Source organism: Trichosurus vulpecula, chromosome 2, assembly GCF_011100635.1.
Source record: "Trichosurus vulpecula isolate mTriVul1 chromosome 2, mTriVul1.pri, whole genome shotgun sequence".
NCBI classification, from domain to species: domain Eukaryota; kingdom Metazoa; phylum Chordata; class Mammalia; order Diprotodontia; family Phalangeridae; genus Trichosurus; species Trichosurus vulpecula.
Window position 1 is genome coordinate 242,750,043 of NC_050574.1, and position 72,089 is coordinate 242,822,131.

Genomic DNA, 72,089 nt, shown 5'->3' on the forward strand with positions numbered 1-72,089 from the left:
AATGATAAGATTCCATGCCTAACTGAATGAAGGGAGAGGTAGATTCAGAAGGTAGAGTTCAAGCCAACTTGCGCATTTTCAAATTGATAACTGGGACGATGGTGGAGCCAAATTAAAAAGTCAGTTTGTGGGGAAAGATTTTGAACCTGTTTTTCAACAAGTTGAAATTAAGGTGCCATTGGGATGTCCAATTGTAGAGATGTCCAACAGGCAAAATTGGAAATGCAGGACCGAAGTTTTGAAGGAAACTTAAGACTTGAGACAGAGATTTAGAAGTCAGTATTTGTTGAATTCATAATTGAAATGAATGGTATCTCCAAGATTGAGGCTGTAGATAGAAACCAGTGGATAGAAAAAAAAAATCTTGGGAAACATTCAAATTTACAACTCCTGCTTCACTTACTACAAAATGCTTCACTTTCCTAATCATGAAAACCAAGCTAGCCCCGTGTACATGAAAAATGAATGCATATCAAATAAGTGTGTGTATTTCCCACAGTTCTTGGCAATTGCCCTCAAATCATTTTTATCATTGAATTTAGAATAATATTTAAAATATTTTTCAATGTTCTGTGTAATCTTTCTTCACTGCTGACTTTATTGCATTTCTCTTCTGTCTGGTCTTAGAGCATCCAAATATCTGTAACTGAACCTATGTTTCTATTATTTATTTTGCTTTTTGTTTTCTTTTATTTTGGTCAGGAGAGTCCCATGACCACAAAAGCCATAAACAGCAAAATACTATAGAATAAGGGTTTTCATGATTATCTGATATTTTAATTTTAGTTATATGAAACACTAAGAATGTTCACTTTTTAAAGTATGATATTCTGTAACTTTCATAAAGAGAGAGTGGTATAGTGGAGAAAGCTGGCCTTGAAGCCAAGATCTGAATTCAGAACCTGCCTCTAAAATATACTTGCTATTTGACCCTGGCCAAATCAGTTAAATTCTCAGTGTTCTAGGCAATTTTCTGAAACTAAGTTGTAAGATGTCAACCTGCATTGAAAGGGGAAGTTTTATGTCTTCAGAGTTTCCCTCAGGGATGAAATCATAGGTCCATTCCATAAAAAGAGATAATCCAAGAATCTAGTTTCTTCTTCATGGAATTAGAAAATAAAAATATTGCTGGGATAAAAGTGCATTCTGCTGCAGCTTTCTCTGTAATACTACAACCTATTTGCAGAAAAGATTACCGATTAGAGCTTCCCCCTTTCAAGCCATACCTTTTTTAGTATCTTTATACTTCTTCTGAGTAGAAATTATAGATCATGGTTTTCCCTTGTCCCATCTCATTAACATATCTTCCTAAAGCATAATATATGTTCTGACTTTCTTGGGATTCAAGTTGGCATAAAATGACAAATTGTATATACTTTAAGATTAGCTAAATAAATTATATTTTTGAGGCAGTTTATCTGACTGGAATTCCTTTATAAAATGCTATTACACAGACCTAAAATATCTCTTTACAAGTGTCTGATTCAAATATCTTTGGATTCTATGAAGCATTATATGAATATGAAATAGAAATTATCTTAACCAATAAGATGTTCAATGAATGTTAATTTATAGACTGATTATAAAAAATGCCTGACATATAAAAAGTCTGATTGGTTTTTCTCTGTGATCAGCAAACAAAAGAGTTATTTCTAAACTATGGAAAAATAAAGTCTAGAATAAATAGACGTAAAATTTTTGTCAAAAGAGCAGATACTCATTCTTATCCTTCAAAGTCACTGCTGACCAACACAATGAATATTTTGTCCAAAATACAATGGTACAAACAAGAATGACCCCTATAGAGATAAGTGTCTGATATAGTGTATCATGATTATAGATAATCTGTTCCAAGATACAATTGTAGGTTAAATAGTTCCAGTGAGAAATTAAATTGTAAGTTCTAAAAGCATACAACTCAGTAGTCAAATATATCATCTTAAAAAATATTCAAGGTATCAGTTGGAAGTCAGTAAACCATATTATTTTCTGATTTTTTCCCATTTTAACCATTCTTTGCTGAAGAGTTGAATTCTTCTAGTATTTTTATGTATTTTCAGTGGTTATAGTGCTCATGTTTGGAAATGGAAAAATCTATTTTATGGATCCAAAAAATAATGATTCAGTCTGATCCTCCAAGTTTGCTATTTTGTGTATAATAAAGTGCTCCATTTTCAACAGTTTCTCAATAGTTTGAATTCCCTGTGGCACTTTAATTTTCACAGGAGTTAAATTGTAGATTCACCCTGTGGTCCACCATAAAAATTCTAATGCTTTGTTCCCTCTTTTAATTAATTTATTTCTCTTTCCTCAATTACTTTACATGAAGTTAATTTCTATACTGAGACTGTTTCGCATTTCTTTATATGTCCAGAGTTTAGCACAATGCCTAGCATACCGTAAGTGCTTAATACATGCTTGTTCACTGACTGACACATCCCAGCCAGACAGCTTGGTATAATTACAAGATCAGCAGACTTGGAGTCAGGACTCCTAGGTTCAAATCCTTGCTTCCCCACTTAACATTATTATGAGCTTAGGCAAGTCACTTAGCTTCTCTTGAGTCTTAGTTAATCATCTATAAAATGGGGATAGTGATGATAGAACTTGCCCTATCTTTTGTCTTCATGAAGTCAAACACTCAAATATTTTTAGTGTCTTGTAAGTAGAAGGGCCACATGATGAACCAAATATTACATGGCTATAGTATGATGATAAGTTTAGAGTTAGGAAGTTAGGAAAATCCACTCATGGGGTATGTGTGAAAATGCATATTTTCTAAATCATTTGTCCATCATTGATCTGTCAGATGGTAGGATGCATAATTAATCATCCTTATGGACTAGTATCATTAGAATTTCCATAATTCTTATGGTCCCTGGCCTGATGCTTAGATCTTACAGCCCTTTTTGTCTTCACAGTAGAAACCATTTAATCTCTACATGTAGGATGAAAATCAGTAACCAATTCAGTCCCTAAGTAGGTGAAAAAATAAGATCCCTGGACCAATTGCTTTTTTAGTTCAACAGCTTTGCTACTAGTATCATTCTGAACTTGTAATCTGTAAAGTATGTTCTTTCCCGATGACTTAGCTTCAGCTCTGCACCACTGTACCAATAGCTACTTCCTTTTCTTGTTTTTACATGCTCAAATTCATCTGAAAGACAGCTCCATGGGAAAAGAGTCTTGCATTGTTCCAATTTCTCTAAGATTGGAACCTTTTATTCTCTCTCTCTCTCTCTCTCTCTCTCTCTCTCTCTCTCTCTCTCTCTCCCCCTCTCTCTCTCCCTCCCTTTCTCTCTGTCTCTCTCTCTCACACACACAACACACACACACAAACACACACACACATTCACACACTAGTCCTTCAATGATTAAAATCCTGTTTATGAACCCATATGCCATTCCATGCCTTGGGCTTTACTACTTGCCCGCCTACCATGAAAGGCACCTGCTGCCCACCATTAGATACCCCTGATACTAGTTAATTCTCTATCTCCACTTTCATCATGTTGCCAGACTATCTTGACACTCCACTCACCTGTGCATATTTCTTCCTACCTGCTGATGCAGGATCCTCCCCAAATCAACAGTTCTTACACTGGAAGAGAACAACTCACCCTGGAAACTTTTTAGTTTGTCTTGGGCCCCTGCTGAAATCTTCAAGATTCATTATCCAGGCCCAGCTGGTTCTAAAATCCCTGCAAATTTTCTTTTCTATTTGAAAATGACACTAGTAATGTGATGCTGTATTTGTGTCTTTCGGTATGTCTGACACAGCAGCTGCTCTTTGTAATGCCTGGCACTGTGTGTGACTTGGCCTCTTCACCCTGCACTCTGCCCAACATTTCTCCTTAGAACAACCATTGATTTCCATTTGTCAGCATGGTCTGCCAGGTTGGCACCTCAGGTTGTTCTGCTTGTTTCCCAACAATACACAGCTTTTCTGGACTGCAGAATTCTGTATTGTATCCTTAGTTTCCATTCATGCACTTACTTTAAAACATAATGAACTATAGTGCTAGTGAAATCTTCCTGAAGACTTTTAAGAAGAGAGTAGCCAAAAAGAATCATAGGTTCATGCCTGGAAGGGGTTTTAGAGATTATTTACTTCTTATAGGTGAGTAAACTGAAACCCAGGGAAGTTAATGAACTTGTTCAAAGTCATACCAACGATCAATCGATCCATCAATAGCTGGGTGGCACAGTGGGCAGAGCTTTGGGCTTAGAATCAGGAATTCCTGAGTTAAAATCCAGTCCCCTATGCTCACTATCTATGTGACCCTGGTCAAGTCATCAAACCTCTGTTTGTGTCAGTTTCCTCAACAGTAGAATGGGCACAATAGCAGCACCTAACCCCAGGGTGGTTGTGAACATCAAAGGAGACAATATTTATAAAACTTCTAGCATAGTCCCTGGCACATAGTAAGCACTATGTGAATGTTAGTTGTCATCATCATCATCACCATCAATTGTTATTAATTGAGGGCTGCCCACTCTGTGTAAGGGGTTGGGCATACAACTACAAAGAATGAACAAATCCTTTCTGCACAAATAAGCTTCCTTTCTAATGGAAGAGATAACAAATACATATAAAACATAGATAGCTTAAATAAAAAAGTTGTGCTTCTCATATTCTGGTTTCCTTTTAAGCCCTCAAGTCAGAACTAATATATTCTCTAAAATTATCTTTGTATTACTTCTTTTGTCTCAGTAAAAATCTATTAGTATTTTTTCAAATTGATGGCATGAAATGTGGGCAATTCTATTCTATTCTGCCTTTCACATTTCTGGAATGATCAGTACATCAATAATGTTAATCAATGAATCTCCTTGAGAAGATCCTATGGGGAGGAATAAAAAGGTATATGATTACTGTTGTAGGAGGCAGCTTCCTCTTGGTTTTTAGGCTACCAGATAATACTAAGACCTCCCTGAGAACATAACTCATTTAGATCATTGGCTAATGGCTTGTGGCATTCAACTTACCTTAATAGGATAGCTATCTGGAAAAGGATAAAGAAGAAATGACAGAGTCCACATGTTGTCTGCCATATAAACATTAAGAAGGCTCTTCTGTGGCAACCTAATCTGAGTTCATCACACACACATTCACTTCACATCTGTTTTTATATTGTATTATTATATTTTAACAAGATAGTTGACATGTAATTTTATGGGACATTAATTTAGATTCAGTCATTTTTGATTTATCCATCTTTTACCTGAAGAATATTCCACTTAATTTCAAAAGCTAAGTTTGCAATATCCATTTTCAATATTTGCTTCACCCATTTGCTATTTATATCATTTCTACATAGCATATGTAAAAATCAATCCTTCTCCATTGAGAAAATCAAAAGTATACAGAAAAATAAAACCCTATACACTTGTAGTTATATAACTTTGTATGTTATAATGTATCTATAATATAATGTGTAACATTATCTATGGTGGTAAGAATAAAGATAGATCTTGTATTCATTGTTTAAATACATACTTTAGTCATATGTTGTAAAACTCAGAATTAATCTCAAGTTAGAATTTGACAAGTACCAGTAGGTAATTCATTATTTCCATCTCTTACATGACAGTTAATCTTTATGAGTTTTAGGAATGTTCTAACTTATAGTTGTGTCTTTCCTAGTACCTAGCAATGCTCTGCACATAGTAGACACTTAATAAGTGTTTGTTGAATTTGAATTTAAATACATTTATTATGCACAGAAAAATATTATGCCAGTGAAAACAAATTTAAAAAAAAGACTCCATTTTCCCTCATGCTTAAAGTTTGAAAAGGAGAATATCAAGGGAAAAAGAATTAGGCCTTATTTTAAATGACAAGAAAAATATAGATTTTCTTGTGTGAATAGAGCCATAGAGACACATATACATTCACCTACTGTTTGTTTGAAATATTTTGGCCCCCTTCATAAAATTAAAAAGTATTGCGAGGAGTACATTTGGAGAAGAGACCATAGGGAGTGACTTGTGTAAAAAAGGAAGCCTCAAAATCAATTGCCAATGTTTGTGAATCAACAAAGGGAAAGATAAACATAAACTCCTTGAACTGCTATGCCAATGCACTTTCGAGGCAGTATTTCCCAAATGTATCTTTCCTTCTATTCCCAACTTCAGGCTCTGATTAGTGGTTTTTTTTTTTTTTTTATTTTGTCACCACTTAAAATATATTTGCAATATAAATACTTGATTGTATAAATGATGAAACACCAGTTCTTGCCATAACTAACTAGCTAACTAAATAAAGCTAATAAGAAGGCCCCCACCTAGTATCAGCCTGAAAAATTACTTCATGCTATTTTAGAGAGGAGGTATTTTTCGTAGTTGAAAAAATAGCAACAAATCAACATGAGCATACTAGAGAGCTTTGAAATTCTGCTTATCTCTTTTATAGTCTGAATGCACATGAGGTATAATTTTCTAAATCTCTGATTCTTTAGAAACTCTTGTTGTCTTTCTCTTAGAATTTTTCAACCTTGCCCCATATTATGCATGAATGATTATCATGCGCCTAAAAAAGAATTGTCCGCTCCACCATCTGCAAAATGCAACAAATTATCCATACTGTAAAACCCAAACAGGTGTTTCATCGTTTTACTAAACATTTGAAAGATGTTTGTAATAGGAACTCATCATGTGTATGAAAACACATCAGTATAAATGGATTTACACCACGATCTGATAAAGTGAATCATAGATAACTGCTGAGGAACATGTGTTTTATGAATAATAATTTTTTCTTTTATGTCATTTTTTTGCATCAGAATTTTTTTCTTTCGCTCAAACATTACCAATAAGAAAGAATATGTCTTGTCCATTGCATCATAGCATAAGTAGAAACTAGAATGTGGAAACCTGATAGGAAAAAAAGAAATAAATTAATATTTTCTTCATCAGAGGTGATGTGAAGAGAGGAGAGCATAACATTGTCTAAAGATAACATTGATAGGAAACGTTTAAAAGCATATAGGAAGCATCCTCCTTTGGATTTTCCTAGCAGAAATGATTTTATATTTCCCTGATAAGGTATCTAAATGTATACCTCTATGAAAACATATTTTTAACTATTAGCATTATGTTTGTCTTAGTATTTTCTCTTATTTGGATTGTGACAAAAATACTTTATGCTATTGATACAGATCAGTAGTTCTTAATCTCTATGTGTATATGTGTGTGTGTGTGTATGTATGTATTAAAACTGCCTACTCCCAAAATACAAAGCCAAAATGGTGGTGACCTTACCAAAATATGCATTAGAACTTCATATTTATGATATTTGATATCAGAATTATTCTGGGTAAAAAACAATTTTTCAGATTCCTGAGTTTTCACTTATAGAAATCAAAATGCCCTTGTTTGATCTCCTGTAGTACATAAACCCAATGTGTCTGGTTCTTCATCTAGATTCATTGACTATGTGTTTATACCACTATAACCAGAATAAGAATACTAATCAGATATGCAACAGCCAAGCTTAGGAAAATGTATGAAAAGGTCTAAGGGTCAGGGATTCCTCTGTTAATATACATGGAGGTCTGCCTTAGTAGATAATTAAAATAATACTCATTGCCTGCGGGGAAGTCAAAGGGAAAATATGCCTGCTTTGGAGAAGAGAGAAGATCACTTCATGACATGTCTCCAAGGGGATGCTACATCTTTGGTGTATTCTTTACTTAATTCACGTTGCAGTTTGAAGGAACATAAAAAACTATGTGACACATGTTTTAATTTAAGAAATGAAATAATGTTAAGGACTACTTTAAAATTTGCTGTTGAAGCATCATGTCTTTTTTTTGTTACTATTTTTTTAAATCAAAGTAACATTATCATAAAATGTTTTATGTTATAAATGTATACACCCAAGCCCTCATCTTCTCATGAAAATAATAGCTGGATTAATGACAAGAAATTTTTAATAAAATATATCTGAAGTAAAAATAAAATAGTTCATTCCAGTTGATCAAAGGCCTTCTTTGTATCTACCAAAATACTACAGTTGGATCCACTGTGTCTCTAAACAAATGGATCATATTAAAGTGTAATCTGATGTTATTATAAGTAACCTGAATTTCAATTAGGCCTGTTTGATTTGAATGAAGCAAGACAGGCATAACACAATTGAGTCAATTAGCAAGAATTTTGCAATCAATGTTGATTAAGGAAATGGGATGATGGTATGTGCATAATTTGGAACTTTTACCTCACTTATGAATTAATATAATAGGATAAATCTTGGCATCTAAATGCAACGTAGTGGTTTTAAGCAAAAATTGTACGTTGAATAAATGTAAAAGTGATTTTATACAATTTTACTGCACTTGAATGGGAAACCCATTTAAAGCTATCCTCAGAAGGATCAATAAAATTTCCTGCTTTCATTTTTCAGAAAGCATATCCTATAAACAAGCTGTCAAAATATGCAAGCATATATAGTTTCTTAACCTAAAATATTGTGAAGTTTTTAATTCTATTTTTATCAGAGTACATTGTAATAATTGCCAGATTAAGTTTTGGGTCCAATGAATCATTGATGTTTGATTCGGTTGTTGTGGTTAGATTTTTTTTAATCTCATGTTTTTTGTACTGTTGATATGGGTGCCATTTGGCCACTAATATATTTTATTCCTAAGACATCGTATGATTTTAATCAAATTTTCCCAGCAAAAAACAACCTATATTCTATAGCATTTTGTACAATGAAGATATCTGATTAGTGGTTGCTGAATGAAGACATTAAAGACAAATACTCCTATACAGGATTATAGAATCATATACCTAGAACTAAGAGAGAATGTGGAAAACATGTGGTGAAGTCCCTTCATTTTCTTAAGATGGAAACTTACTAAGGCCTTTCTGAAAGGATTCTAAGATGTGTGTCTATATTATAAACTTTCCTGGATCATCTATAGAACTTAAAAGTTTTTACTTTCGGTTTTCTTCATTGACAATTCAGATTTTAGAAATATCAGCACCAATCTCGAAGGCAGGAATTTGTTTTCGTACATTTGAGATTAGTACATTAGTGAATTAGAGCAGATTATACATTGTTGACACTATTCTACTCAAAAAACTGAGAACTGAAAGCTTCTTTGTCCAGTCTATCCTCCACACACCTGCTGAATGGGTTTCCAAAAGCAGAAGTCTGACCATTCCACACTTCTGCTGAAGGAACTACAATATCTATTATCTTGAGAGCAAAATACAAACTTCTCTGTTATTTAAAGCAAGTCTTTCACAATCTGACTTCTAGCTATCTTTCAAAATCTATTATAGCTTCTTCTCCCTTATACATTCTTATTATCTTATATACATTCTATGACCAAACTGACCAATTTGCTAGTTCCTGCATATGATAGTCCATCTTCATTCTCAATACCTTTGGCATTAGACTGTCCTACTATGTCTGGAATCTTCTTCCTTACTTCCACCTATCAGAAATCCAACTCCTTTCAATGCTCAGCTCAAATGCCAGATATTACCAGAAGCCTTTCCTGATTTGCACTTAGTGCATCCCTCTGAAGTTATTTGAATTTAAAATGTACATACATGGTGTTTCCCTCACCATCCAGTCAAATGTAAGGTCCTTAAGAGCAAGAACTGACTTCTTTTTGTCTCTGTGATCCAAGTGAATATCACAATGCTTGGCACATATTAAACACTTTCTAAATGCTTGTTGAATAGACCTGGGAAAAGCACATAGCAATGGAAGAACCATGTTGATAACTTTGAGAACAGAATAAACATATATTTCAGGTAAATAGGTTTCTACCAGATATCAAACGAGCTTCTATACAATAGTGCTTTATTTGATTCCATTTTAAAAAGTACTTTAAGATTCATTAAGTGAATTTTAGTTATTAAGGTATATATATATATATATATATATATATATATATATATATATATATATATATATATATATATGTATATGTATATGTGTGTGTGTGTGTGTCCATAGTCTTCCTTCCCAATTATTGAGATTGCATTTCTATTTCCAAATATTTTAAAGCATCATGGCAAAAATTTTAGAATTAATTAGAATCATTTCAACAAAGATACCACAATGTCTTTTGTATACAAGTCAATGTGCTAGACACTTAGAACACACATAAGAAAATGAATACACACACACACACACACACACACACACACACACACACACATATATATATATATATATATATATATATATATATATATATATATATATATATATATATAGGCTACAATTTAGGAGAAATATGAGATGTGCCCAATGAACTATAAAACAAATTTCAAATGAAGAATTGTATAGAAGACATCGAATAGTATCATATGGATCATATGGTAAAATTGGAAAGGATGATTTGCTTAGGGCATTAGGGAAGATTTAGTGTGTGAAGTGCTACCATAAATGGACCTTAAAAGAAGGCAAAGATAGCATAGATAGAGTTGGAGGTGCTAGTGGTAATACTGGTAATATAAATACATTCCAGGCATTGAGGAGAGTATATGTAACTACACAAAAGCAGAAGAAGGCTCAGTGAGATCAAGGAAGAGTGAGTTTAATTCAGTTCAATGTAATTCAACCAATATTTAGGCTGGGGACATTGCATAGCCTTCCCTCATTTAAATTCAATTCACTTCCATGTCATGACCTCACCTTCCTGATGTTATGATCTTCTTTAAGATCAAAGGACAAACAACAATCTCTGTGAATAGAAAGAGGAGCTGCCCCACTGGGGACCTAGCTGGAACTGGCCAGTTGGGCAATACAACCCTTTTTTATTTTATTTTTTTCCTCATCTCCCCTCCCCTCCCCTCCCCTTGATGACTGGAGATGGCCCAGGAGGCAATGGGAGACCCTGGCCCTTTTAGGCTAAGGCCTTTTCATGTACTCACTTAGAATGAGGTAACACCCATTCTGTGAATAGGCCTCTTTAAGAAGCGAATCAAGAGATGGCCCCTTTAATCAGAAAAAAATGAAAGATTAAAAAAATCAAGCTGGGAGGGGGACATCTCCAGTCATCCTGATGAATATCTGGTAACTGGATCCACATGGCTCTGGAGGAGAAAGTAAGGCTGGTGACATTGCACAGGCCTCCCTCACTCAAATCCAAGTCAACTGCAAGTCATGTCATCATTTCCCTGATGTCATGGTCCTCTTAGAAACAAACATAACCTGTGAGTAGACCAAGCTGCCTGAAAAGGCACCCAGCTAGTTGGGTAACTCAGCTTGTCTTCTCCCTGTTCTTCTCCTTCACCTCTCCAAAGGAAGGTAAAATTTGATGCTCAGAAGCTGCCCACTTAACTTGGTGTTTACTGGCTAGATTTCTTTCTTTCTTTCTTTCTTTCTTTCTTTCTTTCTTTCTTTCTCTCTCTCTCTCTCTCTCTCTCTCTCTCTCTCTCTCTCTCTCTCTCTCTCTCTCTCTCTCTCTCTTTCTTCACAAAACCTTAAGCCCAGTTTACACTGAAGCTCATAGATTGGATCACAATAGGTCTGTGCCCAAGCTCCCCTTAATGGCTGTATTTTGGGTCCTCCTGCCTTAGAGTGAATGTCAATGATATGCCCACATCTCCTATGATGGAGGTATGCTGAATTCCCTACCACATGAGGGGGCAGGGTAACTTCCATTTATTGGGTGCTCACCTAGAATGTGTCTTTAAAGCTGATGAGACTAATACACTATCTGTCTTTCTGCCTTTCACTCTTTTTTGCAATGTATTTGTTCCTCCATCCAGAGGCTGATCATAGTTCACCACAGTGTAGGTGACATGAACTGAACTGGATGAGAAGGCAAGGATTTCCTTCCCCTGCTCTCCTTCTTACCACTTGGCTCCAAGGTTTCTCTTGGCCTGCAGGTGCTTATTTCTGTTTCGAGTCATTTGTTCTTCCCAGTTTTAGATGCCAACCCTGGACAATGACTCAGAGGCATGGAAACCTTGGAGCCAGGACTGTAGGCCAGATGGTGCAGCCAGAGACTCCAGAGAAGCCAGGGTACCCGGGACATCAGCCTGAGGTAGGTTTTAGACTTGGAACTGGGACTGTGTTCTAAAGGAATAGAGCTAAATTTACAAGTTTAAACCCCTTCTTTTTACCAGTATGGTACATGGTACAAGGGTAGGGGGAGGATTATGGCTTCCATGTGTTGGGGGGAGTAAGCTTGTATATATAATTATATGTTGAGTAAAAGTTTCTTCGTAAAAATGAATCTAGCTGTTATTGACAAAATGAAATGAGAGTGTAGAAGACCACTTCCCGTCCCCCCAAAAAACATTTGGGAACACCATCGGTAGGGGCTGGAATTATTTGTATAGAACCCAGACCCCCCCACATCTTCCTTATGGTTAACCTACCTTACTTTCCAGGCAGTGATGGTCACCATAGTCTATGTTACATAAGAATTCTTCCAACTAAAACATATTACTTTTTGTTACTATGGGTAAAAGAAGCATTCGTAATAAAACAATAGAAACATTAAAGATAAAATGGAAAATTTTGATTATATATAATCTAAAAGGTTTTGTCCGAAAGCAATGCATTTCAAATGAGAAAAAAAATGTAACTGGGAAAACATTTGCAGCAAGTTTTTCTTATGAAGGTCATATCAAAGATATATAGGAACTGAATAAAATTTAAAAGAACAAGGGCCAATCCCCAATTGATAAATGGTCAAAAGATACAAATAGCTTTCAAAGGAAGAAATCAATTTTATGCCCAGACTTTCTTCCTAGAACCATCAGCAAGTAGGTTCTCTACTTCACATTCCAAATTTATCACCTAATCCCAGTCATTGTGGCTATTATCTATAGAATCCCAGGTTGCTCTCCTTCCTTCTTCAATAAATTCAGTACCTGGCTAAAGAACTTTTCCCCTGCCCTAAATCCTACACTTTATCATACAGTTGATGTATCCACAAATACTGTACCTTCTGAGTTCTTCAATCTACTGAATTAACATGATCTGTTCTTCTACCTCATCTCAGCCGCAAGTTCATCTTGGTGTCACTCACAAGTCTAACACTTCCATGTTCACAAACTCCCAAATTCCTTTGATCACATTTTATCCTTCCCTATATCTTATCTGTTCTAATTTGTGAACTCTGTTCTTTCTACCTCTCAGTTATTTACTAATCAATCACTTTTGTACTGTCTACATTCTCTTCAATTCATTGTTTTAACACCTAGAACTACTCAGTTCTATTTTTTCTTCCATTTCATCTGTCTGTACTCACTTCTCTTATCATGCTTTGCCAAACCTCAACCTTGAATTGTTTACATTATCTACCTCCTTCTCTCCTATTCACATGCTGCTGAATGGATCTGGAGGAAATTAAGAAATTATGCCAACTTAGTCCACTACAGATTTATATCACCTAATCTAACCTGGATACTTCATTGCAGTAAAGCAACCATTCTACTTTATCACTTTTCTATCCCACTATCCGCAGTGGTCGTTCTAACTTTTCATCTTTCCCCAAGCCACCCATGGCACCTTGTAATGGCAAGCAAAATGGTACTTTACAGGCCAGGGCAGAGGAATCTGGCCTATCAGTATGTGAAAAAAGGGCTTGAATTTTTGTGGAAGGGAAAATAGGATATGGCGAATACATGGATAAAGACAATATGAGACAACAAGCCACAACAATCATAGCTGAAAATATCATATTTCTGAGTGGCTACGTGAAAGAGGAGTGAAATTAATGACTCATTGAAAGCCAGTGTTGAGATATCCTCATTTTACAATCATGTATAATCTTTGGAAATTATTTTGACAAGAATTAAAACATACTTTTACATATATATAAGTATATATACACATATATATGTGTGTATATATTATATATACACACACGCACACACACACACACACACACATATATATATATATATATATATATACACATATACACACACACACACACACACACACACACACACACACACACACACATATATATATATATATATATATATTACTGCTTGGCTTCTTACCTCAACATTCACCTAAAAATGCCATCCCAGAAGTTGCTAGTTATCTTTTAATTGACAAATCTAATGACCTTTCCTCAATCCTCATCTTTTTTGTCTTTTGATCACTAATACTTCCATCTACCCTGGTTCAAAACCTCAGTGTCATCTTCAACTCCTCACTTTCTTTCAAACCATATATCCAATCTGTTGCCAAATCTTATTATTTCTATACTTACAGTATCTTTTGTATTATTACAGTATTATAGTATCTTATTATTATTACAGATTACAGTATCTTATTATTTCTATACTTATACTATCTTTTGTGTATATCTCTTCTCTTCACTCACAGCCAGCACCCTAGTAATTGGTCTCCTTGTCTCAAGTCCCTCCAAACCCCAATTCTACCTCTACTCAGCTGCCAAAGGGATTATTGGAAAGTGTAGGTCTCAACATGCCCTCTGCCCTGCCCCACCCCCCCTCGATAAATCTAATGGCTCCCTATTAGCTTTTGAATTTTATTTTGAATTTAAAGCTCCTCCTAACATGGCCGCTTCCTGCCTTTAGAGACTTATTGTCTCCATGACCCATATCATAAAACTATACTGGCCTACACTGGCCTGCATACTATTTTTTTGCATAGGGTGCTCCATCTTCCATTGCTGTGCCCCTTTACTGACTCTATTTCAGTGACTTCTACCAAAACTAAGCTCAAATCCTACTTTCTGCATAAAACCTTTCCCATACATCTACCTTCTAGCACCTTCCTCTCTGAGATTATCTTCCACCTAGTACACACACACATACACATTTATATGGATCCAGAGATGAATGCAGATCCAGATCCATCTCTACATTATACATATATATATACACATATATATGTATGTATACATTTATATGTATGTATATATATATGTATGCATATGTGTATACACACACAATATATATATATGTGTGTGTGTGTGTGTGTGTGTGTGTGTGTGTTCCTAATTATTTACGGTGTATCCTCTATTGGAATGTGAGCTTCTCGAGGGCAAGAACTCTTTTTTGCTTTCTTCTTTTTGCATGCCCAGATTTTCACACACTGCCTCCTGGAACATACTAAGCAATTAATGAATGTTTGTGGGCTTACTGGGTTTCTCACTTCTTTTCTGAATAATTTGTAGAGGAGGCATAGGAAATACTTGTGCCCTTTAAGTTCAAATCCTTGGCCCCAGGTAAGAATTTGCCTAAAACATTTTTGACTAAAAATATTTCTATTCTGGTAAAATCCAAATCTAGGATTCCTGGTAAATATAGCTGCCACTTACTTATTTCTATGCTGATTATAAGAGTATGAAACCATTGCAGTGAGTCCTCCCTACACTTTATAACACTATGCTGTACTCTGGTTGAAGTGTGATTTACTTTTGAAAAATTGCTTAGAAGAAGGGATCTAAGAAGCGCATAATTAGTGTTCTCTAATCACTATCACTAAATCACTTTTCATGTTCACTGATTCTCCATGGCCCTAAAAGCAATGGAGGATTGATTACAGCTCCTTCTATATGTCAAATGCTTCCATAGGTTTACCATGATAGGACATGATTTATCTGATAGCACTGATGCCTCATGGCAGCTCACACAAATGGATGGGAGGTTATTATTTTTAAATATTCAGTGCCCATATTGACAATATTTGTCACTGTCTCTACAGCACTCTACAGATGCCTGGATGCCTTTCTCCTTAAGTTTTGTATATCTGAGGGGGAAGGGGACTTATACAGCCTTCCTAAACTGTTTTAATATTTAACATTCACTATGAGGCTTTTTTAAAGTTTAAACTCAATCTTTTGCAACAATTGATTTAAATTCCCTTTTGTTTGTTTTCTTATTAGAGATGGTGAACAACAGGTTAACATCCTCCTTTTACTGGAGAACATTACACTCTGCCGTATTGCTTCACGATGAATAGTATTACTTCTCCGGTAACCTGCATTTACTCTAATTTCACGTAATCTACCTCAGGGAGTTGGGTTACATATGTAGGCAAATTATGCTTGCTATAAATTTAAATTGTATCAATACTTCTTGGAGCTCTTAAATCAATTTCATCTTATTTTGAAAACTTCAATAAATTAACCATAATCTGTTCTTAAATTTTTTTTCTATATAACTGCATGGTATTTACTATTATAGGAAATAAAAGAGTAACAACTTCAGAATCATACGATTCAGTTTGTTAATAGTTTAATTCTTTTAACAAGTTAAAGACAAGTATTCATAAGTAAATGGCAGAATAACAATTTTTTTAAAAAAATTCACATTTTATTTAGACTGTTTATAGGCCAGAAAATATTTCAATTAAGTAAAGCTACTTCTAAATGTCAAATGATATTCTATACCACTTTGTACATAACTTACACACTATGTAGGAAATGAGTCTTTTTATGATAGAAAGATGATACATCCCTTGAAAAATCAATACATAGTATTTTAAGTGTTTTTGCAAATAACATGCTACATGTATAGATTTATCCGGAGTTGTGAAAATAGTATACTTCATTTTTCCACTATAAAGAGTTATGTTTCATTTGACCTGACTACTATATAACATTACATTGTCCTCCTTTAAAATGAAATGCCAATTTGCTATGGGGACCAATGTTGTACTATAGAAACTGGATGGAGGGCCAAGTATGAAATTGAGGGTTAGATAATAACTAAAGTGGAATCTAACTTTAAATTTTATGATTTTATGACATAGAATAGAATGGTAGTATAGGATCTATTGAAACAAACACTCTTTCTAGGGTCAAGAGGACATGGGTTCAAATCCCAGTTTTGCTACTTGTGGGACCATGTACAATCTGCTTCACCTCTGGGAGTTACATCTGTATGATGAGGGGATTGGTCTTGAAATTCTGGGTCCTGTGTTATTTTAGGTTTCTTTTTTATAGAAAACATAGGAAAGACTATTAAATAAAACCAAGCAGTTTTCCCAGAGCACTTGCTTAGAATCACTTGTGATTATTATAGGCATGGAAGAAAAGAAGGCAATTGTAATTCATCATACTTTCTGACAGGGGGATGACCTCAAGTAAAAAAAAAATCTGGTAGTAAAATCTTTGTACTTGCTTGCAAGGTTGAAATGTAATATATCTTTTTATTAAACCTATTGCTTCCATTTATGTAGTATTATAGAGGTATAGTTGGTCTCCCATTGCAAGAATCAGATTTTATTTATTTTATAAGAATATGATTTCACAAATGTCCTTGTAGTAAGCATAGAAATCTGTGATCTTTACTTCAACCTTTTAGTGTAAGTGAACTGGCCTAAGTCAGTCGGTCAGCTAACATTCATTAAGTACCTACTATGTGCTAAGCACCTATTCTGAGCCAAATAAGGGCTGAGGATACAAAAATAGAAAGAAAAGAGGAGAAAAAAATAAAGCCTATTATCTATTCTCTAGTCTAACATGAAAAAAAAACAAAAACATGAGATTTCACAACATGAAAAAATGTACAAACAAATACAGGATAATTGAGAGTTATCTCAGAGGGAATGCACTAAGATTAAGGAGGACTGAAAAAAGTCTCCTTACAGAAGTTGGGACTTTAGATGAAACTTGAAGAGGAGGAGGGAAATTCTTTCCTTGCAACATACATATCACTACCTAGTTTCAGTCCTTAGATGATACATAGATATTCTCTTCCTCCTAACAACCCAGCCATATGGAAACATTGGTGAACGTAATTCTAGGCAGGAGTTTCTGAGGGTCTGGTATTGCATGATAAAGAGAAGTCTTCGAATTGGCTGAGGAGCCAGAACCATTGACTCAGAAAATGAAGCACCGGAACTGGATGTACATATAAAAAAATACAGCCCAACAATCTCTCAGTTCCAGTTCTCTTCCTTCAAGTGAAAAGGCCTTTTTGATTTGGTCGTTAGGGCAGAGGATGCTGGACAAATTATCTCATTCAACCATGATGTGTCTATAAGCACCTAACTGTTCTGTTTCTTTGTTTTTTCTTTCTTGATCTAAAGCAAACACATTTTTAAAGACACCTTTGCTCAGATGACCTGGTAAACTCAGAAAATCCAGAGGTCCCGTCTGAGGTCCCATCAGAAGTTCCACATGTAACTGCAGTCAGAAACAGGGTTTACTGTAGATAATAACAGTGGCCACAAAATCAGACGGTGACTAATCATTAAGCTTGAGGGATATTCCCAGGTAGCCATCATGTGGGTACTACTTGATATAGTGAATTTACATGGCTGCAGATGAGTGGCCTAGGCTAGCACAGCTAGGTGAAGATGGGTATTTTCTCCTTTCTCAGTATTGGAGCAGAAAGGAAAGAGAGAGTATAAGCATTGGCAGGGGAGCCAGGCCCAGTAGAAAATTGGCCTGGCACCATAACAGTTGAATGGCTTATCCCGGAAGTCCATCCGTAAAAGAAATGCATCTAAAGGGAACTCTTTGAGGACACTGAAAAGGGAGAAATGGACTTTGAGTGCAGGGATTATGAATTTATCTGTCCCACATGGGTACCTTACACATGTATCCTCTTGGCATTTCTTACCACTTTCTACATATATCATTACTAAAGTTACCTGACCTGGTTCTAACCAACTTTCACTTGACAGACGGCCAGGTTGTACCGTTTGAATGTGTACTCACTTCCAGCTTAGCACCTGTACATGCTATAATGATTGAAATCAGAAAGCAACTACTAGAAATCCTTAGGGCCTGAAATGAGGCAGGAAATATCTGTGTATGCTTCAAAGGTCTAGGGTTCTGTGAGGTCCAGATTTCCCCTGGCTAGGAAATCCTGTACTTTCCCCAAAACTGTGGGGTATTCTTTTGATACCAAAGGAAGAGGCCAAGGACCTCAGGACTGATTATTGGTAGTAGTTTAATCGATCATTATGAACACTTACTAATAGGGACAATCTTTGCTCTGAGGTGGCAGACAGCTGTGTGGATCCCCACTAAGAACCCCCCAAATCCCTGTGGTTATTATAGAAAATAAAAGCAAGAGGAGAGAGAGAGTACATCTCTACTGGTTGGTGGATATTTTTGATTTTCTGCTTAGTAATGAGCTTGGGAGTTAAGCCAGTGTTATGCTCAAACATAAGTTTGTGTATGGATCATGTTCTGGTCATATATGGGTCATAATATTCTTGTTTTGGCTTTCATAGGTCATAGTATCTTAAGTTTTGACTCAGTTTCTAAAATACAATTCAGTATCTAAGTTATGATTGTGAACAGGTCACCATGTTTGTGTTTCAATCTTTCACAGAGTTTAAGTTTTATTGGCTTTTTATTTATTACTATATTTTATGGCTTTTTCCCAATCAGGACCCCACAGATTTCATAGGCCAGTCTATCTATGGTTTACCTACAATTCTGCTCTAAGCAGGAGGATGCTTCAGTAAGTGTTTGTGTATGGATATGATGATGACAACACTAATATTCATACACAAAAAAGTTTTTGCGTATGTGTGTATGTGTGTGTGTGTGTGTGTGTGTGTTTATAGGAACTGACTTAAAAGAAAACAATATATCTTTATTTCACCCTCACCAGATCCTTCGGTTTACTCAAAACTATAAGTGAAGTTGCTCAGAATCAGACCAAAGTAATGAAATTGGACAAGTCACAATTGTTTAAAGCTTTAGTTTCCTGGAAAGTGAAGGAATTCTATTAGATAACCACTGAGATCCCTTCCATTTCTAAAGTCTGTTAGGGCTCTAAAAATCTATGATTCTAATGCTGTAGGAAATAAGTAGTTTTATTAAGTCATTCTTCCTCCTATTTCACTGTTTTTCCCCTATCTATTTTGTGTCTACCCTCAGGTAACACTTTGGTTTGGAGTTTACTAATACTGATAGTTTACATAAATTTTAAATTAACTGAAAATATTTCCACTGTAAACTTAATAAACCTAAACATTGCACATTGTACACATATGATGATTTATAAGTGGTTTGAAACAAAGATTAATTAAATATTTGTTCATTACCTTCAAAAGGGGCACTAAAAATAAAGACTGTCTTAGTGGGTAACATTTCCACAAGAGTCATTGCAATTTTAGTGTCAGGGAGTTGAAAAACTTGGAAACATTTGTCAAATAATCTGTCCCTTTTGTTGATGTGACATACTTTATATGTATGCATCATTCCTTTATCTTGCAGTTTAAAGGTTTTTCCATAGTCTTCAATTTTGAGCATACTTATTTTCCCTCAAAAATATCAAACTCAAAGTTATTAATATGATGGGAAAGTATCAGAGCTAAGAAGCAGATTGTGGTGGGTCCACTTAGGTTAATGGCTTAGATGAGCAGCACTTTAGAGTGACTATATCAATGCATTTTGTGCAATTCATCATCTTTGTAAACTGCAGGGCAAGGCTTTTTCTCTAACAAATTGCTACTAGGTATTTGCTAACCATTAACTTAAACAGTGGCTGTAATTCCTCAGTTGTAATTAGATATGGTGGCCAAATACTAGGCTGAATCAGATTGGGCAGTGGCCCATCAGCTATCTCAGATTATGAATGCAAGGCATTACTTCCTCTTTCTCAGTCAAGGCAATTCATTAGTTATGCTGTTTGAGAGCAGCTGTACCATTTGAGATGTGATTTATTCAGATTCCCTCAATATTATTACAGAAGCATGGGAAGATAAGTGATTTGATGAGCATATGTATTTACTGTCAGATACCATTATGTTTGGAATTTGTGGTCAACAGTGATAGAACTTCATGTTTTGTCAGAAATATTACCCTTTTAAGGCAAAAGATTAAGTTCGATGAAGTCAAAGGACAAGATATCCTAACATGTCAGAATCATGTCACATGCAGTTAGGCACAAAATTCTCCAAAGAAAACTGTTGAAGTCAATAACATTGCATTTTGCCATTTCAGTTTATTCAGAGATTACGTAAAAGCAGCTATACTAGTTACATTAAAATTTGAAGAAAATAAAGAATACTTGGCTTCGCTAATATGAATTGTCAAAATCTATTCGCTGTAAACAGTGAATTGTAATTGGACTAAGTGCATTTGGGGGAATGTAGAATGGTGTATACTCACATCCTTTCTGTTAGGGAAACAAACAACAAAGAGACAATGGGTTCAGGTTGGAGAACTGAAGTTCTCTCAAATGTACTGCTAAGATTGTAGAGGCAAAAGAATAGCAAATCAGTTATTTTGTTTAGAAATGTTTTATGGACCTATCTATATAGCATCCCAGAAAGTTTTTTTTATTAGATTTTTTATTTTAGTTTATGACACTTAGTTCTACATGTTTTTGAGTTTCAAATTTTCTTCCCTTTCCTCCCCTCCCCAAATGGGATGCAGCCCGATATAGATTCTACATAAACCTTCTCATTATTTACACAATAGTCAGGTTGCAAAGAACAATTATGACCAATGGAATGAATCATGAGAGAGAAGAAACAAAACCAAAAAAGAAGAGAAAAAAGGAGCAAATATTTTGCTTCAGTCTGCACTCAGACTCCCCAGTTCTTTCTCTGGATGTAGCTACCTTTTTCCATCATGAGTCCTTGGAGCTGTCTTTGAGCCCTGTATTGCTGAGGAGAGCCAAGGCTATCAAAGTTAGTCATCACAGAATCAATATGTCTGTGGTTGTGTACAATGTTCTCCTGGTTCTGCTCCTTTCACTGAGCATTATATCATATAGGTCTTTCCAGGTCATTATGAAGTCTGTATCTTCCCCATTTCTTATAGCACAATAGTATTCTCTTACCTTCATATACCACAAGGGTGTTCAGCCATTCCCCAGTAGATGGACATCCCCTTGATTTCCAATCCTTTGCCACCACAAATAGAGCAGCTATAAATATTTTTGTACATACAGGTCCCCTTCCCACTTGCATGATCTTTTTGGGATATAGCTGGGGCAAAGGGTAGGCACATTTTTATAGCCCTTTTGAGCATAGTTCTAAATTACTCTCTAAAATGGCTGGATCTGTTCACAGCTCCACCAACAATGTATTAATGTTCCAATTTTCCCACATCCTCGCCAGCATTTATCATTTTCTTGTTTTGTCATATTAGTCAATCTGACAGGAGAGATGTGATACCTAAGAGTTGTTCTAATTTGCATTTCTCCAATCAATAGTGATTTAGAGCATTTCTTCATATGCCTATAGATATCTTTAATTTCTTCCTCTGAAAACTACCTGTTCATATTCTTTGACAATTTCTCAATTGGAGAATGGCTTTTATTGTTCCAAATTTGCCTCAGTTCCCTGTATATTTTAGATATGAGACCTTTATCAGAGACACTAGTTGTAAAGATTTTCTCCCAATTTTCTGCTTCCCTCCTAATCTTTGTCCCATTGGCTTTGTTTATACACAAACTTTTCAGTTTAACATAATCAAAATTATCCATTTTGTATTTGGCAATGCTCTCTATCTCTTTCCCATAGATCTGATAGGTAAACTATTCCCTGCTCTCCTAAATTGCTTATAGTATCAGCCTTTATTTGTAAATCATGAACCCATTTTGACTTCATTCTGGTATACAGTGTAAGATATTGGTCTATATCCAGTTCATCCCAGAAATGAGCAACAGTGTGAACAGACCCGTCAGTAGGCCTTTCCTCAATTGAAAGCAATTACTTTATTAGACTCATTTCCTTGGCTACAATTAAATCCTGGCTGCTGGAAGACCAGCTACATAACTCTAACATTTGTTAGGAACTGTGATTCTACACAGATATCATTGGATTTACAAATAATATCACTGTGATATTTGTATTATCTTTGGATTTCCACTAGTACATCTATTGCTCCTAGAATTACAGAGATGCATGGGACCTGAGTTATCAATAAGTCCAGATTCTCTTACTTTGCAGAAGAGGGAACTGAAGCCCAGAGAGGCAAAGATTTGTCCAATTAAATGTAGTAGAGCTGGGACTTAAACTTAGACCTTTTCTTTTTCCAAACTCTTTCCTCTACTAGATTATACTTTTTCTGCTACTGGACTATGATTCATTCAGCTGCTTCTAGTAAATCTTAGGACAGATTAGAGAGAATAAAATATATGAACTACATTTTAACATAGTTGAAATTATTTTTGACTGCAAATATGATGGACCTGTTGTGTTTTGACAATATGAAGCTAAATGGGGCATCTTAAAAACTACCAAATAAACAATTTTGACTTCTCTTTACTTTTTAAAATTTTTATTTTATTTTTAATTTATGACAATAAACAAGTATTTCCATAACACAGTAGAACAACAGAAAGATGATTGCACAAGAAATTGTAAAATCTATTATTTACAACTTTGTATTCCTGTTGAACATATGATAAATTTATCATGTAAATTTATTTTGCCCTCCCCCCATCAACTGAGAGATGACTATCAATAGACACAAATTTGTGTCTTTATGCACACACACATGTAAAATAGTTCTATAGATACTTCTGTTTATCAGGTTTTTTTTTTCTGGATACAGTTGGCATCTGCCTGTCCAGGTCCTTTGCAATTAAGTTTGAGAATTTGTAATGGTCAAAATGACTTAGTTGCTCAAAGTTGTTCTTAAAACAATATTGCTGTTACTGTATACAATGGTCTCTTGGTTCTGCTCTTTTTGTTCTTAATTATTTATATGTCTACCCATTTTTTTGTGTGTGTTTTAGAGTGTTTCTGTAATCAGAACCAATATATGTTAAAAGCTAGCTTTGGATTTGATTTAGCTTTTCTTACTGGGTTAGTATAGTTAGCATACATCTCAGATTCAGTTCTACTCATTTCAGTTACTCAGAGATGAATGCTATGTATTGGGGAAGCTGGTAATTGAGTGTCCCAATAAAAATGTAATTTATTTTAAAAACTATATGACTTTTTTAATCAACAAAATAAAGTAAGAATTTGTCTCATCCCACTGGAATATTACTACTAGGAAGCACAACTAAGAGTAAAGAGAAGAGTGGCAATTTTTTTGTGTTTTGTGTTTCTTATTTATTTATTTAATTTTTGCTTAGTGAGTGAAAATATTGATTGTCTTCCTTTTGTGAAAAAAAATTCTTTAAAAACATTTGTTTTAGAACTACAATTGCTTCTTGCCATAGTTTGTGTTGCCATTGATTCAGTGTAACGATTTTATCCTGGCATCTAGTAAGATCGAGATAGAAAACCATTTCCTCTACTTTTGATATCTTCATTTTTATTACTACCATTTAGTAACAACTATTCATTTAGAGTAATGATACTAGGAATGGCAAGAGCTGTCTCACTAAAACTAATTTAGGGAAGGCGAGCATTTATGGCCATATTCATATGTCTAGGTATGAGATTCATATATGTGCAAGAAGCTTAGCATAGTAAATCATAGGGTATAAACTTGCAACACTACAGGTAAGGCTCCTTTCTTAGCTATGGGGAAACTGGCAACCATATTAGGCATCTTCCAGCCTTGTAATACTAACTTACAGGAGGAGCACAGAGTAAAGCAGTAGGCAAGGCCATATCATAATCGAGAAGTCTTCCAGTTACAGTCATAAAAACATCAGGCATAAAATACAGGCAACCAGATCCAATAAACCAACCAAATTAACAAAAACAAAACAAAACCAGAACAACAAAAACCCCAAAACAAACAAATAAAAAACCCAAAGCCAATAACAACAAAACCCTTCCTCAACCCACAATCCTCCCCTATCACTCCAAGAAAGTTGTAGAAAAATGGTGTCCATGGACTACACATACCAATTATATCACAATTGTTTATCACACCTCCCCACCCCATAGCCCTGTTGACTGTTGGTGCTAACAGCAACTTGGATTTCCTCTGGAAGACACTGCATCCCTTCCCACCCTCTCCAGTACTGGATGCTCCTTTTCTCATGTTTTACTATTTCCTCTCCCCACATCCCAAATATATGCTCCTTGAGGGCAGGGGTTATTTGACTAGTATCTGTGTATCCTCATTCCTAACAGTGCCTTCTACAGAGTAGATACATTTTAATATTTGTGAATTAGAATGAAAATTTTGTCAATTTAGCAGATTTTTAACACAAGCACACAATGTAATTTTTTTAATTGGCAGGGACTCTTTGATGTGATTTAGTTGGTTCCAAACATGTTTTAGAGAAAGTTATAGGTGTACTCAGTATAATATATGGCACATTTGTTTAAGAAATAGTTATAAAAAGGTAGATAGGATTTCTCTGCATGTTCTTAGCCTGCACTATTCCCTTGCCTCCCATGAACCAAGCTTTCAATAACAAATGGCAGTCTGACATCTTTTGAGTTTTGCAGGAAAAAAAAATAAATGCTTCTGCATAGGATGAATTAGATTAGGGGAGAGAGTTGTTATAAAAAATCACTGATGAATGAATTCTTTACAAAGATGATAGGTTTCTCTGGCTTTCCTCTCTTAAGATGATTCATTGGTTGACTGCTCACATCAGGTATTTTAGAACACAGCTTTCTCTCACTGGGGAGCATTCTTTTTTGAATGCTGAAAATGATGGACATTTGGCAGACACACGTTAAATTTGCCTCCATTCCTGCCACTGGAATTGTCTTTGGTAACAAAAAAAAAATGAATCCAGGTTTCTTTTCTTCCTTTGGGAGTATTTTTCATTTCCCTGGACTACATGTTTAATGTATTTGGAGGAACTCTGAGTAAAGCGACTTACTGGCATTCAGGTCGTATGCTAGCAGGGATCTCATATCTAATTTGTAATGCTTGTCATCCAGAAGTAAAAAAAAATCAAATGGCTGAAATCAGATGTTTTTATTTGTTTTCTTTAATGCAAAATGGAAAAAAAATTAAATAAAATTTCAGAATATGAAAAAATAAGTAAATGATAGTACTTAAAGTTCATGAATATTAATAATGGAAGGGAACATGCGTTGATTAAGCACCTACTATATGCCAGCAATTCTGCTACAAAACTTTACAAATTATCTCAGTTGATCTTCACATTAGCCCTGCGAGCACAATGCAATTATATCCATTTTACAGTTGAGAAAACTAAGGTAGATAGAAGTTTACTAACTTGCCTAGAGTCACAAAGCTAGGAAGTATTTGAGGATGGTCAAGTTTTGCTGATTCTAGGACCACTACTCAATCCACTGTACCACCTAGCTGCTAAAATATAGGGGATTTTCTGTTAAATATAATATCCTAAGCAAAATCTAGTTTGTGTTTCATAATTTCCAGTGGAGTTTGTAGGAATATTTTTATGGCTTTACAGAAAAGACACTAAATTTCTTTCAACTGAACATCTTTATTAAATGGGTACTTCTAACTTTTCTTTTTTAAGGTTCTTGAATTAGTATTCGAGTTTCCAAATTGTATTCATATACATAATAGTACAAGACAAATAAATTGACATTTAAACTTCCACTCTGGACATATATTTGCTCCAAAGACAGTTTGGATTGGATTTAAACATTGTAGGTTTTATTTACTTAAAACAAAATCTATAAGCTAGGGGGCCAAACAATAATTGCCAGATCTGATTGAGTTGATTACCTGCAATGGTCATAGACAGGTTTTCAAATCATCATTAGTCAAGTTTATCAATAGTCAAATAGGATTAAATCTACTGGATACTAGGTATAATGTTCAGATGGCTGCAACTAGATGTTCATGGAATACTGATAACATAGACACAATGCCTAGGCTTCCTGGCATGTCTAACTGATGTTTTAGAGATAATGCAAATTCTTCGGTTGCTTAAAGTTATTACATAAATGCATACATGTACACAGTATCTATCTATATCTATGTACATGCACATATACATGTAGATATACATATATATGAATATATGTGTATGGATGTATAATATTTACCTGTACACATTATACGTACATATGTGCATATATGTATATGTGTGTGTGTGTGTATATATATATGTATGTATGTATATATATATATATATATATATATATATATATATATATATATATATATATATATATTAGCACTTGCCTCCCAGATTTATTGGGAGAATGAAATAAGAAAATAACTGTAAAGGTCTTAGCACAATGTCTAGCATATAGTAGGTACTATATAAATGCCAGCTGTTATTCCACATAATATTTCTTTATTAAAATAATAATATAGGCATTAAAGTAAATACTGATTATCTTTACTGGTATATCAATACAATAGGCAGTACCATTAGGAAGAACTTTTAAAGGTATACCTTCTTACTGCTTTCTAATAGCTAGTTTCTTCTATTCTCATCCATTATTATTCACTATTTCTTTTATCCTATGGTCCAAACTGACTTTTAAACTTTATTGAAAATACATTCAGTAGTGTTGCCTTCCTAGTCATGCTCACTTGGTGCTTACTGGTCTCTAAGTCTATAAATCTACAGCCTCCTTCATCTGCCTTCCTCATTATACCTTGCCTACTTTTTGGCATATTTGTGTATTTATGTATGTTCCTGAATACATGCATGTATATGTGTACATGAATTTGTGTACATTATGCACACTTCCATACATGTATATGCATGTGTACTTAAGTATTATATATATGTATATATATATACATATATATGTAATTATAGGTATAGATATAGATATCTATGTATCTATATATGAATGTATGATATGGGAAACAGATTTGAAACAGCATTTGCAAGGATTGTCTTCTTTTATTTTTATAATACAGATATTTAAGGATTGATATCACTTCATGAGGGATCATTTAAGAAATTAAAGCAGTTATATAAAACTATCACCTCATCTGAAAGTATATGCAGCATATCACTTTAAAGAAATTAATAGATATCTATTTTCTCTCTCTCCCATATTCTAAACCATTGGAAAAAAAGAAAAACAAGTTTATTGTAGTAAATATGCATAGTCAAGCCAAAAAAATAACTTCAATGGTTGTCTACAAAGATACGTCTTTTTCTGTACACTAATTCTGTCATTTCAATGTCAGGAGGTGGATAGTATTATTTCATAGTAAGTTGCTGGGAGTCACAGATGGACACTGTATTAATAATAGTTCAGCTTTAAAAACCATTTATCTTTACAATGTTGATGTTATTGTATACATTAGTTAGATATTACACAGTGTATACATTAATATATAACAATATTTCTGTTTCTGTGCATTTCATTCTTCATTAGTTTATAAAAGTTCACAAAATTTTTCATTTTTATAATCTTGACCCTGTAGTATAAATCCTCCCACTGGTTCTGCTTACTTCACTTTGCTTCATTTCCTATAATTCTTTCCATATCTTTTTGAAATCACCTGTTTCCTTCTAGCAAAATAGTATTCCATTATAGTCATATACTGCAGCTTATTTAGCCATTCCTTAATTGTGGCATATCCTATTTATTTCTGAGTTTCTCCCCCCAAGTTAAAAAAAAATCTTCTATCAACATATAAGCATACATGCTTACACACATATAGGTAAACGTGTGTATATCTCTGTCTCTGTGTCTATCTCCTTGTATTTCTATCTATCTATCTATCTATCTATCTATCTATCTATCTATGTGTATACATATATAGGATCTTTTAATCTTTGACCTCTTTGGGGCATAAGTTTTACAATCATGTCTCTGGGAAAAATGTATGCATAAAACACATTAAAATTTAATTTGCATTAATAATACTTCCCCCATCATTTTAAGTTTAGACAATCAACAAAGCAATACATAAAGCCCTGATCTTCAGTTACTTGCCAATTTCTAAGGTGTAAATTGCTCACACTGAAACTGTAATGAGCCAGTTGGAGCTGACTTCAGCACACTCCTAGATATAAGTCTAGCAATACTATAGCTGGTAAAAGAGAATACATTGTTTAGTTTCCTTTTCTGTAGAGTTCCAAGTTACTTTCCAGAATGGTTTTCCCCATTTGGGTTGTACCCTCAAAGTGAGGCATCTTCTAAAAAGACACTAGGAAAGTTTCCCATGATGGCTCTCTAGTGTTTTTTATAGACTGTGTGTAGTTAGCAACTCTCTCTTTTCTCTTTAATTTTCCTTTTTGGCTTTCAACATATCTTGTATATACTTATCTGTGAGCATGGACAGAGAGCTGCATGGCACAGTGTGAAGGGAAATGAACTGAGAGGATTTGTTACCAAATCTCGGCTGTGACACTTACTACCTGCATGACTCAGGGCAAAATATTTTAATTCTCAGGGCCTCTGTTAATGCCTCTACAAAATGAGAGGATTGGACTTGAGAGCTTTATGGTCCATTCCAGCTCTAAATCCACGAAGCTATAATGCCACCAATAAAATCTAAGCTCCTTGAGGGCAGATACTGTTGTTTATGTTTTGTCTTTGTATCTCCAGTGCCTAGCACATAGCATGTGGTTAATAAATGCTTATATGTTGAATGACTGATTGACTTCATAGTTCCACTACACTTAACAATTATAGTTTCACTCCATGTGACTTTACTGTCCATTCTAGGGGAAAGTTCCACAGTTGACTGAGCAACTACTATTTTGTACCTCAGGAATTTCTTTGCTACTGTGAGGCATATTTGCATATATTCATTTAAGATTAACTATTAATTGAATTTGAAGATTTTAGCTCCCTCCAAATTTCATCTTAAGACATTGTCTTTATTCTCTTCTAAATATTTTAAAATAAATTTTGTGCACAAAGGAAGATAAGAGTTTTAAACACAGGGGCAGAGGCAAGATAGCGCTGGAAAGCAGGGTCTTGCATGAGCTCCCACCCAGGTCCCTCCAAACACCTATAAAAATGGCTCTGAACAAATTCTAGAACTGCAGAACCCACAAAATAGCAGAGGAAAGCAGGTCTCTAGCCCAGGACAGCCTAGATGTTCACGGTGTAAGGTCTATCACATGGACCTGGGAGAGGAGCGGAGCAGAGCCCAGCGTGGGCCATGGGGACCAAACAGACCAGGAGCTGGGCAGAACAGGCCCTAGCACCTTGAATCAGTGAGCTGTGGCAGTTACCAACTGCTCAACCCACAAACACCAAAGACAACAGAGAAGGTTAGTGGGAAAAGATTCTGGGACAGAGTGAAAGGAGTTCACAGTTCGGCCCACCCTCCAGGGGCAGTGGAGGTGGTACAGCTACAGAGCTACAGCTGTAGTTGCTTCTGGCCCCAGGTCCACCTGGTGGGAGGAATTCAGTGGCACATCTGAGCGGGACTGCAGATCCAGCTTAGATCTGAGTCCAGTCTGGGTTGGTGGTTTTGGGGGAGGAGAAACGATGGTGCGGCAGAGCTTGTTTTGTAGAAATAGCTCTGAAAACAACAGCGCAGCACTGCAAGCTTGGGGGTGAAGTACTCTATACTCTACAAGCAGTCATACCCTGATGAAAAACTCAAGGGTCAAGTAAGTTGGCTGGGAACATGGCCAGGCAGCAAAAACAGAATCAGATTCAGTCTCAGACTTTGGAATCTTTCATTGGTGACAAAGAAGACCAAAACATACAGCCAGAAGAATTCAACAAAGTCAAAGAGCCTACATCAAAAGGCCTCCAAGAAAAACATGAACTGGTCTCAGGCCATGGGAGAGCTCAAAAAGGATTTGGAAAAGCAAATTAAATAAGTAGAGGAAAAATTGGAAAGAGAAATGAGAGTGATGCAAGAAAACCATGAAAAACAAGTCAATGACTGGCTAAAGGAGAACCAAAAAAATTCTGAAGAAAATAACACCTTAAAAATAGACTAAGTCAAATGGCAAAAGAGCTCCAAAAAGCCAATGCGGAGAAGAATGCCTTGAAAGGCAGAATTAGCCAAATAGAAAAGATGGTCCAAAAGACCACTGAAGAAAATACTACCTTAAAAATTAGATTGGAGCAAGTGAAAGCTAGTAACTTTATGAGAAATCAAGATAATATAAAACAGAACCAAAGGAATGAAAAAATGGAAGACAATGTGAAATATCTCATTGGAAAAAACACTGACCTGGTAAATAGATCCAGGAGTGATAATTTAAAAATTATTGGACTACCTGAAACCATCATCAAAAAAAAAGATCCTACATATCATCTTTCAAGAAATTATCAAGGAGAACTGCCCTGATATTTTAGAGCCAGAGGGTAAAACAGAAATGCAAGGAATCCACCGATCGCCTCCTAAAAAAGATCCCAAAAAGAAAACTCCTAGAAATATTGTTGCCAAATTCCAGAGCTCCCAGATCAAGGAGAAAATATTGCAAACAGCCAGAAAGAAACAATTTGAGTACTGTGGAAACACAATCAGCATAATACAAGATCTAGCAGCTTCTACATTAAGGGATCAAAGGACTTGGAATATGATAGTTCAGAGGTCAGTGCAGCTATGATTAAAACCAAGAATCACCTACCCAGCAAAACAGGGTGCTCCATAATGCTCCAAGGCAAAATATGGATTTTCAATAAAATAGAGGACTTTCAAGCTTCCTCAATGAAAAGACCAGAGCTAAAAAGAAAATATGACTTTCCAACACAAGAATCAAGAGAAGCATGAAAATGTAAACAAAAAAGAGAAATCATAAGGGACTTACTAAAGTTGAACTCTTTTGTCTACATTCCTACATGGAAAGATGATGTGTATAATTCATGAGACCTTAATATTAGGGTAGCTGAAGGGAATATACATTTATAGAGAGACAGAGGGCACAAGGTGAGTTGAATGTGAAGGGATGATATTTAAAAAAATATCAGATTAAGGCATGAGAGAGGAAAATATTGTGAGAGGGAGAAAGGGAAAGATAGAATGGGGTAAATTATTTTACATAAAAGTGGCAAGAAAAAACCCTTCTGTGGGAAGGGAAGAGGGGGCAGGTGAGGGGGCATGAGTGAATCTTGCTGTCATAGGAATTGACCTGAGGAGGGAATACCATACACACTCAGTTGGGTATCTTATCCCACAGGAAAGAAGGAGGAAGGAGATAAAAAAGGGGGATGATAGAAGGGAGGGCAGATGGGGGAAGAGGTAATCAAAAACAAACACTTTTGAAAAGGGACAGGGTCAAGGGAGAAAACTGAATAAAGGGAGATAGGATAGGAAGGAGCAAAATATAGTCTTTTCACAACATGAGTATTGTGGAAGGGTTTTACATAATGATACACCTGTGGCCTATGTGGAATTACTTGCCTTCTCAGGGAGCGTGGGTTTCAGAGGGAAGAGGGGAGAGAATTTGGAACTCAAAGTTTTAAAAACAGATGTTCAAAATAAAGTTTTTGCATGCAACCAGGAAATAAACTATACACTCAATGGGGCAAAGAAATCTATTTTGCCCTACAAGAAAATAAGGTAAAAGGGGATGGGGGGAGTGGGGTGACAGAAGGGAGGGCTGACTGGGGAATGGGGCAACCAGAATATATGCCATCTTGGAGTGGGGGAGAGGGTAGAAATGGGGAGAAAATTTGTAATTCAAACTCTTGTGAAAATCAATTCTGAACACTAAAAATATTAAATAAATAAGAGTTTTAAACACAGTTACACTCTTAATTTCTTCATATGATAGATTATACATATAAACTATATGGGTGCTAATTTCTCATAGTCCTTAGTTTTGTGGGCTGTGACCATACAAATTCACTTTGTCCAAATAATTATTAATTGGAGCTAACTTTTCTTTCCATTCAATTGTGTGTTCTGAGAGTTGGTAGCAACTCTTGGCTATTGCAAAACTTCAAAAGAGTAGAACTACTGTTAGCCTATTGGAACAGTCCTCTTGCCAACATCCATATTTTTCTTCTCTCTTCCTACTATATGTTTTGGGATAACAATCAAGAAAACATTCTCCAATTGTACTCATTTTTTCCTTGACCCACGTGTATAATTGTACTTCTTAATTTGAAACAGCAAAGTGTTTACCAAGGCACAAATTTCATTAACAACAGTTTCCCTCACAAATCAGTATGTCTTCACTACAGAAATTACCTAAAGAGCAAGCAACACAGCTTGCTTATCTCTTACTGGGGTTTGGGCGGGGTGGGAAACATCTGGCCCTGGGCCTTAGGCTTTGCTTGTACAAATCTGCTCCTCAAAATTCAGCCTTCTTTTGGGAAGTGATCCAAGGGAGTTTTTCCTTTGGCCTTGGGGCTTTGTCCTTCTTTAGACTCTACAGCTACGTGGATCTTTAGACCCTATCGTGAGGAAATGCACCTTTTAGATGTTAATGGTCCTTGTGCCTCCTCAAGATTTTATCCTCCCCCTTACCCCAAGCAGAACAGTTAATTAGAGTATCAAGTGCAAGAAAGCTTATGACTCCAGGATTCATGTAGTTTTAAGGACCAAGAAGGTCAGGAATCTTAGTTCATGGATAATATATTTTGAGCTGGAAAGGACTCAGAGAGGAGAACATATATAGGAGGAGAAGTCATCAACAGTGTCAAATGATGCAGAGAGGTCAAGAAGGAGGAGGGTTGAAAACACTAATTAGATTAAAATTATATATCATTTATTATTTTTGCAATTGGTTTGTGCAACTGAAATGGCTTTTATATGTTAACATACACATAATAAGAATATAGACCACCCATCCACATAAAGCTCCCTTTTTTAAACTACTGTAGCAAAGGAATATATATATATGTGTGTGTGTGTGTGTGTGTGTGTGTGTGTGTGTGCGCGTGTGTGTGTTATACAAAGTTAAGAAGAAATAAGACATATGAATGAATGTTTTTGACTTGTCAGCCTTGTATTTGGAAAAGAGACATACATCTCAAAGTTAACAAGTAGAATTCAGATGTAATCATTTAGAATTGTTAATGAGTTATAATTACTGAAATTTCAATATACAAAGCTGCTTAAAATAATGAGGGGAGTTTCAACCTCCAAGAGTCAAGATGGCAGAATAAGTATTAAATCACTGCAGCCCTCCCCTATTCATCTCCAAACAACAATAAAAGAGTGCCCTGGAACAAATCTGGAACAGAGGAGCCAGCAGAAAGACAAGGTAGAGTGGTGTTTTAGCCCAGAAGACTTAGACGATTGACAAGAAATGTCCATTTCACTCAGGTAAAAGTGGAGCACATACCAGGACAGGAAGTGTGCCAGCAAGCTAGCAGCAAGCCCCTCCTCAGCAAAGTTGCAGGACGTACTGAGCCCCAGTGTGGTGAAGTAGGCAAATGCCAAGACAGGAAATTCCACATGCCTTAGCATAGCCAGAGGAATCAGCAGACTCCAGCTCTGAAAACCACCGTATGCTTCAGTGTAGCCCCAGGCAAATAGGTAGGTATCCTCCAGTTGCCAGACTTTCATGTTCTTCAGTATTGGCCTGGGGAAATGCAGAAACATTCCACTGAGCCTCAACACATGCCAGACAATACTAATAGGACTCTAGATCAGCACCAAGTAAGCTGGCAGACCCTTGTTGCCTACAGCAGCACCAGCCACACCCCACCATACCACCTCAACACAGTATCAGACATGCGAGTCCCCCATGGGCCTCAGGGAAACCTCAGCACAGCACCAGGTAAACAGCCATGGCCTGGAGCCACTGGCACAAGAAGCCTGAGACAGAGCACCTTTTACCCAGGGAGCAGAAACCAAATTTAAAAGAAAGGGAAAAGGCCAAAATAAAAAAAAAAACCCAAACCCTCCAAAAACAAAGATGAGCAAAAAATAACAAATAAAGAATCTGACCATTGAAATGATTATGGTGACAGGGAAGTTCAAGACACAAACTCAGAAAAGGACAACAATGTCAAAACATCTATAGGTAAAACCCCAAAGAAAAATGGGAAGGGATCTCAACTCAGAAAGAAATCATGGAAGAGCTCAAAAAAGAGCTTAAAATTATATAAGAAGAGTAGAAGAAAAATTAGGAAAATAAATGACAAGAGAATTATGAATAAAGTTAACAGCTTGGAAAACTGCTTAAAAAGTAGAAATGACCCAATGGAAAAAGGAGATAAAAAAATCCACTGAAGAAAACAGCTCCTTAAAGACTACAATAGGCCAAATGGAAAAGAAAGTACAAAAATTAACTGAAGAAAACAGTACCTTAAAAGTTAGAATAGAGCAAGTGGAAGCTAATGTCTCTATGAGACATCAAGAATCCATCAAACAAATTCAAAAGAATGAAAAATGGAAGAGAATGTGGAATACCTCATGGGAAAAACATGGAAAAGTGATTCAGTAGAGACAACATCAGAATCATTGAACTAACTGAAAGCCACAATCAAAAGGAGGATCTAGACAGCATTTTTCAAGTAATTAAGGAAAATTGCCCTAATGTCCTGGAACCAGAGGGCAAAAGAGAAATAGAAAAAATCCAATGATCACTTCAGGAAAGAGATCCCAAAATAAAAATTCCAAGGAATAATATATGTAAATTTCAGAACTATCAAGTCAAGGAAAAAAATAATGAAAGGGGCCAGAAAGAAACAATTCAAATATCAGAGAGTCACAATCAGGATTACACAGGACATGGCAGCTGGAACATTCAAGGATCAAAGGGCATGGAGCATGATATTCTGGAAGGCAAAGGAACTAGGACTACAATCAAGAATCACCTGGCAAAATTAAGCATAATACAACAAATGGAAAATGGTCATTCAACAAAAAAAGGACTTCAAACTTGCCTAAGAAGACCAGAACTTATCCAAAAATTTGACCTCTAATATCTAGACATAAAAGAAGCATAAATAGGTAGAAAGGGAAAATAAAAGAGATTTAATATAGCTAAACTTTTACATACTTACATGGAAAGATGATACTTGTATTTCTTAAAAAGTATCACTAATAGTACCGCTAGAAGGAATATACATAAGCAAAGGGTATGGGTATAAGGTGAATTTAAGGGAATGATGTTAAAAAATAAGGGATGAGAAAAAGGAATACACTGGGTTCAGAAGGGTGAGGTAGAATGAGGTAATTTTTTTCACATGAAGAGGCATAAAAGACCTGTTACAGTGGAGGGTAATATGAGCATCATTTGAACCTTACTTTCATCAGTTTTGGTTCAAACAGGGAATAATATACACATTCAGTTGAATATAGAAATCTATCTTACTTGACAGGGAAATAGGAGGGGAGGAGATCAAATAAAATCGAGGGGTGGTAACTGACAGAATGGAAGGCAGATCAGCGGAGGTGATAAACAGAAGTAAAATGCTGGTGAGGAGGGAAAGGGTAAAAGAAGAGAGATGACAAATAGGAGGAAGAGTAGTATGGAGGGAAATATACAGGTAGTAAACATAACTTTGAATAGGTATGAAATGAACTGTCCCATAAAATGGAAGCAGATAGCAGAGTGGATCAAAAACCAGAATTTTACAATACGTTGTTTACAAGAAACACACTTGAATTAGAGAGACAAAAACAGAGTAAAGTTAAGGGCCCAAAGCAAAATTTATTATGCTTCAGCTGAAATAAAAAACCCAGGGCTAGCAATCCTAATCACAGACAAAGTACAAGCAACAATAGACCTAATTAAAAGAGAAGGAAGGAAACTACATGTGGCTAAAAGGTATCAAAGACAATGAAGCAATCTCAATACTAAACATATATGTACTAGTGGTAAAGCATAAAAATACTTTTTTAATAAGTTGATTTATTTTTAGCTTTCAATATTCATTTCCATAAATTTTAAATTTTTTTCCCTCTCTCCCCTCCTTCTCCCCAAAAGAGCATGCAATCCAATATAGGCACTACATATACACTTTTAAACATATTTTCACATTAGTCATGTTGTATAGAAGAATTAAAATGAATGGGCATAACCATGAGAAAGAAAAAACATACAACAAAACAAGACAAAATAAAATAGTCTTTGATCTGCATCCGGACACCAGATTTCTTTTTCTGGATGTGGATGGCATTTTCCATCATGAACCTTTTGGAATTGTTATAGGTCCTTTCATTGCTGAGAAGAGATGTCTATCAAAGTCCATCATTGCACACTGTGGCTGTAATTGTGTTTAATTTTTTCCTGGTTCTGCTAACTTCCCTCACCATCAGTTCATATAAATCTTTTCAGATTTTTCTGAAGTCTGCCTGTTCATCATTTCTTATAATACAATAATATTCCATTACATTCATATAGCACCAGTTGTTCAGCCATTCTCCAATTATGGGTATCCCCTCAATTTTCAGTTCTTGGCCACCACAAAAAGAGCTGCTATAAATATTTTGCACATGTGGATCCTTTTCCCATTTTTCTGATCTCTTTGGGATACAATGCTAGAAGTCATATTAATGGGTCAAAGAGTAAAGTATCCAAGTTCTTAAAGCAGAAGTTAAGTGAGTTATAGGAAGAAATAGTATAACTATACTAGTGGGGAAACTCAAGTGGCTCCCCTAAGAAATCAATAAATTTAACCATAAAAATAAGAAAGTAAGGAGTTAAGTAGAATACTGGAGAAGTTAGATATGACAAACCTTTGGGGAAAATTGAATGGGAATATAAAGGAAAATAACTTTTTCTCAGCAGCATGTGGCATCTATGCAAAAATTGCCCATGTAGTAGGGCATAAAACCTCAAAATCAAAGGTAGAAAGGCAGAAATATTAAATGTATTCTTTTCATATCATAATGTAATGAAAATTACATTCAACAAAGGTCAGTGAAAAGATAGATTAAAATTAATTGGAAACTAAATAATCTAATCCTAAAGAATAAATGGACAAAGAACAAGTCATAGAAATAATCAATAATTTCATTAAAGAGAATGACAAAAATGAGAAAATATACTAAAATTTATGAGATGCAGATAAAGCAGTACTAAGGGGAAAATTTATTTATCTATATTCTTACCTTAAAAAAATAGAACAGATCAATGAATCAGGTATGCGACTAAAAAAGAAAAAAACTAGAAAAAGAACAAATTGAAAATCCCCAATTTAGCAACAAATTAGAAATTCTAAAAATCAAAAGTGAGATTAATAAGTTTGAAAGAAAAACCTACTGAGCTAATAAATAAATCTAGGAATTTGTTTTATGGAAAAAAGCAATAAGACAGATAAGCCACTTGTTAATTTTATTTTAAAAAAAGAAGGAAATCTGATATCCAGTATCAAAAATGAAAAGTGAAATCACAATCAATGAAGAACAAATATTTTGCCCAATTATATGTCAATATATCCAACAAACTCAGCAAGCTTGATGAATATCTATGAAAATATAAGTTACCTAGATTAACAGGTCAGGAAATAGAATGCTTAAATAACCCTAGCTGAGAAAAAGAAATTCAATAAGCCATTAATGAACTTTCTAGGAAAAAATCCTGAGGGCCATATGGGTTCATGAGTGAATTCTACTAAACATTTAAAGAAGAATTAATTCCAATAATTTCCAATTTGGAAAAAATAGGTAGAGTCCTACCAAACTCCTTTTATGACACAAATATGGTGCTGATACCTAAACCAGGAAGAGCTGTAAAAGAAAAAAAGAAAATTATAGACCAATTTCCCTAATGAATATAGATGCAAAATATTTGGGTAAAATATTATCAAGATGATTACAACAATAAGTCACAAGGAGGATTATACAGTATGACCTGGTGGGATTTATACCAGGAATGCAGGGTTGGCTTAATATTAGGACAACTATAATGCATAATTGACCATATCAATAACTAAACCAACATAAATCATATCACCACAGATATGATTTATAGATGCTAAATAGATGCTGAAAAAGTTTTTGACAAAATACAGCACTCATTCCTACTTAAAAAAAAGATACTAGAGAGCAGAGGAATAATGGGAGCTTTCCTTAAAATGATAAGCAGCATCTATTTAAAACAATCAAGAAACACTATTTGTAATAGGGATAACCCAGAAGCCTTCCCAAGAAGGAGAGGGGAGAAGCAACATACCAATTATCACCACTATTATTAAATACAGTAATAGAAATGTTAGCTATATCAATAAAAGAAGAAAAAGAAATTGATGGAATTAAAATAGGCAGTGAGGAAACAAAACTATCACTCTGCAGATCATATGACTAGAGAACACTAGAGCACCAGCTGAAAAATTACCTGAAATATTTAACATCTTTAGCAAAGTTGCAGGATATAAGATAAACCCACATAAATTGTCAGCATTTCTTTATATGAACAATAAAGCCCAGCAGCAAGAGATAAAAGGAGAAATTTCACTCAAATAACTGTAAACAATAAAAAATTTAGGAGTTTAAGACAAACTATATGAACTACATGAACACAATTACAAAATACTTTTTATAGAAATAAAGTCAGATCTAAACAATGTAAAAATTGTCAATTGCTCATGTGTAGGCTGAGTCAGTATAATAAAAAATGAAAACTTTGCCTAAACTAATTTACTTATAAAGTGCCATAAAAATCAAACTACCAAAAAATTATAGAGCTACAAAATAATAACAAAATTCATCTGGAATCACAAAAGGTCAAGAATATCAAAGAAATTAATGAAAATAAATACAAAGGGGGGGGTGGAGCCAAGATGGTGGCTGGCAAGCAGGGAATAATGTGAGCTCCGTACCGAGTTCCTCTAAAAACTTATAAAAAATGGCTCTGAACCAATTCTAGAAAGGCAGAACCCACAAAACAGCAAAGGGAAGCAGGGCTCCAGCCCAGGACAGCCTGGATGGTCTCTGGGTGAGGTCTATCCCACACGGAGCTGGGAGCTGGGAGCTGGGAGCTAGGAATGGAGTGGAGCAGAGCCCAGCCTGAGCTGCGTGGACCAACAAGACCAACAACCGGGCAGAGCATGCCGTAGCGCCCTGAATCAGTGAGCTGCAGCAGTTACGAGACTTCTCAACCCACAAACACCAAAGACTGCTGAGAAGGTTAGTGGGAAAAGCTGCGGGAGTGGAAGGAGTTTGCGGTTCAGCTTCCAGCCCCGGGGGCAGCGGAGGTGGGGCAGCTACAGTTGCTGCTGCTTCTGGCCCCAGGCCCACCTGGTGGGAGGAATTAAGTGGCGAATCACAGCAGGGGTGCACAGCCTGCTGAAGAGCTAAGCCCAGTTCGGGTTGGGGTTCTTGGGGAAGGAGCAGTGCTGGTGTGGCAGAGCTGGCACCTCCCTCCCAAACGTGGAACATGGAACTCTGTAGTCTACAAGCAGTCATACCCCACTGAAAAACTCAAGGGTCAAGTTAGTTGGCTGGGAATATGGCCAGGCAGTGAAAACACACCCAGATTCAGTCTCAGACTTTGCATTCTTTCTTTGCTGACAAAGAAGACCAAAACATACAGACAGAAGAAATTAATAAAGTCAAAGAGCCTACAACAGAAACCTCCAAGAAAAACATGAACTGGTCCCAGGCCATGGAAGAGCTCAAAAAGGATTTGGAAAAGCAAGTTAGAGAAGTAGAGGAAAAATTGGGAAGAGAAATGAGAAGGATGCGAGAAAACCATGAAAAACAAGTCAATGACTTGCTAAAGGAGACCCAAAAAAATACTGAAAAATACACTGAAGAAAACAACACCGTAAAAAACAGACTAACTCAAATAGCAAAAGAGGTCCAAAAAGCCAATGAGGAGAAGAATGCCTTGAAAGGCAGAATTAACCAAATGGAAAAGGAGGTCCAAAAGACCACTGAAGAAAATACTACTTTAAAAATTAGATAGCAGCAGGTGGAAGCTAGTGACTTTATGAGAAATCAAGATATTATAAAACAGAACCAAAGGAATGAAAAAATGGAAGACAATGTAAAATATCTCATTGGAAAAACCACTGACCTGGAAAATAGATCCAGGAGAGATAATTTAAAAATTGTTGGACTACCTGAAAGCCATGATCAAAAAAAGAGCCTAGATATCATCTTTCAAGAAATTATCAAGGAGAACTGCCCTGATATTCTAGAGCCATAGGGCAAAATAGAAATTGAAAGAATCCATCGATTGCCTCCTCAAATAGATCCCAAAAAGAAATCTCCCAGGAATATTGTTGCCAAATTCCAGAGCTCCCAGATCAAGGAGAAAATACTGCAAGCAGCCAGAAAGAAACAATTTGAGTATTGTGGAAACCCAATCAGAATAACCCAAGGTCTGGCAGCCTCTACATTAAGAGATCGAAGGGCTTGGAATACAATATTCCGGAGGTCAATGGAGCTAGGATTAAAACCAAGAATCACCTACCCAGCAAAACTGAGTATCATGCTCCAAGGCAAAAGATGGAGTTTCAATAAAATAGAGGACTTTCAAGCTTTCTCAGTGAAAAGACCAGAACTGAATAGAAAATTTGACTTTCAAACACAAGAATCAAGAGAAGCATGAAAAGGTAATCAAGAAACGGAAATTGCAAGGGACTTACTAAAGTTGAACTGTTTTGTTTACATTCCTACATGGAAAGATGATGAGTATGATTCATGAGACCTCAGTATTAGGGTAGCTGAAGGGAATATGCATACATATATGTTTATGTATATAGATGGGTGAATGTGTATGTATGTATATATCTATATGTGTGTGTATATATATATATATATATATATATGTATATGGAGAGAGGGAGAGAGAGAGAGAGAGAGAGAGCGAGAGAGAGATAGAGAGAGAGAGAAATAGAGAGAGAGAGAGCAGACACAGGGTGAGTTGAAGATGAAGGGAAGATATCTAAAAGAAATAAAATGAAATTAAGGGATGAGAGAAGAGCATACTGAGAGAGGGAGATAAGGAGAGATAGAAGGGGGTGGATTATCTAGCATAAAGGAGGCAAGAGCAAGCAGTTCTGTGGGAGGAGGGGAGAGGGCGGATGAGGGGGGAATGAGTGAACATTGCTCTCATCAGATTTGGCCTAAGGAGCGAATACCATACGTACCCAATGGGGAATCTTACCCCACAGGAAAGAAGAGGGAAGAAGATAAAAATAAATGGGGGGGATGATGGAGGGAAGGGCTGATGGGGGTGGAGGTAGTCAAAAACAAACACTTTGGAAAGGGGACAGGGTCAAGGGAGAAAATTCAATAAAGGGGGATGGGTTGGGAAGGAGCAAAATATAGTTAGTCTTTCACAACATGAGTATTGTGGAAGGGTTATACATAATGATACACATGTGGCCTATGTTGAATTGCTTGACTTCTTAGGGAGGGTGGGTGGGAAGGGAAGAGGGGAGAGAATTTGGAACTCAAAGTTTTAAAAACAGATGTTCAAAAACAAACAAAAATGTTTTTGCATGCAATTAGAAAATAAGATACACAGAAAAGAAAGGAAGGGAAAAGGGGATGGGAGGGGAGTGGGGTGACAGAGGGGAGTGCTGACTGGGGAACAGGGCAACCAGAGTATATGCCATCTTGGAGTGGGTGGGAGGGTAGAAATGGGGAGAAAATTTGTAATTCAAACTCTTGTGAAAATCAATGCTGAAAACTAAATATGTTAAATAAATTTAAAAAAAAGATAAAAAAAAGAAAATAAATACAATGGAAGGTGCCTTAGCAATACTAGATCTTAAACTATATTGTAAAGCTGTAATCATCAAAATTATCTGATACTGGCTAGGAAGTAGGGTGGTGGGTCAGTGGAATAGATTAGGTATACAAGAAACAGTAGTCAATGACTATAGTAATCTACTATTTGATAAATCCAAAGACCCCAGCTTTTGGGATAAGAACCATTTGCCAAAAATACTGGGAAAACTGGAAAATAATAGGACACAAAGTGTAGGTATGGACCAATATCTCATACTGTGTACTGAGATAAGCTCAAAATATGTACATGATATAGATAAGCAAATTAGAAGAGCAAGGGATGTCAGATCTATGGGTGGGGGAAAAATTCATGACCAAAATGAGATACAGAGCATTATAAAATGTAATGTGGATAATTTTGACAATATCAAATTAAAAAGCTTTTGAAAAAAAAAAAAGAAAACAATGCAACCAGGATTAGAAGTAAAACAAAAAGTTGGCGAACAATCTTAATAGGAAGTGTCTCTGAAAAAGGCCTCATTTCTCAAATATACAGAAAAATGAGTCATATATATAAGAATAAAAGCCATTCCCGAATTGATAAATGGTCAAAGGATATGAACATGCATCTTTCAGATAAAGAAATCAAAGCTATCTACAGGCATATGAAGAAGCACTCTAAACAGCTTTTGACTAGAGAAATGCAAATTAAAAAAATCTCTGATACCATCTCATACCTACCAGATTGGCTAATATGACAAAAAAGGAAAATGATAAATGTTGGAGAGGATGTGGGAAAATTGGTGGAGTTGTGAACTGATCCAACCATTCTGGGGAACAATTTGGAACCATGTTCTAAGGGCCACCAAACTGTGCATACCCTTTGATCCAGCAACACCACTACTAGCTCTGTATCCCAAAGAGATCATAAAAAAGGGAAAAGGACCTACATGTGCAAAAATATTTATAGCTGCCCTTTTCATGATGGCAAAGTATTGGAAATTGAGGGGATGCCCGTCAATTGGGGAATGGCTAAAAAAACTGTGGTATATGAATATAATAGAATACTACTGTGAAGTAAGAAAGGATAAACAGGTAGATTTCAGAAAAAAAAAAAAAAAAACATGGAAAGACTTACAGGAACCAATGCAAAGTGAAATGAGCAGAACCAGGAAACACTGTACACAGTGTCAGCAACATTGTGTGATCAATTATGAATAACTCAGCTCCTCTCAGAAACACAATGAGCCAAGACAAGTACAATGGATTTAACAAAGGAGAATGCTATTCATATCCAGATAAAGAACTGATGGAATCTGAATGCAGATGGAAGCATATCTTTTTCAATTACTTTATTCTTTTGTGTTGTTTTTCTTTTGATCTGTTTCTTCTTACACAACTGTGACATATATGGAAATATTTTTACATGATAGCACAAGTATAAACCATATGAAATTGCCTTCCATTATAGGAAGAACAGAGGGGAAGGAGGGAGAAAAAAATTGGAACTAAAAATCTTGTAAAAATGAATGCTATAAAATTTCTTGATATGTAACTGGGGAAAAATAAAATACTATTTAACTTTTTAAAAATCATAAGAGAAAGGATGTGAACCAAGTAGCTTTCATTATGTACCTGTGAAATGAAAATTGAACATTTCCCTTTAAATTAATAAGATCATTCAAATAAATAGGTTCAGTTCAATTCTCGGCCATAACCGTTCCATAACCCCTGAGTGTTCTTGGCTTAGCATTCCAGGAACTAGCCATTCCTAGGTTACGCTGACCTCGGAGGGTTGGCTTCCCTCCCTGGGAAAGTGATGTTACTAAAGAAAACAAATGCCAAGCCTCAGGCGGATGGGATACGGCTGGGCCAGATGTGTATTGGACGAACCATGAATAACGGCACGCGCCAAAAACCTCCTGGCTCCAAGCCTTCTTTGTTTAGGACAGTATAAAATATTTACGTCCTGTAAGCCCGCTGAGCCTCACCCGCGGGAAGGACGCTTCGCCCGGGAAAACTCTTTACACAATTCAAGTTTGCATGGGCTGAAACGGGGCTCCCAGCCGCTGATCTACTCTGGAGGTTCCCTTGAATTGGTGATGTATTCTCTTCCTTTACCGATTATCTTGATTGGTGCTGTGTTATTGGTTATTCTCATTATTGTATGTTTTCTATGCAAGTTTAAGCTATCTGTGCCTTGCCTTTTCTAAATAAATTTCTATTTTCTATTTTCCTGGTGTGTTTGGGAGCGTCATTTATAGGAGCGAATCCGAACCTAATTAAATCATATTAACACAAAATTGGCGTCACGAACAGGATTCGCTGTATAAATGCCTCTTTTTAAAAGAAATGTCGAGCCTCAGGCTCCGGTAGAGATCCCAGGTTGGGAAGATCCTCCGTTTTCCTCGCTTGCAAAAACATGGTCGCAATGTACAGGACCTGGTGAGGATTGGGGGAGCAGGGTGAGGAACGGAAAGCCCTCACAATTGACTGCATGTTTATCTAATATTCCAATTGAAAAGGGGAAGGAAATGAGTGGGGTATGTAGAAGAGGATGGGCTCTTCTGACTGCGTATAGGACAGTATGTTTGGAATTAGACAAGAAAGAGGAAGAGAAGGTACAAATGGAAAAAGAGATGTCTGAATTGCAGGGTCGATTGTCTATGTTACAGTGCCAAAATTTTATATTGGGAGATCAAGCTAGGAATTATCAGAATGTAGCCGAGAAGGCTGCTGTCCGAGTGGCTCAGTATAAATATAAAAATAGAAGAGGAAAGGTGAATAAAAAGAAAGTGCATGCTGTAATTGCCGCGGCAAATATGAATTGGGATCCTGATACTTGGGATGGTGATATTTGGGACGAGGATGATGATAGGTGGGAAGGAATGATTGAGGGAGATATTCCAGATGTAAAAGACGGGGAAGTGCGACCGATAGTTAGGAGAAAGGCTGAGAAAGAGGGAGACCATGAACCCCGAGTAACTGAGATTACAGAAGATTATTCTCAAAGGGAGATAACTGATCTGCTAAGCCGATTTTCCCAGAAATCTGGGGAACCTGCCATCACTTGGCTAGTAAGGTTGAGCGATGGAGGGGCTGGAGGAGTATGGCTGGACCCTAAAGACTGCTTAAAGTTCATAAGTTTGACTTCCAATCCTTTCGTACAGCAGTCTATACGTAATCATGGTCAAGTGGCCCTGGATGATAGGCATGCTAGTACCTCCCTTTTGGAGTTAGTAGCCCAGGGATTTAGGACCCAATACCCCGATTCCTCTATGTGGCCGAATGCAGCTCGTTCATGGTATACTCTTAAGGATGGGATTCAGAAATTAAAAGAGGAGGTTATGAAAACTGCTGTTATAGTTGGGGAAGCTGACACATATACTGATACCCCTGTGATTGCCGTACATCGGGCTCCCATTGTTAAAACTGCCCCTCCGGCATATAAACATCTCATTCTGACTCTATTAGTAGCAGCTACGGGAGAGTCTTTGGGGCAGGTAATTGACAAACTTTCTCAATTGGGAGATCTTGGAGAATTTAGGGACGTGGGAGAAACTGCCTCCAGGGATTGGGGAAAGCCCCGTCCCAATCCGCAGAACCGGCTAAGCCGGAAGGAGCTATTTTTAGCTCTTCTAAAGGCTGGGATGAACAGGGAAGAAATAGATGGAATTCCTACTCCTGAATTAGCTCAATTGTACAAGAAAAAAGTGAAAAACGCTGGTCAGGTTTCGGCTCTGAGTGCCGTCACCCCTAGCGCTCCCCCCTCACTATATCCTTCATTGGATCATTTTAAAGAGGAATAGGAGAAAGGCCAAACCCTACGTGTCTATGCTTTACATACCGATTACCGGCCTCATGTTCCAATAACTATTTTCTGGAGGAATGGTTCGATCACCAAAGCAAATGCCCTAGTAGACACGGGGGCGGAGGCCACGCTGATTTACGGGAACCCCTCTAAATTTAAGAAAGGAATTCCTATAACCATATCAGGATTGGGAGGTAATGAAGTACAAGCAAAACAGGTTCAATTGGAAATGAAGGTAGGGAATTTTCCAAAAAAGAAGTACACAGTAGTCATAGTCCCTATTCCAGAATACATTGTGGGGATAGATATTTTGAAGGGGATGACTTTACATTTACCTGATGGCCAGTACCAATTTGCCATCCGGACCCTAAAAGTATATGTTACTGTAGGAAAATTGATGATACCTCCTGTTGTAGTTCCTACTCCATCTCAAATAGTAAATCTAAAACAGTATAGAATTCCTGGAGGAACGGAGGAAATTAGTAAAACTATACAGGAATATATACAGGCTGGGGTAGTGATTCCCACCACCACTGCATGGAATAACCCAGTTTGGCCAGTCAGAAAATCTGATGGTTCATGGAGAATGACGGTGGATTATAGACAGCTTAATAAATTTACTCCACCTTTGCACGCTGCTGTACCAGACACAATATCTTTAATTGAAAACATACAAGCCTATCAAGGCTTCTGGTACGCGGTAATAGACCTAGCTAATGCTTTTTTCACTATACCCATAGACCCTAAACAATGGGATCAGTTTGCATTTACATGGCAAGGCAGGCAATATACCTTTACACGACTTCCACAAGGCTATGTACATAGCCCAACTATTTGCCACCGAATTGTAGCTGAACATTTGGATGAATTAAAATGGCCTGATGTGAAAATAACTCATTATATTGATGATATCCTAATACAGGCAAAGGATAAAGAAGTGGTAGAGGAAAGGCTTACCCAACTAACAGAACATATGAAGGAGAAGGGATGGGAAATTAATCCTGATAAAATTCAAGGTCCAGCTCAAAGTGTGAAATTTTTAGGAATAATTTGGAATAAAGGTCATAGGGAAATCCTCCCCAAGGCCAAGCAAAAAATATTAGACTTTTCACCTCCTAGAGACAAGAGGGAAGCTCAAAAGTTCATTGGGCTGTTTGGTTTTTGGAGAAATCATATTCCCCATTTAGGCCAGGTTTTAAAGCCATTATATAAAGTTACCCGGAAGAAGTATACATTTGAATGGGGGGAAGCAGAATCAAAAGCTTTTGAGGAAGCCAAAATAGCTATTCAAACTGCCCTGGATCTTTGGCCTGTACAGCCAGGGCCAATGGAATTGCAAGTTACAGTCTTACATGGATATGCTGATTGGAGTTTATGGCAAAAACAACAGGGCAGGAATGTTCCTTTAGGGTTTTGGTCGCGGAAACTGCCACCTGCTGGCCAAAATTACACTCCCTTTGAACAGCAATTACTGGCTGCATATTGGGCACTGGTAGAAACAGAACACTTAACTTTAAATCATGAAGTTATATTGAGGCCAGCCGTACCCATTATGAGTTGGATAATGGGGACGCCTGCCTCACATAAAATAGGACATGCTCAAGAATCATCAATTATTAAATGGAAGTGGTATTTGCAAAATAGAGTTAAGACAGGCAGGCCAGGTGTTTCTGCATTACATGAGAAGGTGTTAGAATTACCAAAACATTCAAATGATATTAACATACCTAAAACTTATGAACAATCGCCCGTCTCTTGGAACAGCGGGTATGATTTGCTATCCCCTGAACAAAAGAATCATGCTTGGTTTACGGATGGGTCAGCCAAATATATAGGATCCAAAAGGTGTTGGAAGGCTGTAGCCTATAATCCTTCATGCAGTACTATTCTGGAAAGCTCTGGTGAAGGTCGGAGCAGCCAATGGGCCGAGTTAGTAGCTGTCCATCAAGTAATTCAAAAGGAACAAGGTGGTCAATGCCATATATATACTGATTCCTGGGCTGTAGCCAATGGCCTAGTAGTTTGGATGCCAATTTGGAAAAAACATGAATGGAAAATCAGAGACAAAGATGTATGGGGGAAGGAACTATGGGAACAAATATGGGAATGGTGTCAATGTACTAATGTGTCTGTGTTTCATGTAGATGCCCATGCAAATCAAGATTCTGTGGAACGTGAGTATAATGCTCGTGCTGATGAATTGTCCAAACTTCAAGGAAAAGCTCTAAAAGTTACCCCCAGAGAGGAGGAAAGTGACAAACAATTAGGAAAATGGGTCCATATCACCGCAGGACATCTTGGCGCTCTTGCATCTTACAGGTGGGCATTAGACAGAGGGATTAATATACCTCTGGACCTATTTAAGCAGATAGTACAAGATTGCATACAATGTCAATTATTCGCCCATCGGCCTGTACCAAAAAGGATTACTGGAGAATTGGCTAGAGGGGCCTTACCTGCTCAAATTTGGCAAATAGACTATATTGGACCATTACCTGTCAGTCAAGGGTGTCAATATGCCTGCACTTGTGTGGACACCTACTCTGGAGTATTAGTTGCTTGCCCCTATAAACGGGCTACCCAGAAAAATACTTGCAAGACTTTAGATATTATTTCCCTTTATTATGGGACTCCCCTACAAATACAGAGTGATAATGGTACACATTTTAAAGGCAAAGACATAGATGAGTATTGCAGATATAATAATATAGAATGGATTTATCACATACCATATTATCCTCAAGCTGCTGGTTTGATAGAAAGGATGAATGGATTGTTAAAAGAAAAACTGAAGAAATTGAGTGGGAACAATGATTTGAAAAGATGGAAAGAAAATCTGTTTGAGGCCCTAAAGCAATTAAATAACAGGCCTCTGACGAGTGAGGGTGGGACTCCTCTTTCAAGAATGATGACTCCTAACTTACAGATAAGGAGGATTTCATCTCCTTTGACTATTCAATGGTGGGCCCTACATGAGAATGCCAGACAGCCCTGGCATGCCTCTTTAGGCTCCACCGGGTATGATCTATATGTAACTCATGACGTCCACATTCCCCCCTTGGGTCAACAACTGTGTTCCACAGGAGTGGGAGTTAAGCTCCCCGAAGGATACTATGGACAATTGTCCTCCAGATTTGGTTTAGCTCTAAAAAACCAAGTTCATGTCTTGGGTGGGGTTATAGACAGTGACTATAGAGGTGAAATTAAAGTTTGCTTACATAACTCTCATGAAAGCGAACCTTTTGAATGTAAAACTGGTGAAAGAATTTGTCAGCTGGTAATATTACCCTATTTAAATGGTTCGTGGCAAAAGGTCAATGGATCTCCTGACTCCACAGAAAGAGGAGATCAGGGATTCGGGAGTTCTAATGATGATGACATTTCTTGGATACCAGAAAAGACAATTCCTGGTACTAAAGTTTGGGTCAAGAAACATCAATTTGATAAACCAAGGCCAGCTGAGCTTATAGCACAAGGGAATACTAATACTGCCATTGTAGTGTACCCTGGTGATGATAAATGGTATCATGTCCCACTAACCCAAATGTTTTTGCGAAATTAAGTGTTTTGCAGTGCTCGCCTGCTGTATGTTGATCAAAACATGGACTCCGGGCACCCAAGTACACGATCGCCTTCAAGGGCCAGTGGTCTTGCCGATATCCTATATGTCCTGGGATTATGACTATAATGAGACATCAATGCAGGATGGCTTTAAATGTCCCCCCATATCTTGGTGCAATTATATGAATTGGTCCTACCCAGGAAACGTAGAAGTCTGGGCAGCTCCTAGCCCCATATTCCAGCTGATGAAGACCAATTTGACTACTGTCAATGTAACTGTCATTCCAGCACCAGGAGCAAATATCTCCTGCGCCATCACGAACTTGCCATTTAGTACTCACCTCTCTTTTAATCAACAATGGCCATCATTAGATGCGACCAACTGGACTAATGTGTACTTTGAAGCCATGACCTTTACTATTTACATGCCAGAGATGAACAACAAGTACCTATATTGTCATAATGCTACCCCGATATTGGATCGGCGGAATAAGAAATGGTATAATAAATTAATATGGACCAGACCAGCTGCTCCAGAATCCCCTGGAATAGTTCGTGTCCCCAAATCATGTATTAATGCTTCTATCTCACAACACAAAATAGTGTTTCACTATAATGTGACTTTTCCCCCTTTAGCAAATTGTGTTAGAAGAAAGAGGGCCTGGTACGATACCTTGCTTGGTGGTGCGGGAACTGGTTTGGGTATAGTAAATTCTGTAGATCTTGAGGCCTTGGCCAGCAGACTGCGCAGTGCTGGACAAGATGTTTCTCAAGCCTTGACTGTAAATGCACAATGGTTACCCACAACGATCCTGCCACACCAAAATACACTACAGTACCAAAACCAATTTTTGCAAGTCTTCAATGATAGTACCCTTGTTAATTTAGACCTTATGGAAAACATTAGTATGTTATTTGATTGGACTAAGTGTTCCTTACAAAACCTATATGCCCTCATACAAAAGGAAAATGCCCAAAGATTACTACAGGAAGGTAACACTCAAATATGGAACAATATACTTGACTTGTCAAAAGTATGGAGAAAGCCAAAACCTGAAAATATCGAATGCACCCCATATTGGTGCACTGGGACCATTGTACTCTACCGAGTTAAAACCTGGACTGTCATGTGTCAATTTCATGTAATACCTTTTGTCTTATACAAATACTTTGCTTTACCTCATATCTATGGAAACTATATAGATTGGTATAATGTAACTCATACTTTATCTGATTGTATTGTAACTGATGGAGGGATGGTTTGTGGGATGATGACTCGGCAGATGGAACCCTGCCTTCTCTCACATTCATCCAATCTGTGTGATCTGACACTATTTCCAGTGAATAACTTTTCTATGATATATGAAGTATCTACCCAACATATTTGTATAGCCTCTAATAATTACACTGATCTTCTATCTGCAGGTATTACTACTATTCCATTTTCTGGTTGTCTGTCTAATGTGTCCTTCCTACGTTGGCGAGGAAGTAATTTCTATTTTTCACCGGACACTGATATAGTTACAAACTTTGCTTGGGTACCCCAATCTCTGCCTCTACCCCATGTGTCTCTATCCTTATATCCCCTTATAAATATCTTGAATCAGTCAGCTGAAATCAAAAAGTTATTAGAGTCCAACCAACGCGCGTTAAATGAACATCGAATACGGACTCTTATAACCGCTGGAAGACTAGTCGAAGCTTCACATTTAGTGACCTCAGATACTAATCATCATTGGTATGATTTTCTTTTTAAATCTTCTACTGCTACTATGTATTTTAGCTCCTTGGCTATTCCCATACTAATACTTGCTTTGTTCTTTTTATGCCTTTGCATCTGTAATTGTTATATGTACACTCAAATACGTAATGTATACACTCACGTCACACCTTTGCCCTTCACCTATTATTCTCATGATCTTAAGGCCAAATGAAATGAAAATTGAACATTTCCCTTTAAATTAATAAGATCATTCAAATAAATAGGTTCAGTTCAATTCTCGGCCATAACCGTTCCATAACCCCTGAGTGTTCTTGGCTTAGCATTCCAGGAACTAGCCATTCCTAGGTTACGCTGACCTCGGAGGGTTGGCTTCCCTCCCTGGGAAAGTGATGTTACTAAAGAAAACAAATGCCAAGCCTCAGGCGGATGGGATACGGCTGGGCCAGATGTGTATTGGACGAACCATGAATAACGGCACGCGCCAAAAACCTCCTGGCTCCAAGCCTTCTTTGTTTAGGACAGTATAAAATATTTACGTCCTGTAAGCCCGCTGAGCCTCACCCGCGGGAAGGACGCTTCGCCCGGGAAAACTCTTTACACAATTCAAGTTTGCATGGGCTGAAACGGGGCTCCCAGCCGCTGATCTACTCTGGAGGTTCCCTTGAATTGGTGATGTATTCTCTTCCTTTACCGATTATCTTGATTGGTGCTGTGTTATTGGTTATTCTCATTATTGTATGTTTTCTATGCAAGTTTAAGCTATCTGTGCCTTGCCTTTTCTAAATAAATTTCTATTTTCTATTTTCCTGGTGTGTTTGGGAGCGTCATTTATAGGAGCGAATCCGAACCTAATTAAATCATATTAACACAACCTGCCAAGTGCTATGCTAAGTACTATGTATACAAAAAAAGAAAAAAAAAGATCCAGCAAAGGAGAATGAGAAGGAATGGTTTAGACAAGTTGGCGCAATATCAGGAGAGAGCATTGTCACCAATACTTAGACAGAAGATAGTATCCAGAATAGGTTGATCAACAGTGTCAAAGGCTACAGAGAAATCAAGATAGATAAAGATGGAAAAAAGGCCTTGAGGTTAGTAATTAGTAATTTTGGAAAAAAGCAGTTTCAGTTAAATGAAGACATGAGAAATGAGACTGCTAAAAGTGAAGGAAGTCATAGAAAAATAAATGGAGGCATTTGTTGCAAAACTGACTTCTCAAGGGATTAGCCCTAAAAGGGAGCAGTGTTATTAGACAATAGCCAATGCAGATAGATGGACTAAGTGATGATTTTTTCAGGATGGAAGAGAAATGGGTTTGATTTTAGGCAAGTGATTTTAAAGCTAAAGAACAGGCTTAGTGATCTTGAAGGAGCAGAATTTGCAGGATATGAGATTTAATTGAAATTGAGGATGAAATTTCAGTCAGCTTGCAAGTCATATAATTCCAAGAGCTCGTGAGATATAAAGCATAACCATGGTAATGTGTGGTGGAAGTGAGGAAGATCATTGGTCTTAAGAAGGTCAGGGAAAACATCAGACCTTTAGAGGTAAAGCATTTATTAGAATATGCAGCATAACATAATGGATAGTTACATGCTTGAAAGCTGGAAGCCTGGAATTCAAATTCAGTCTCTTTACCTTGATTTAACTGTGTGAACAAGGAAAAGTCTCTTAATTTCTTTGAATTTAAGTCTCCTCATGAGGAGAATAATGCCTGTATTACCTACCTCGCCAAGTTGTTGTGAGGCTCAAGTGAGATCACATATGTTAAAAAATGGTAAACATTAAATTTTATGTAAAAGCCAGCAATCATGAGGATTCTGATGAACAATAAAGGGATGGGATGAAGTATATCACTTTAGTAGAGTACAGTTGAGAACAAGTGACTAGAAATTTGGAAAAGAAGGCTCAAGTGGTCCATTAGCAAGGTGGGAGGGGAACTGCTCAGCTCAAAGAACTTTTGAGAACAGAACAAACATTTGAAAAGTAAATCCATTTCAAAATTCCAAGTGCAATTTATAAAGGCTAGTGTTTTGGAGTCCCTGCAGGAAATCTCACTCTCAGATATTGCTTTACTCTCATTTATGGTGGGGATGGTGAGAATAACCCATGGAAGACCTGAACTGAATGACACACCCCAAGTATGATTCTGTTCCAATTTACTGCGGCTGATCATCTGCCAGCACGGTATGAGTGGAAGTAGAGCAGGATTTGGAGGACCAGGGTTTTAATCCTTGCTCTTCACCCATTAGACTGTGATTTCCTAGAGATCAGGGATGTCTTTTGCCTTTTTTGTATCCCTGGCACTGTACTGCATGGTAGGTAGTAAATAAATGTTTACTGAGTGACTACTTGACTTCAGAATCCATGTGTTATCATCCTTAGTAATTTTGCTACCTGTGTGACCTTAGGCCAGTTACTCAATCACTCTGGGTTTTAAGTTTCCTCTTCTGAAAAATGAGGGGATTGGGGTAGATGATCTCTAAGGTCACTTCCACCTATGATTGCCAATCACTGCTAGCACAAACACATCTCTATATCTCTATATATTTAGATTGATATCAACCGACTATATTAACAATATGACTGACTTTTTGCTATTGCTATAATGATGATAGGGAAGTGATGAAGATAATAATATATTATGCATTTTATTTAAATATATTCTATATTTTACTTTATATTTTAATAAAATACTTTCTCATATATTAACTCTAATTTGGACAAAAAAAATTGGAGAAGCAAGAAAAGTAAATATTATCCCCATTTTGCAGATGATCAGACAAGCTCAGTGATACTAAATGACTTTACAAAGTTCACAGCAGCAAACTGAAACCCTAGTTCCTTCTGATTCTAGATACAGTGCTTTTTCATACCCCACACTTAATTATTTTTAAAGTTTATATAGGAGTTTCCTATATCCTTTTCTTACTTTGAAAACCTTTTTTTCTCATCTCTTTTCTCCCATTAAAATCTGAACTACTTTCACTATTCTACAGAAAATTATAATAGTTAATTTTGAGAATGACATTCTAGTTGTTCACAAGCTCACAGCATTTTAGAGATGGAAGGAAGCAAGGGATCTAAAAGCATGTAATTTTTCAGAATCCTGTAATCCTCTAATGTACACAGTGTTTGATATTTTGAGCCTGCTTAAAAGATAGAAAGTCAGTGTTTTAGGTCATTCTTCAAAACCTTGAACACTGATCACAATTCTAGCTCAGTTCTTCTTTATCCATAAATGCATACAACATATACGCACATTATGTCCCTCTCCCATGCATTTCCAGTTGTAAATACTATAGGGAGAAGCATTATGAAAACTAGAATGAACTAATATGTATGGAAATGCATTGTTAATTTTATCTACATACAGACTGCTCCATCTGTTCAAACATAATGCTCCAAACCAAGAAATATGTTCCAAACCAAAGAGCATGATATTTGACAGATGGAGAGGTCTGTGGGTATGTCTGGAACATAGAATACAATAGAATTTGTAGTATGGTCCAACATCCCACTCTAACTGAAGGTTAATAGAAACTTCTTTCCTGAAAATATGCGAAGCACTGCTGATTTTCAAACCCCTATTCAATTCAGACCAGTTCATTTTTTACTCATATCCCTTATAATAATACTAATATTAAAACCCCAATTAGTTTGTATTTTTAATTATGATTCTTACTATTAAATGCATACTTATTATGCTTTAAATATTTGAAGGTCTTCTTTTAAAATGTTCAGCCTGTAATGATGGTCATGAGTGGAATGGATGAAAGTCTCTCATTTAAGGAAAAGGATACTTAATATTTTAGCTTCCATAATGCTTGACCTATATCTTTAAGTTTAAAAATTAAGCCCCCCCACCCCCTCTTAAACTTGCACATACACCATATATATCCACATCCTGCATACACGAAGGGTGAGAATGCCTGTAGCTGCTGTCTGTTAGTTTGAGGTTAAGGTGTTAGATTAAGAATCTTTCCTTGTTTCAAGAGTGTGAGGCCAACTACCTCCACGGACAGGGATGGAGGTCCAGGGGGTTTTGGGGCTTCTTAGCATTGTTTTGTAAGTTTGGGGGGGGCCTTTAAGGGGTATATAAACTGTCTGTCTGCTCTCTATAACTGGCCTCCCTACCCCATTCACCCTGGAGTAGGTGATGCCCAGTTCTTGCCTGAGACTTGCAAATAAAGCCTCTGTCTTTACCTTGAGAGACCTTTGACTGTTGTTTAATTTGGGGGGAATTATTGTCCCACACAGTCACCTATGCCCAGGGTTTGGGTTGCATTGTTCTTCTTGAAGTCATATGTATTGATTTAGGTTTCTTTTGTGAGAAAGGTGGTTTTAAGGGAGAGTAATTTTCAGCACCCTACCTTGCTCGCCTCCAACTCTCCCTCCTCTACTCCATTCTCATTTGTTTGTCAGCACCTAAATACATTGGAGTGATCTCAAGGCTTTAGGGAAATTTCATGTGGCTCCTCTCCACAAAAGTTTGGGATTTCTTCATTTAATATATTCACTATAAGGTAATTGCAGTATCTTTGCCCTTGTAGAAAGCTAAAAGAACAGGTACTCTCTGCAAGTTTCTGACATCCTTTGAGCTAAATGCAAAAACTCTTTTGTGCCTGCACCTAGCAGGCAATATAGTATACAGTCTCTGCTCCGGAATAAGAATTTGATTCTGATTGAAAGTGGTCTTGCTAAATCTGATATTCTATATTCTGAAGCCCTATTGCCTCACCTCCTTCCCAATTTGACTCTCTGCGTGCCTGGCCCTGTATTACTTCCCATACTCTTCCCCTTTAGCTGTAATGCCATCCCAGTTCTGATCCTTCCTATTCCATGTATTCCATGGCTGTACAAGCCCTGATTTTACAGTTGGGTGATTTTTTTTTTCTCTTAAGTCTCTGAATGACTTAAATATTTGTGACCTGGCCCAGAGAATATACATGTTTTTTGGTTCCTGAAAGCACAACTGACATGGTAAAGAAGTCAAGAATGCCTTATTTTTAAGGCTGAGAAATATTATCTCATATAAGTTGCATTACAGACTGTGGAATCATAGGACCAGAGTTTGTATACTGGTTCTGCCACATTACAACCTTTCTAACTTTAGGCAGGTCACTTAACCTCTCTCATCCAGTGTTTCCATATCCGTAAAATAAAGAGCTTGACCTAGATGGTCTCTGAGATCCCTTCCAACTCTTGATTTATGCTCCTATGACTTATGATTAAATAAGCTGTAAGGTCCCTAGCATCTCTAGATCATAAATTTATGAGCTAAAATGCAGGAACTTAAGCTTCTTACCAGAAAGAAGAGTTTCATCCTTCATACTTGTATCCACAGAGCCTACTGAATAATAGGTACTTAGTAAATACTTTGTTAATTGATTGGTTGTTTGGTGGGAAGGGAACCGAGAGACCATCAAGTCAGGGGGTTCTTAACCTTTCATGATAGACCCTTTTGGGGGTGAAGTCATCACTTGGGTTGAAGACTTAGGGAAGTCTGGTGAAGCCTATGGACCCCCTTCCCATAATAATATTTTAAAAGGCATAAAATACAGGATTATACAGGAAACCATTTATACCGAAATGGAGTTAGCAAAAATGCAGATTTAAGTAAAACAAAGAGCTCAGGTGAAGAAATCCTGAACTAGTCTGACACATTTCATTTTATACATAAGGACAACTCACACCCAGGGAAGTTAGCTAAGGCAGTTAGGTAGCACAGGAGATGTACGTGTACTTATGAAGACCTCAATTCTTATCTTTTTTCAGACACTTCTAAACTGTGTGACCCTGGGCAAATTACTTAAAATATCTGCCTCAGTCTGTAAAATGGCACCTACCTCCCAGGACTGTTGTGAGGATCAAATGAGATAATATGTATTATGAGCACTGCAAAGCTTAAAGGCAAGGATGTTTAGGGTGTTAAGTGATATAACAGATACATTGCAAAAAATATTCTGCAAACCTTAAAGCACTATATAAATAACAGCTATTGCTTTTGTTGTCATTATTATTATTATTTATCTTACAGTTTGTTGAAGACTTTACTCTTAGAGCCTTCTACACTCCTGCTGAGTTTAAACAATGTTACAGTGTAATATAAGGGTGTGGCTGTAAATATTTATCACCTGGGCTCTCTAGAAAAAAAAATTATGCACACACGTTCAAATTCAATTTACATTATTAACACATACTTACTTTGAGTGAGTCAGTCCTAGACCAGAAGCCTTAGCTTCTGCCAAGGACCTGGGACTGCTGGGGCTGACCTGGCGCAGGCACATCCACACATTTCTGGATGCACCCCAGGTGGCATTTTATCAAGAGGCTGAGGGTGGGCACTGAGGACAGATGCAATCATGATGGTATTAGGCAAACAAGAGCATGTAGAGGAGCACATTAGCCACAGGAAATCTCTTTTCAGCCTGAATTCTGTGCTGGATCTACAGGGCAAATATGGTTGTAACTTGAAAAACTAAAGCATAGCTCTATTGATAGTGTTTACATATTGCTATCACATTTTTTAATACCACAAGCACATCATTATTCTCTAATATATTTGTATATAATTTGTAATATGAATTTTAAAATGGAAAATAAAACTCAAATAATGAGTTATCTATTTTTCTTCACATTTACATTTAATGTAAGTCTTCTCAACCATGTCAGTACTTGCTTCTTAAGTCTGCTAATAAAGGCTGGTGACTAAAGTTTTTATACTATATTAGGAGATCACCAGTGTCCACCCCTTTGATGGCACCACCAAAAACTACAATGCTGATGCATGCTTGGGTGTCAGTTAAAACTGCATTGGGGCCATTTCCAGTTGTCCTAATCTATATCTTGTCACTGGACCCGGATGGCTCTGGAGGAGAAAGTGAGGTCAGTGACTTTATACAGTCCCGCCTCATTTAAATCCAATTCACTTGCAAGTCATTGCATCCTCTCCCTGATATCATGGTCCCCTTCGAGAATAAAGGCAACAAGGGAGCCTTGAAGGGTAGCTAAGGGAATCCCCTTAGGAATAAAGGAAGGAGCAGGCCTTGCCTTCGCTGGCGAGGAGGAGGGGAGGAAGAAGAGGAAGGAGACCATGGTCTCTAGCTGAGAGGGGCGGTATTACTGCTGAGCCAGCAGGGCACGACCCCTCCCTGGTGTAAGATGCACCACAAACAGCCTTCTCTGCCCTCCACTGGGACCAAGAACCCTGCTGGTGGCAGCAGGATCATAGGCGAGGAGCCCCGAGAGACTGCACGCAGCCCCCGGCAAAATGTCCTCCTCAACATCTAGCAGGACCCGCTCCTAGCCATGCGCAACCGGCTCTTCCACGTGCTCTTCTTCAACATGTGGCTGATCTACTCCCCTCTTCCGGTCCACCTTCCTCTGCATCTTCGAGTTCCTCCTGATGCTCAAGGCGCTCTTCGTGCCCTTCACCCCAGCCTTCTCCGTGGCGCCCATTAACTGTCCTGAGCATAGGATGAGTGACTGTCCAGGATCAGGTATTGCATGGAGTGGAAAACGAGCAGAACACCCGGCCGGGTGAGCATCCCCTGGGCCTGGTCATTGAAGCCAAGGCGGAGGTGGAGATGCTTGAGACAAAGGCTGGCATGTTGGAGCTGGACATCCAGCTGAAGGTGATCCTCCAGCCCCAAGGCGTGACTGGTCCAGAAGCCTTACCCCAGATCTCCCACAACGAAAGTCAGGCACTCTCCCTCCCCAAAGTCAAGGCTAGTGGGGTGCAACCCCTGATGGAAACCAGGTCTCATTTTGATGTGATGGCCAGAGAAGTCTGGCCACAGAAAGTATACAGGATTCAGTATTAGCTTGAATACAGGTTATTGCAGTGCCCCCAAAGCATGCCACAGTGCCTCAGTCTCCCAGCTGGGATAGTGAAGCTTTGTTTTTTGGCCCTGAGCTTTCTTCCTGTAGTACATTTTATGTAAGTAAATGTAAAAGGTAGACAGTGTAGGAGCAGGTATAGAATTTATGGGATGTAACTTCTGCAGCTTTCAGTTGGAGCCCCATGCTTTAAACCTTAGAGGAAAGGATTCCTCACTTGGCTACATTTGCCTCAATAAGATCACCATTTGCAGTTGGCTACTTCTACTGAATTGCTGGTGTTTCCATCATTTATGTTGATTGATTGTAGAAGAAAAGTAAAGATAAGGTAAGTGAGCAGCCTGATTAAGATGGTGTTAGAAAACAGATCGGGATCATAGTTTGAGTCATTAAGAAACAATAGGATAGGTAGGGATGGAATGTATCTGACAAGGGCTGGAAAGGACATATTTGTATGGAGAGCTATCTATGAGAAATTTAAATGAATAATGAAAAGGGAGGAAAAAGACTAGCCACATATAGTTGCTAAGCCAGGAAAAAATAGTTGTAGATGTACCTAGTCATTATTAGAAGAAAATATCTAGAAAAGATGCAGAATTGATTCTTAAAGTCCTTGATATCCACACACAAATGCAGAAATTCTGAGTAATAAACAGAATAACAATTTAATGAATGGTTGTAAATATATCCTAACTCACTGCTTTACTAATAGATGGCTCCAGGTGGCCCTTTGCTAGGAACTATTCATCCTACCTTTACACCTATGTGTTGAATGACCAAAGTCCTGTAAGGAAGTAAATGGCTTTATTTTTATCTTTGAATTCCTGTTACCTTATACCATGCTCTTAACCAGTGGTAATTATTCAGGCTTGGTGATTTAAATGAAAAAAAAAAATGAATCCCCAGTGATCTCTATTCTCAAGTGACATTCTACTTGTGGAAATAGGACTTGTATATAAATAAAGAGAAAACAGAATGTGTTAGATTCCTAGAAGAGGTACAAATAACAGAAAGCAAAAGAGAGGATAGGTCAATTCTAGAAGAATGAAGCAGAGAAGATCAGATTTAACTAAAGAAATCACTTCTGCCTTCAGATTGCTGCAGCAAAACTCCTATCTCCTTTTCCTAAATCTGGAGTTTTTTTTTTCTTTTTTTTATTTAATTTATTTAATGTATTTAGTTTTCAGCATTGATTTTCACAAGAGTTTGAATTACGAATTTTCTCCCCATTTCTACCGCCCCCCTCCAAGACGGCGTATATTCTGGTTGCTCCATTCCCCAGTCAGCCCTCCCTTCTGTCCCCACACTCCCCTTCCATCCCCTTTTCCCTTCTTTTCTTGTAGGGCAAGATAAATTTCTACGCCCCATTGCCTGTGTATCTTATTTCCTAGTTGCATGCAAAAACCTTTTTTTTGTTTGTTTGTGAACGTCTGTTTTTAAAACTTTGAGTTCCAAATTCTCTCCCCTCTTCCCTCCCCACTCACCCTCCCTAAGAAGGCAAGCAATTCAACATAGGCCACGTGTGTATCATTATGTAAAACCCTTCCACAATACTCATGTTGTGAAAGACTAACTATGTTTTGCTCCTTCCTAACCTATCCCCCTTTATTGAATTTTCTCCTTTGACCCTGTCCCTTTTTGAAGTGTTTGTTTTTGATTACCTCCTCCCCCATCTGCCCTCCTTTCTATTGCCCCCCCCCTTTTTATCTTCTTCCTCCTTCTTTCCTGTGGGGTAAGACACACAGTTGAGAGTGTATGGTATTCCCTCCTCAGGTCAAGTCTGATGAGAGCAAGATTTACTCATTCCTCCTCACCTGCCCCCTCTTCGCTTCCTACAGAACTGCTTTTTCTTGCCACTTTTATGCGAGATAATTTACCCCATTCTATCTCACCCTTTCTCCCTCTCTCAATATATTCCTCTCTTATCCCTTAATATCATCCCTTCATATTGAACTCACCCTGAGCCCTCTGTATATATATATATGTACATATATATATGTATGTATATATGTATATATATATGTATATATATGTATATATATATATGTACATATATATATGTATATATATGCACAAACACACACATATGTATATATATATAAATATATATACATACACACATATATATGCATATTCCTTTCAACTACTGTAATACTGAGGTCTCATGAATCATACACATCATCTTTCCATGTAGGAATGTAAACAAAACTGTTCAACTTTTGTAAGTCCCTTATGATTTCTCTTTCTTGTTTACCTTTTCATGCTCCTCTTGATTCTTGTGTTTGAAAGTCAGATTTTCTAATCGGCTCTGGTCTTTTCACTGAGAAAGCTTTAAAGTCCTATATTTTATTGAAAATCCATATTTTGTCTTGGAGCATGATACTCAGTTTGCTGGGTAGGTGATTCTTGGTTTTAATTCTAGCTCCATTGATCTCCGGAATTTCATATTCTAAGCCCTTTCATCCTTTAATGTAGAAGCTGCTACATCATGTGTTATCCTCATTATTTTTCCACAATACTCAAAATGTTTCTTTCTGGCTGCTTGCAGTATGCTCTCCTTGATCTGGGAGCTCTGGAATTTGGCAACAATATTCCTAAGAGTTTCCTTTTTGGGATCTTTTTGAGGAGATGATATGTGGATTCTTTCAATTTCTATTTTATCCTCTGGCTCTAGAATATCAGGGCAGTTCCCCTTGATAATTTCTTGAAAGATGATATCTAGGCTCTTTTTTTTTGATCATGACTTTCAGGTAGTCTTGTAATTTTTAAATTATCTCTTCTGGATCTATTTTCCAGGTCAGTGGTTTTTCCAATGCGATATTTCACATTGTCTTCCACTTTTTCATTTCTTTGGTTCTGTTTTATAATATCTTGATTTCTCATACAGTCACTAGCTTCCACTTGCTCCAATCTAATTTTTAAGGTGGTATTTTCTTCGGTGGTCTTTTGGACCTCCTTTTCCATTTAGCTAATTCTGCCTTTCAAGGCATTTTTCTCCTCATTGGCTTTTTGGAGCCCTTTCACCATTTGAGTTAGTCTATTTTTAAGGTGTTGTTTTCTTCAGTATTTTTTCAGTATTTTTGGGTGCCCTTTAGCAAGTCATTGACTTGTTTTCATTGGGGGTCTCGAATCATTCTCATTTCTCTTCCCAATTTTTCCTCTACTTCTCTAACTTGCTTTTCCAAATCCTTTTTGAGCTCTTCCGTGGCCTGAGATGAGTTCATGTTTTTCTTGGAGGGTTTTGATGTAGGCTCTTTGACTTTGTTGACTTATTCAGGCTGTATATTTTGGTCTTCTTTGTCACCAAAGAAAAATTCCAAAGTCTGAGTCTGAATCTGAGAGCATTTTCACTGCCTGGCCTTGTTCCCATTCAGCTTACTTGACCCTTGAGTTTTTGGTCAGGGTATGACTTCTTGTAGAGTAAAGAGTACTTTGTTCCAAGTTTGAGGGGATGCACTGTTGTTTTCAGAGCTATTTCTATACAGCCAGCTCTGCCACACCAGCACTCCTCCTTCACCAAGAACCGCCAGCCAGGACCTGACTGGGATCTTAAGCAGGCTGTGCACTCCTGCTCTGATCTTCCACTTAATTCCTCCCACCAGGTGGGCCTGGGGCCAGAAGTAACTGCAGCTGTAGTTCTGTAGCTGCACTACCCTCGATGTCCCTGGGGAGGTGGCTGAACTGCGAACTCCTTCCATTCTGTCCCCCGCAGCTTTTCCCACTAACCTTCTCTGTTGTCTTTGGTGTTTGTGGGTTGAGAAGTCTGGTAACTGGCACAGCTAGCTGATTCAGGGTGCTAGGGCCTGTTCCACCCGGCTCCTGGTCTGGTTGGTCCTGCTGCCACCCATGCTGGTCTCTGCTCTCCTCTGCCCCCGGGTCCGTGAGTGATCAACCTCATCTAGCGACCATCCAGGCTGTCCTGGGCTGGATCCCTGCTTCCCTCTGCTGTTCTGTGGGTTCTGCCGTTCTAGAATTTGTTCAGAGCCATTTTTATAGGTTTTTGGAGGGACCTGATGGGGAGCTTATGCAAGTCCCTGCTTTCCAGCCACCATCTTGACTTTCTGCCCCACCTAAATCTGGAGTTTTTAACATGTGTATGTGTGTTCCACAGACCCCTTTGATAGTTTGGGTAAATCTATGGACCATTTCTAGAATGTTTACATGCACAAAATAAAATGAAAGGATAACAAAAAGATCGTTACATTAAAATAGTTATCAAAATATTTTAAGAAAAAGAAGTCCATACATCTTAGGTTATAAATCCTTGTTCTGATCTGGACCAGGTTTAGTTTTGGAAGAGCCTGGCCTTTAAAAAGAGGGGGGTGAGAGGAGGAGACTAATTCTTTTCATATTCTTTGGCTGGATAACCAGCTTCAATCTAGTGCCCAGGGGACAAATTATTTAAATATTAAGTTTTGGGCTATATCAAGGGAATCTCAAAATAAGGAGTAAAAAGGTATTCTATATACAATGTAAATCAGGAACAAATGTTTATTTCTTACACATGCAAAACATTATAACACCAAGAAAAGACTCACTGGGCATATTGATAAAATTACTTAAAATGGAATTTATTAATAAATAACTGTTATCGTTTGATAGCTGACACTTAAATTTTAGATCATAAAGAGTGTTGTAGGACAGCTATTTAAGTATTTTACATTTCATCTCTGCAGTGTCCAAACAACTTCTTGTCCATGTCTTCTGGTAAAATGGACCAGACTTAGATAAGTCCTCATGTTGGAGGTCATCATCTTTATGAACACTGAAGTAGTTTCTGACAGGTCCTGCCTTTGCTGCCAATCAGCTTTACCTAGTTGTTTCCTGGAACTTCTTGACCTCCCAGATTAACAAAGAAGTCTTCATGTTTTGACAATTTCATTCCAAGAAAAATGTTTGACTCTCCTATTAAGTAAAGGAATCACAAAGTGGAGAAGGCCTCCAGCTACCTAGGCACAAGATTACCTAGTTAAGGCAATGCTCTTGGGTGGGAGGAGTGGCATGTTGATGAGAAAGAACACAGTCTACCCCCATCACTGGGAATCTAAAGACAAAGCACATGACTTGTCACACAGAAGAGACAAAGTAAGGGACTGAGGCAGAAGCTGTCCATTTTTTATAGGTCCATTGAGTCATTAGCTTTGTTGGTTCAGCAGTCAATGAAGTGATTGCTTCAGTATCTCAAAGCACCCTCATCCTTCAGGGTTGAGCCATCATATAGCCAGAAGCAATTGAGGAATTTCATCAACCAACACATATAGTCAGCTGAAACTAGGAAGGATACCTCTGAACATATTCGATGGGATTACCCTCTTTGCGTAATTATAGATGCAGGAAAATGAATTCTCTTCCTCCCTTCCCCACCCTGAAACCAATTGCATTATTGAAATAAGAACATGTAATGCTGTTGTGTTCTAAAATGATATATCTGTTTCTTGTCCAGATGACTTATCTTTCCAAATTTATAGTCTTTAACTCATTAACATCAACAGAGTCTTGTAAATATTTTCATCTTGCATTCAAGAGATAAGATCTTGATAATAATCATCAGAGTTTCTATGAAAGGGAATTTCATATAGTATGAAACTGAACTTATAATGATGTTTACTTCTTTCTTATTTGACTCTAAAGCAAAGCCAGGTCTGCATATATTTTCATTTATGGATGTAAAAATGTGTGAAAAAGAAGAGTATTGTTGAATATCTTTTCTAGATATCCCTGATTGAGAAGGAAATGCATATTATTCCCTGATAACTTTTACCTAGGAAATTAAAATAACTAACCACAACCAGGTATATATTTAGGGTTATTAGTAACTCTGTGAGAGTCAAAAGAGCAAAACCACTTTTTAGACCACCAATGTGTTGAAAGGGAAGAAATAACTCTAAATATGAACCTGGTTGTGGTTAGTTGCCATTTTAATTTCCTAGGTAAAACAATTATCAGGGAATAGTATGCATTCCCTTCTCAATCAGTAATATCTACAAGAGATAATCAACTGTACCCTACTTTTCCTATACATTTTTACATCTGTAAATGAAAATGTATGCAGATTTAGCTTTGCTTTAGTTAGAGTCAAGTAAGAAAGAAGCAAACATCATGTTAGGTTCAGTTTCATACTGTATGAAATATAGCTTTATACTGTAAGAAATAATGTCAAATTCAGTTGTTTTAAATAAAAATCATACTTTTAGTACTTTGGTATTTGACATAAATCCATGACATCCTTTTCTTTGATCTTCTGAGAACCATTCTTTAAAATTTTACCTCTTGAATATAAAATAAAAATGATTTCAGGAATTCATAAATGTAAATGAGTGAATCTTGAAAATTAGAATAGTTCTCTGCTTTTAGTCCAGACTAATTATCAGATTCATTCAGGAAAGAATAGATATGTGTTCATTTTAATTTTAATATTTCAATTTCACAACCAAAAGATGGTTTCTTTTTGAGTACAATATCTATAGTTATGCACTAACCTAGAATCTACTAAGTGTTCAAAATATTCAACATGCTTATAAAACCTTATATTAAAATGTCTCATTGAGGATTTTCCATCCTCAGTTTATACCTCTATGTAACATTAGAGGCTTTGACTAGAATATCTTTATGGTATCTTTCAATTCTATATACCATGTTCCTTAATATTGTTTATATTGTTGATGTTTTTCTAATGTCCTGTGGTTTATATTTGTGTCTAGAGATTTTAAAAATAATGTTAACCTAAATTATCTTATTGTTTTTTCTTACCTCAGATTGCAAGATTATTGTTTTACTCTTCCAGTGTGAGCACTTTCCAAGTCTAAAATAGTTCAATTAAATTCCCTTTCAATTAAGAACCGTTTATCAACACCTATGTGTAGACCTTTTCCCTGAAGGCGGATGCTTAAAAGATTAGTACAAATGCCCCAGTGCACATTTTTAGAACTGAAGATTAGAAAAATAACTTTTGATTTCAGCTCAATATTTTTTGTTTTCATTATGCCTGTATGTGAAGATTTCCATTAATAGATTTAACCAACCAAGGCAGTAGAATTGTTTGGACAACTGCTCTTTTTTCTATTGTTAAATATAAATATTTTACCTAAATATTCAACTTAGGGCAATGAAAAAGTATTGAAGATCTTAGCAAAAGATTGATAAGTCAGCAAATTCAGACACCTTAAAAACATGGTGTTATATTTCTGTGATTTAATATCTGGGTTGAAATTGTCCTTTCATTATACTTTTTAAATCTTAAACATAAAAACAACAAAATATTTTAGGAAATATATTTAAGACTGAACTTAAAAACACCTCTAGTTTCATTTTTCACATATAAAGAAGGCAGCTGGGATATAAATTCCTTACAATATTGAAAGCCTGAGGCATATTGTCATTCACAGGCAATGTAGCAAATATATGAGACCTATTCTTATTAGTGGTGTTGGATGAAGTAGGTTAAAGGTATAGAGGAGGAAGAACAAGAGGGCATTAAGTGTCCTAGAGAGGACAGTATCCTCTGTTCTGCAAACATGTCACATTTAGCAGCGTTCTCCACAGTTACTGCTGTGCATCCATCTGTCAGATCTCAATGTAACACAAGGAGTAAAAGGTACAGCTTTAAGTGTCTCAGCACTTTTAAAAACGAAATAATGATAAGAAATTAAGATTAGGATGCCTTACTTAATATCTGTTGCTTATTGTGGAGCACTATTCACTATAGGTAGTTTCAATTTCTCTCCATCTATACACAGTTCTATCTGAAAAGGACTAGGCATAAAATCTCCTAAAATATTTCTGCTGTCTTTCCATCCTGATCTATCAGTAACCTCAAGTGCCTATTGGTTAAAGCTCTTCTGAGTTTCCAGCATATAGTAGTAATCACATGCTAGCTATTTCCTGCTTCTACTCTGGCCACCATTCCCATCTGCCCCCCACCCACACACATTTCTTGATGGAACTTTGGGACTCTTCCCCTGGGATACAAGGCTATGATAGGTTAACTTTTGCCATATATTCTCCAGAACCAGGTCTCCTTGCTCACTTCCATCCATCTTTATACAATTTGGTTTCTCAGTTATTTTCAATCAGGTCCAACTCTTCTTGACTTCTATGGGGTTTTCTTGGCAAAGATAATGGAGTCATTTGCCATTTCCTTCTCCAACTCATTTTACAGATAAAGAACTGAGGCAAACAGGGCTAAGTGATTTGCCCAGGGTCACACAGTAAGTATCTGGGGTTTGATTTGAACTCAGGAAGACGATTCTTTCTGACTTCAGGTCCTGCACCCTATCCAAATCACCACCTAGGTGCCCCTCTCTGTAACGTGTTGTGGCCATTATCCCTGTTTTTATCTCAAAAGAACCTTAGACTCTACCTCCAGCTACATAAGATTCTGACATATCATTTCATTTTATATGCACAATAACATTGATAAATATGGCAGGATAGAAATCATTATCTCTATTTCATAGATAAGAAAATAAGTTCAAAGAGAAGGGACTTGAGAAATGCCATGTAGCTAGCAAATCTCCAACCTGACTTTTTTTTCTGATTCCTATTCTATTTCAATTTAATTTAAGAAGGATTCAATAAAGTGAAGTTATGGACAAGACACTGTTTGGCCCTGGCTGTATAAAGAAAGAACAACAAAATAATAGCCCTCGTCCTTAAGAAGTTTGCATTCTATTGGGAGATAAGAAAATATTGGTTAATTTGAAGAGGGAGAGAGCACTGGTCTGAGGAAATCAGGAAATTCTTCCTGGAGAAAATGGCACCTGAGCAGAATCTTGAAGGGAATTCTGGATTCCAGGAATGGAGGGGGGGAGGGGAGAGCATTCCAAGTACTGGGCACAGCCTGGGTGAAGTGTGTGTTTGTGAAGAAGGTGGTGGTGCATAGAATGCTTAGTTCACCCTTCTGACTGGAATGTGGTATTCATAACTAATGTGACAGGTAGGCGGAAGCCAGATTGTGAAGGGCTTTAAATGCCAAGCTGAAGAATTTATAATTTGTTCTAAAGGCAACAGGGAGTCCAATGTATTTTCCACCATACCTTCTTGTTATGGACACTGATAATAATTTAGATTGGTATAATGCTTTCGTCATAACTTCCCTGTTAAGAAAGGCAATAAAATTGCCATCCCCACTTTATATAAGAAGAAACTGATTGAGATAAACTGATTCAGGTATCAGACAATATGTGTTGTAACCAATATGTAAACCCAGGTTTACCTCAAACTTCAGCGTTTCTGTTCTGTACCTCACTCAGTATAGTTTGGTTGTGATATGACATTTAAATGATCTGACTTGGCTTCTATTTTGTAGAAAGATTAAGATTTGGGGGCAGCTAGGTGGCACAGTGAGTAGAGCACCAGCCCTATAGTCAGGAGGACCTGAGTCACTTGACGTACTAGCTGTGTGACCTTGGGCAAGTCACTTAACCCCAACTACCCTGCCTTCCCTCCTCCAAAAATAAAAGAAAAATTAAGATTTGGCTCTTCTATTTATCACAATTTTTGCAGAAGATATTAGGATATTCTGATAAAATGAAGAAAACCACATTTATCCATATATGTGTGTGTATATATATATATACATATATACATACATATACATATATACATACATATACATATATACACACATATACATATATACACACATATACATACATACATACGTATACGTATATATATACATACATATACATATATACATACATATATATACATATATATACATATATACACACATATATATATATATATATATATATATATATATATTGGTGGCTAGATGGTTCTGGGCCTGGAGTCAGGAAGACCTTAGACCTCAGGCCTCAGGAACTTACTGGATGTTTGACTTTGGCCAAGTCACTTAGTCTCAGTTTGCCTAAATTTCCTGCCACAGTTGTTTTGGAGCTCCAATGAGATAATAATTGTAAAATTCTTAGCACACTGCCTGGCACATAGTAATTGCTATATAAATGTTAGGTTATTATCGTTGTATATTTCTTTATCTTTATCTCTGTCTACCAAGTATTTTGCACCTGAGTATGAAAGGGAGCACTCAAATATAATTTACTTTGTCAGTTTTGTCAGTTGTCAAATAGCAAATCATTTAAAAAAGTTATTACTTATGATATGCATTCCACTTCCTTTTACTATTTGAATAAATCATTTCTGTTTAAAACTATTTTGTTAAAATCATGTATAAAAATCTAGAGTTGCTTGTCTGTAGATGACATGTTTAGTGGGTCCCAAATGAGGTCAAGAAGAGCTGTACATACTTTGCCCCTTTTTCCTATACTTTGCTCCAGACTAATTACTCTAAATTTTTTTCTGGTCTTGCAGTCCTAGAAAGGAAAACAAGACCAGGAAATTTAAGGAAAAATGCCTTAATTAATCTGGATTATTCTGATAGTTTCTTCATTTCTCCTGATTTAGTCACCATAAAATCCCTAAAACACTGATTTGCAAAGGAGCTATTTTCCCTGTTTAAATAGTGAGTGGGCCAAAGAGAGTCTAATATGCTGAGTAAATAGCACTTGGACAGAAAACAAGAACTCCTATAAAATTCATATTTATTTGATTCATGGCTCATTGTACCATCAGTACCTGACTTGCTTACCATGACACCAAAACACCTGGTAAATTCAATTAATATTGTCTGTGCTTATACTGAAGTAGCAGAACTCTTCTTGGACTGTTCTGACTCACTTTCATTTTAACTAGTGTACCACAGTCCACCTTTTTCAGAGTAGATGATTCTTCAATGTTTTCACTAGGTATGTAACACAGATTTTTGTAATGTGGCATTCAAGAAAATTATAAAAAGACAGTTTGGCTTTGGTACAGTAGTCTCCCAAATTCCCCATTTGGTAAACTCTAGTCTCTCTAATTTCTCCTCAGGTTTGGAGTTGAAAAATTTGTAAACGGACAGTTTTTGGGGACACTAACACTATCTCAAATCAATTAAATTCTATAGGTATTTATTGTGTGTCAGAACTGTGATAAGAGATGGAGATATAAAGACAAAAATGAAATAGTCCCTTCATTCTAGGAGCTTACATTTTACTCGTATCACTGCCTTTTCCTCACTTGCCAGTTACTTTTGACGCTACCACATGATCCTAGTCATCCGGTTTTGAAATCTTAGTATCATCCTCTATTCTCTACTCTCATGGTCCAATATAGTCTGCTGCCAAATTTTGTCTTTTCTAACTTCACAGTGTCTCTTCCAAATGTCCTCTTCTCTCTATTCACAAAGCTGTTGCTATGGTTCATGCCGCCATCACCTCTTGGCTGGACTACTTTTTCAATAGCTTCCTAATTGATTTCCCTGCCTCAACTCTTTCCTCATTCCATTCTGTTCTCTTTTTCTAAAGCATATCTCAATGTCATCCCCATTTCCTCCCCACTCATTCAGTAAACTCCTGTGGTTTCCTATTATCCCCAGGCTCAAGTATAAAATCTTTCATTTGATATTTAAAACTCTTCATAACATGCTTCTTTCCTACCTTTCCAGTCTTCTTTCATTTTATTCTCTTCCCCTCTAGCTACAATGGCTTATTTGCTTTTTTCTCACACATGATACTCCATATTCCATCTCTGTCTTTGAACCTGATCTCTCCATGTGTGGAATGTTCTACCCTTTCATCTCCATTATTCCAGATTTCTTTAAGACCCAGCTCAGATCCCACCTTCTGGGGAACTTTCCAACACTCTCCCCACCCCAATGGCTAGTACATTCTATCTACTTAGTATATATCTTATATTTACTGAGTTATACATGTGTTGTCTGTCCCATTCAAATGTAAGGTTTTGCACCAGGAAGTTGGAAGTGAATCTTTGTGCTTATGCTTGACCTTTGAACTCATCTTAAAAACTGCTGCATTGTGTTGTACGTAGTTCAGAACTATAACTATAGAAAATTCTAGGCTGTCTTAATGGTCAGATTGTTTTAAATCGTGATGTCAAACTCAGAGAAATGGAGGCTACATATAAGGACCCCTATGGGATGCATATTGACTTAGAAAATGACCAATAAACATTATGTTTTATTGAATTTTTATTTATTTTATTAAAGATGTCAAAAACTGGCAAGCACCATACTCATGGAGCATTAAGGTAAGTACAGCCTGGAGACCATATGTTTGACATCACTGATCTAGAGGCATAGATACAAGAGAATCACTGAATATACAAAGAAGACTACCCAGGTACCCCAGAACCCCAACCACACTGATTTGGCATCAGGAAGTCTCATGATGTTCAGTGAAGGAAGGGAGGAAAAAAAGGAAAAATAAATAAAAAAGTAAGATGGCAGTCTGGAATGCATTTTGGGGAAATTGCATGACCTTCATGTGGTTTCAGGTTTCTCCCTGATATCAGTTTGTCAATAAACCAATATTGTTAAGTGCCTGCCATGTTCAAAGAACTATGGTTAGCACAGGAGGTAGAAAAAAGGCAAAAAATAGTCTTTGCTTTCAAGGAACTCAGTCTAATGGAATAGAAAATATGCAAACAGTTATGTACAAACAATATACAGGCTAAATTGAGGGAAATCTTAGAGGGAAATCATTAGTATTTAGGAAGCCTGGAAAAGGATTCTTCTAGAAGGTGTAACTTTAGTTGAGACCTATGAAGCCAGGCAAGCAGGGAGGTAAAGATGAACAGGAATAAAATTCCAAGCATAGAGGACAGCTACAGAAAATATTTGGAGTTAAAGATGAAGTTCTTGTATGAGGAAGAGTAAGGAGAACAACGTTATTGGATTTCTGAGTATGTGGAAGGGAGTAAGGTGTGAAAAGACTAGAAAGTTAGGAAGGAGCTAGGTTATGCAATGCTTTAAAAGTAAAAATACATCCATTTAAAAGTATTTTTCTGAAGGTCATATATGTTTGTTGAATGGGTAATGTAGCTGCAAATCATGGACTAC

At 36.9% G+C, this 72,089-nt stretch overlaps 1 protein-coding gene across 2 annotated transcripts; it reads left to right on the forward strand.

The window, feature by feature from the left end:
* Positions 1 to 43,881: 43,881 nt before the first annotated feature.
* LOC118839367 lies at positions 43,882 to 52,131 on the forward strand. Of its 2 annotated transcripts, XM_036746826.1 has the most exons (3): positions 43,882 to 44,329; positions 48,186 to 48,360; positions 49,605 to 52,131. In XM_036746826.1, the coding sequence occupies exons 2-3, from the start codon at positions 48,313 to 48,315 to the stop codon at positions 51,534 to 51,536; spliced, it is 1,980 nt and encodes a 659-aa protein (XP_036602721.1). In that variant the 5' UTR covers positions 43,882 to 44,329; positions 48,186 to 48,312; the 3' UTR covers positions 51,537 to 52,131. The 2 variants fall into 2 exon arrangements, with proteins under 2 accessions (XP_036602721.1, XP_036602722.1); XM_036746827.1 differs by lacking the exon at positions 43,882 to 44,329 and having other exon boundaries at positions 47,933 to 48,360; positions 49,605 to 52,123.
* The last annotated feature ends 19,958 nt before the right edge of the window (positions 52,132 to 72,089 follow it).

Excerpts from the sequence above, each read along its gene's own strand:
- LOC118839367 (XM_036746826.1), top strand. The coding sequence starts at position 48,313 with ATGGGTCCATATCACCGCAGGACATCTTGGCGCTCTTGCATCTTACAG. Across the intron at positions 48,361-49,604 it reads GGCGCTCTTGCATCTTACAG|TGTTTTGCAGTGCTCGCCTG; the intron begins GTGGGCATTAGA and ends TGCGAAATTAAG.